The sequence below is a fragment of the Panthera uncia genome, chromosome D4 (assembly GCF_023721935.1).
Source record: "Panthera uncia isolate 11264 chromosome D4, Puncia_PCG_1.0, whole genome shotgun sequence".
Classification (NCBI taxonomy): Eukaryota; Metazoa; Chordata; class Mammalia; order Carnivora; family Felidae; genus Panthera; species Panthera uncia.
This window is the reverse complement of record NC_064807.1, coordinates 50,674,167-50,746,255: the sequence shown is the minus strand read 5'-3', so window position 1 is coordinate 50,746,255 and position 72,089 is coordinate 50,674,167.

The following is a 72,089-nucleotide window of genomic DNA, read 5'->3' as shown; positions in this document are numbered from 1 at the left end:
AGGGAGAAAATAGAGGTGACAATGTCACAGAACCCGGATATAGTAGTAAATGATTTTCAGTAGGTACCAGATCAAAGTATGAAGACAACCCATGACTGCTGAAGAAGACATCTTCCCACCTACAGGTGGTGCTTACATTCAGCTGATCCTGAATATAAGCTGTTTTTTGGTTTGCATCCATTTATTGGGAAGCACTTAATTTTGCTTCTAATTATTAAATTTTATATATGTATACAGTAATACAAATGTAATGTGCATGTGTGAAAAACATAATTGACTTTGTACTTCAAAGAAACCAATGTTTTAGTTGAGTTTTGAAACCCAGATTGAGCATTGTGAGTATTGATATTGTTTCCATTTTCCAGATGACGAGATTGAGGTTTAGGTAAATTAAGTAAGTTGCCTGTTGTAACATTAAGTGGTGGAATTTGGATGCAAAATCACAGGTCCTTCTTCCTTTTCCATTACACCATTTATGCCTTGTGCACTTTCATTTGACTGTTTTTAATCATGTAGATCATGCCATTCTTATTTTAAATAATTTAGTTTCTTCTAAAAGAATGTGTTTCTTTACTGTTTATTTATGTATTTTCCTTGTATTATCTGCATCAGATGCCATTTTTAGTACTTAGTAGCTGTGAGAACTTGTATAGTTTAATCCCTTAAAAACTCTGCTTTGTTTTTCTCATCTGTAAGATGAAAGTTCTCAGGATATTTGATTAAAAATGCAGATTCATTCTTTGACCCCTTGAACCTGAATGTGTGTGTGTGTATGTTTATATATAGACATACATATATATATATATATATATATATATATATACACACATATATACATACATATATACACACACATATATACATATATGTATACACATGTTTGTGTATGTATCTCTCTCTCTCATCTTTTTTGATCAGGTTAACCCAGGGATTCTTATGTACTACATTTATCCTAACTTTAGCTTTATTTCCTGGTGATAATTCCCTTGTGATAATATGGCCTCTAACAATTCACAGAAAAAATTCTCTAATTTTATATTGAGCAATAATATTAAATTATATAATAAGTAAAAAACCTACTATGAATTTTAGTAAAACATTTTGATATTATATTTTTGCTGTTTTTGGAGCACAGAATTTTACCCATTTCATTTTTTTTTCATAACAGGAATATATGTGCACTTTAGAAAGTTTGTAATTTACAGGAAAGTAGACAAAAAATAGACTGTTCTGTTTCGGTCCTCTCCCTGCCTTATTCCCTGCTTCTTCTCCCCAATATCCTTCTCTGCTTCATCCGCATTGTCCAGATCTGTGAAGTGTGTAGGGTCAGTCTTCAGTCTTCTCTGTCTACATTCTCTCCAGATGATGTCATCACGTTTTCTCACTTTCCTTACCTTTGCATGCTGATAACTATTAAATGTAGATCTCTAGCCCTTAACTGTTAAGGTTCTAGATTCTTATGTCTGTCTACATACTCAAATTGTTTACTTAAGTTTAAAATAGAGCTTAAGCTGAACATATTCATAATCAAATTCCTGATTTTCGGTAATTTCCCTTATCTCCTGCTCCCAGCTACTGAGATAACCCAAAAACAAAAATAAAACAAACAAACAAACAAACAAATCCCCAAACTTGGGATTATGCCTGAATCCTCTCTGTCTTTCCTATCTCATTTCCAACCATTAGCAAATCCTGTTGACTGCCTTCATAATGTGCCCAGAATCCTACAGGCTGTTCTCAATACTGCCAGTGTGATGGTAAAACTCAAGTCATTACTTCTCTTATCAGAACCTCCAGTGGCTTCTCATTTCATTCAGCATATAAACCAAAGTCCTTCAGCTGTCCCTACAAAATATTCCCTGACTTCCTCTCATTAACTCTCCCTGTTTACTTCATTCCAGATATGTTAGTGTCCTTACTGGTCATTTAAAGGCCAGCATATCTCTGACTTAGGACACTTGTACCACTGCTTCCTAAGTCAGAACATTTCATCTCCCACCACTCACATGAGTAGTCTCTTTACTTCCTTTGTCTCTGTTCCAGTGTGCTCTCCCTGGTCTTCATAATCTCGGTCCTCAGCCTTTGCATTCCCTTAACTTCCTATCCCTTTGTTCTCCCTCTATCACATGCTTGCATGCGTGTGCGTGCGCGCACACACACACACACACACACACACACACACACACACACCCCTGTATTTCCCTCCCTCTTTATTTTTTTCTATTTTTAATCCACCAGAATGGAAACTTCCATTAAAGCTGGGACTTTTTGACCATTTTGTTGACTGCTGTATTTCTAGGAACTAGAACTCAAGATGCTTAGCAAATGTTTATTTCAAGAACATGGAGACACATTGTTTAAGTTTTGGTTCTTCCAGAAGCAGAATTAAAGTGCAAGTACTTTATTTGGAAAATGCAGGGAACATTGGCAGGGAAGCAGAGAAGTGATGTAAGGAGGGGGGGTGACCTACAGCTTGCTGGTGAATGAAACTCAACTCCCCCCCAGGCAGTGCTGCAAAGTGTATGCCTCACATCTTTCTATTCGTGGCCAGGGCAGGCTGCTTCTGAGAATACTGGTTGAAGGCTGCCCCCTGGGTGATGTTAATTGTCCTGTATTTCTGGCCCATCTATCCTCATCTACCAAGGTTCCAGCAAAACCAGACACAAAAACAACAAACAAATCAACAACAACAACGACAACAACAAAACCCAGAAAACTTCAGGCAGATCTAGGCAACCTGGAAATGAGGTGAGGGGCACACACTGAAAGGTCTCATGTGGGTGTGAGCACTGCCAATATCTGCTACGTTTGTTATAACCCATCTTATATTGTAGGTTTATTTGCCATCCTGTCAGAAGGTTCTTTAATAATCCAGGCCTGTATTTTGCGAAATAGGATATATAATGTAGTGCAAAGGCCTCCAAAATGAAAATTGCCATAGTCTAAAGTTGACAAATGAATAAAGGACCTTATTAATGGAATTAAACAGGTAGCCCAAATATTTCACCGTGACTAGTAAAATTCCTCACATGTGACATGACCTGTAAAGAAGTGTTTAGTATCATATACATCATTTCACTACAACTTTGTAGATCTTTCAGAACCTTCCTGCCATTACCTTTCACAAAGTCTTTTTCAATGATAAATCAGTTGAAATAAAAAAAAGGAAAGGAAACTGAAATGAGCCAAAGACTGCTTGTTGATTAATAACCCAGGAGACATTCCTGAACCATATACCAATTGCTATGCCAACTAAGAATTTTTATGCCTCACCTGTGAAGCATATTTGGTAAGACACAGGTAGCACAAGAATCCTCAAAGTTCTTCTTTAAAGGTCAGGATGCCAGATAGGGACTTTTTGGACTAAATCAAGAGATATATAAATTATATTCCTCTTGATAGTGTGGAAAGTCTCTCTTTAGCCTGAGAGTAAAAACGAGAATTGACGTATAATAGTATTAGTTAGCATAGCAATTGGAACCCTAAATTGGCATTTTTTTCCCTGAAGAAAAATAATTTGGTATAAGAAACATGGCAAGGGTATTATCAAATGGTTCTCCCTGTGTTCGAATGCTAAATAATGAAGATTATGTCATTCTTATTGATATATGTGTTATAATTTCATTATGAACTAGTCAATAAATCCACTAAATATTTACCATGTATTGACTATGTGCCAGGCAGTGTATTATTCATAAAAAGGTACAAGGCTTATATTAAAGTAGTAGCCCCTTTTAAATATACTAGCAATCATCTGATTGATGGTTAGTCTAGACTGTAGCACAAAGGGATAGAGATTAGGTTAAATTCAAATCTAATATTGAGCATATTTTCTATCAATTTATATATTTTCTCTAGTTTTCCCAAAGTTTATTTTGTTTTAAATATATGTATATTTGTTTAAATGAGTATTCTGTAGTAACTTTTCAAAATAACCCTGATTTATTGTTAAATTGTTATAACTGAGCCATTACAATATGTCTATGCTAAAAAACTCTGTTGAGCTGGGGCACCTGGGTGGCTCAGTCGGTTAAGCTTCCGACTTTGACTCAGGTCACAATCTCATGGTTCTTGAGTTCGAGCCCCATGTCGGGCTCTATGCTGACTGCTCAGAGCCTGGAGCCTGCTTTGGATTCTGTGTCTCCCTCTCTCTGTTTCTGCTCCTCCCCCGCTCATGATCGCACTCTCTCTCTCTCTCTCTCTCTCTCTCTCAGAAATGAATAAACGTTAAAACAATTTAATAAAAAGCTCAGTTGAGCAATTTTTTTGCCGTGTTCACATATTGACTCATTAAATCTTCTGATTTAAATCTTCTGAATTTTATATTGACAGTAAAACTGGGCACTTTGTGTTTTATATTTTCTCATTTATATAATCACGACCATGATGATTCTATGATACAGACACATAAGTATTTGTGTTTGTATGAATAAACTAACACTTGCAGGTATATAAATAAGATAATACTAATCTTTACACTTGCTAAGTGGCAGGTTCTTTCTGAATATATATATATATACATATATATATATATATGTATATATATATATATTTAATCTGAATATATATATATTTAATCTGAATATATATATATATATATTTAATGTTTACAACAGTCCTAAACAATGTACTAGTATTAATCCCATTTTATAGATAAAGAAAGTGAGCCACATAAAGATTAATAAACCACATGAAGATTAATTAACTTTCCCAAAGAGACATAAACAATACATGGAACTATTATTTGAATCCAAGAAAACTAACTCTTGAGTCAGTGTTGTTAATTACTGGGCTACATTTTGTATATATGGTGCATATATATGATGCATGGGTATGAATGTTTACTGTACATGTGATAGGAAGATGGAAGAAAAAAGAACATTGACTTACTGCTGTACCGACTTGAACCAGCCTTTTCTCTTGCTAGTTCTGTAGCATTTTGTGTGTCTCAGTAGATATAAATACATCCCTCTGACAAAGTAAATCGAATTAAATAATATTGTTTGTACGGCAGAATATGCACGACATGGTGGTATGCCACAATAGCCAATAAACATGCTTCCTGTAGTTTTTGGCATTTCTCAATACACTACTTAAACATTGATTTACCAAATCTCTCTAAAATTTCTTTTAGTGTTTATTGATTTTTCAGAGACAGAGAGGCAGTACAGGAGCAGGAGAGGGGCACAGAGAAAGGGAGACACAGAATCCAAAGCAGGCTCCAGGCTCTGAGCTGTCATCACAGAGCCTGACATGGGACTTGAATCCACAGACCGTGACACCATGACCTGAGCCAAAGTTGGAAGCTTAACCGACTGAGCCATCCAGGTGTCCCATACCAAAAACTTTTGATGAGGGTGTTCGTGGCCAGATTTACAAAGTTTTAAATTCTGGATTGGCACTTGAAGTGAAGTCTATCTTTAAAATATCTATAAATACAATACTAGAATTTTCTTATGGAGTTTATCTTTAATTTTTCATTAGATATTTTTTTTATATTAAAAAGCAAAGATAAAGAATGAGAGAATGAGAAAAATCACATTAAAAGGGTAAAATGAGCATATGCTCAAATGGGAAATTTAAGTAAAAGATAATAGATCTAAGATATATGCATGGAATAATTTCTCTCTTTTGTATACCTTACTTAATTAAATCTTTGGGGGAAAGCCTTTACTTTAGTTAGTACTTTAGGTGCAGTAAGTAGGTGAGCTTTTCTTAGCTTGTAAAATGAAGCATAAGAGTTTTGAGATGGAAGAGGAAGGGGAGAGGAAGTCATTTTAGATAGGTATGGAGTCAGTTTGGATTTTGTAAGTCATGAAACAGATACTTGAAGCTATCAGGAAGATTGTTCTAAGGGGAACTGTTCTAAGAAAAAGTAAAGAATACAATAAAATAAAGCCTAGTGAGAGCAGTTTCTCCTTCCGATGACTGGCTTTCTTTCCCATTTGCCCTGGCATTGACTTACATAATGTATAACCAAGGTTGACTTGGGGACTAGAGAAGACAAGACAAAGGTTTGGAGATTCCATGGAGCTTCTTCTCATAACCTTTCCTGCTTGAACCTAGATCACATTTTGTTAAGACCATAAAGTGTCCCAAATATAATAGTACACTACTAAAGCTTCTAAAGTCTCAGCAAAAGGTGAGGACTGTCACCTTCCCAGTTGTCACTTCCAGAAGGGAGGAAACCCAGCTTCATTGTTCATAATTATTATGCTTTTTCTTCTCCTTCTTTATTGTGTGTCTTTTTTTTTGTTGTTGTTCCCTGTTACTCTTCCCGGTTCAATCCTCTAGTGATACTTTTAGTCCATTGTCTCTTTTTTGTCCATACAACTCTAAAGGTGGTCATAATTCTCAGTTTCTGTAGAATAATGGAAGTTGCTTAATCCTACCCTTCTCACACATGCTGGAGAATACATACCAATGAGAAGAACACATAAAATCAGTATATGCATTAAGTGCACACCTTTGTTAGATTCTTGGAGCTGCAATAAGAAAGTAGCATAAACTGGGCAGTTCAAAACAACTGAAATTTATTATCTCACAGTTATGAAGGTTAGAAGTTTAAAATCAAGGTGTCAGTAAGCCCATGCTGTCCCTGAAGGCTCTAGGGAAAGAATCTGTTCATGCCTTTCTCTTACCTTCTGGTGTTGATGGTTGTCCTTGGTGTTCTTGGCATAAAGATGCATCACTCCAGTGTCTGCTTGCATTGTTGCGTGGTGTTCTTTCTGTGTATCTATGTCTGTGTCCCTTTTCCTCTTATTATAAAGGCACCAGTAGATACTCAGTTTAGGGTTTACCCTACTCCAGTATGACCTCACCTGATTACATCTACAAAGACCCTGTTTCCAAATAAGGTCATATTCATATGTACCAGTGATTTGGACTTGAACATATCCTTTTGGGGAACACCATTCAACACATAAACATTGTAACAAAGTGCTGTCCTTATGTGAACTCTTACCTTCAAAACTTTGGCTGTTGTGCACATCGGTATGAATGCTCTCCTTGGTCTTCATTCACGGTCTCAAAGCACCCACATTTTGTATACTAGCGATAATACAGGATGTCTGCTGACAATCACATTGTTTAGGGTAAATTCTTAATATCTGATATTTGATCAGCTGTCTGTATGTGCTAGCCATATGTCCAATTAACTCTGTACCCACAGTGACACATTTGTTGTAATTCTTGCCTATACAAAATATTACTGTTAATACATGTTTAAATAATCACTGTTGTCATCTCTTGGGGACCATTTTGAAAATCCATATTTAATGATTTGAACTTGAAGTGAGCTACATTGCTTCGTACTTTTAGTCATTGTTTAAGAAAAGAAATTATAACCTTAAACTGTTTAAATCACTTGAAAATCAACAGGGAGCATATTATTTTCACAAACATAGCCTAGATTATTGAATACTGATGATGATAATCAGAAATATCCATGATAAATGTGTTATTTTACTTTTTAAAATAAAATCAGTCACTGTAGTGATTTTCACACAATACATACAAACACAGTATTAAGGGTTAATATAGAACAACTTAAAAGAAGGTCAGATTTAAGGATTTAGCAGCCAATGAAGATACTAGAGGATTCTGTGGGGTAGGAATAACTCTCTTTGAGACAGAAAAAATAATGGAGACTTTAAGGATGTTGTTACCTCATATCTTCCCAAACAATCAAAAAGGTGAAATAACGTATCAGAAAAGAGAAACGAAAGTTACGCCAAGACAAACTTCAGAAGAAATTCCAAACCAATTCCAAGATTTAACATCTTCCTGGAAAGCCCAGAAAAGTTATAGGGCTAAATAGGAGGAAGTGAATGCTCATTCTCATAACCTATGTAAAAAGAATTAAAATTGCACTACTGTGTGGTGGGGAAATGGATTTGCTATTTAAGGTTTCCAATGAAGCCTTACTGTTTATTTACAGTTAGTTTATACGTACTTAGTGCTTGATATATATGCAATATGGTGTTTTTAGTTGAATAAACTTCTTGAAAGAAAAGTTAAGATAAAGATCCTATTACCATTAGGTTTAATTTATGAATAATTGTGTGGATTGAGGTAATACATGCATGCTTTTAAATTAGTTTGAAAATTTCATTTGACACTCTTTACTCTTATTCAGCAAATAGCCTAAGTAGAGAGGAGGTGAACTTGCTGATCATGTGAGATGTTAAATCTTTTATTTAAGTTTATTTATTAATTTTGAGAGAGAGACAGAGAGAGAGAGAGGAGGAGGAGGGGCAGAGAGAAAAGGAAAGAGAATTTCAAGCAGGCTTTGCACTGTCATCTTTACAGGCCCTACATGGGGCTCGAACTCATGAACCATGAGACCATGACCTGAGCCAAAATCAAGAGTCAGACACCTAACCAACTGAGCCACCCAGGTGCCCTGAGATGTTGAATCTTATATTGAGGTCAACTGCTGCTGTAATTAAAATGATTCTCATTTTTATGATATGCTCATGAATGTAGTGAGCTGTGTGTCACACTCTTTCCTTAAACTTTGTTAAGAGTAGCATGTGGCTAAAAATAATAACATAAAAATAGCTGAGTAAACAAATTAGCTGCATGAACTATCAGAAAATTGTATTATGGCATGCTTAGCCAAAGGAAGGAAAAGCTAGTTGTATATTGATTATATTGATTTTAAAGGAGTACTACTTTAGATATGATGCTGAAGTAGACTTTAGCATTGTGAAAACTGCAACTCAATCTCCTTTCTTACATTAAAGTGGCTTTCAAGACTTTTTGACTGAGAGTAAGTAGTATATTTCAGACTACAGCCTACTCCATATGCATGCATGTGCACATGCACACACACACACACACACAAGCTGAATCAGAGTTTATTGAACAGTTTACCCTTTACCCTATACATGAAAAGGTCTCTGTCTTTATTTTAATTGTGTTTGCCCTGTTCAGTCCCAGTCTTTTCCATGTTTTAAGAAATTCTGTAAACATTCTTTAAATTATTCTCATAAGCTATTAATGGTTCAAGCTACAACTTGCAGTTTGCAATATACTGCTCTACACATGCCTAAGAGACGTGGAACATGATATGTGCTCTCTTATGAGTATTTTTAAGCCTGACACAGGCTCTCTGCACTGCAGGTACATAGGAAGACAGTCAATGATACTTTTGACAAGGGTTAAGGAAAATGGAAGAGCAAAAAGGAGCCATGTGTCTATGGAGATTAATGTTGTAAAATCGGTGGGAAATAAAGCTGGTATACATACTTGAGAGAAATAAAAGCTCTCTGGATTCCTTCATATTGCTGATGAAGTAGGTCTTTCAGTACGTGTCAGCACAAAGGTATTTTCAGAATGCAGGAATGCACACTGACTTCATGACTTGAGTCCTCAGGTTCTAATCTTTTCTAATTTCTAAGTAATTTTGTTTTCCATAGGGATAAGCTGTAGAAACTGAATTCCTTTGCTAAGGGTAATTGATGTGCTCACATCTTATAAAGGTAGTTCAGAAATACTTAATGTACATCGTGTGTGTGTGTGTTCTCCAGAAAATTAATTCCTGAAAGATGTTAAGTTGGAACTATAAATGTATAGTTAGGTATTTTAATGCAGTGCATAAAACTTAATATTAAGCCAGTCTATTTTCAAAAATATTCTCACAAAATTAAGATATAAGCACATAGATCAGTTGAAAACTAAGACCAAATTAACTCATAGCAAGAGGAGGTAGATCGTGTTCATAGGGATGCATCCAAGAATACTTATCACAGTCCCTAAATTGGTTATTAGACATAAACACAGGTGAGTGAACAACTATTCTAAAAAAGAATGAGTACTCCTTGGAAAATTACCTTATTAATTATGCTCACATGGATATTAGCAAAATCATGTTGTTGTCTTTTAACATTGAGGGGAAGTAAGCTGTACCTAAGAAAAAGGGATTTTAGGGAAGAGGTTTGAGAGAGGGGTGAGGTATCCAGTATATTGGACGCTTTGATGTCTGGATGGGAGGCAGAGACAGACATGCATCTGTTTATTTAAGAATCTATCAGAGGATTAGAGTGTATCAGAGCAGAAAGAGGAACACTTCAAATTTGCAAACTTTGGTGTAAGTATTTTCTATAAAGAACCTTTCTCTTTTTTTAAGTTGTTTTTTAAGTCCTTGTTTAAATTCCAGTTAATTAATCCAGTGTAATATTAGCTTCAGGTGTATAACTTAGTGAATCAGCACTTCCATACATCACCTGGTATTCATCACAACAAGTGCACTCCTTAACCCCCATCACCTGTTTAATCCATCCTGCCCCCCACCTCCCCTCTGGTAACCATCATTTTGTTCTCTGTAGTTAAGAGTCTGTTTCTTGATTAAAAACAGAACTGCCCTCTGGGCCAGCAATAACACTACTAGGTATTTACCCAAAGAATGCAAAAATACTAATTCAAAGGTATACATGCACCCAGATGCTTATAGTAGCCTTATCTACAACAGCCAAACAATGGAAAAGGCCCAATTTTCCATGAACTGATGAATGGAAAAAGAAGAAGTGGTATATATATACAATGGAATATTACTCAGCCATTAAAAAGAAAGGAAATCTTACCATCTGTGGTGACATGGATGGAGCTAGAGTGTATTATGCTAAGCGAAGTAAGTCTGTCAGAGAATGAGAACCATATGATTTCACTCATGTGGAACTTAAGAAACAGGGGCCCCTGGGTGGCTCAGTTGGTTAAGTGTCCAACTTCGGCTCAGGTCATGATCTCATGGTTTGTAAGTTCAAGGCCTGCATCGGACTCTGTGCTGGAAGCTCAGAGCCTGGAGCCTGCTTCAGATTCTGTGTCTCCCCCTCTCTCTGCCCCTCCCCTGCTCACACTCTGTCTCTCTGTCTCTCTCTCAAAAATAAACAAACATTAAAAAAAATTTAAAAATTAAAAAAAAATAAAAAAGAAACAAAACACATAAGCAAATGGAAATAGAGACAAATCAAGAAACAGACTCTTGACCATTGAAATCTTTTTTTCTTTTAAGATTGCTTGAAACAGTTTACAATGTGCATTGAGTGGCATTTATCAATAAAAATTGCCCCCAATTTTTCCCTAAGCATGCACAGTGTCCATTCTTTGCTTATATTTGTAATTTATTGTATTGAGTATTTAGAAATTTATTTTGAAGGATTTAACACAGATTTAAGGATTTAAGGCTCATCACCAGATTGTCAATCCCCAAAATGATAAAGGTTGAAGGAATAGAGGATAAACTCTTTCCATATATTGTATAGTTATTACAAAAGTTCTTAAATAGTTTATTACTCAAGAATAATTACTGAACTCCTTCTATACCTAGACCATACACTAGATTAATAGATACACAGAGACAAATTGAGTATTAGTTCTGTTATACAAAAGAATCATAACCAGACGAGAAATTTCCAAGATCTGCTGTATTTCTCTATTGAATCTTTTGACAGTTTGCAAGCAATCACAACACCCCTAAAGTGACACTTAGAAGTCTGACAGAGCTAGACAAATAGATTCAGTCATATGTTTGGCTCTAATCAGATAGAGTTACCAATGTGCTGACAGCAAACTCCTGGCTTTGTATTTATTCCCTACATAATATGATTAAAACCTTGTGCATACTGACAACACAGTATATCATAATTAAGAATCTTGTTCAAATATATAATCCCATCTATGGTACCCTCAGGAATAAATGATCACTGAAATTTATGTAGACAATGGAAACAAAATTCTAAGAACCATGTAAGTCTATGTATATCATAATAACTAGCTCCATGTCTGAACTCCTGGTAGGTTTGATTAGTATTTGTTTCATTTTATTTAAAATTGTTTTATAAAAAAATAAATATTTCATAAGCATCCTAAAACCATAAAAGTGAGAGAAAAATGTTACCTTTATTGAATTTAGAGCTTCTCATATATTGTTCCTAGATTTGTACTGTATAGGAATCAATGGTAACCTGAGTATGAATGCAGTGGAGCTTAAGAATTCCTATACAAAGCAAGCAAGCAAACAAAAAACAAACAAACAACAACAGTTTATGACTTGGTGACCTCTAGCCGCACTGCAGAGTTACCTAACCTCACAGGGCAGAGCCATGTTGAATAATGTTCATGCCCAGTATATACTGATTCTGTTTGTGGTGAGCTAGGAAACTAACAGCTTGGACTAAATTGTAAATTGAAACACTTCTGTGGAATTTTTCTTGTAAAGGAATTGTTTCATTTCAAGAAGGACATTTTCATTCCCCCCCTTTATATTGTATGAGAAAAACAAAATAAGTTGCATTCGGATCGGACCGACAGATGAGATTTGTATTTAGTGGCAAGGCATTCTGTCTGTGATATCAGTCATTTCAGTGGTTTGTTTTTAGCCCTGTGACCAGCGAGCTAATCAAAAATAAATTCCTAGTATTCACTAAGGGAGAAAATATGAATTAAAGCAAACACAGCATTTGATTCAGATCTCAACTCCACTTTCCTAATCCCACCTATTTTAAGTAAAGCACATATTCCACTTTTCTTTTTCCTCACCTTCACATTTTGTTTGCATGGTATGGCCATGAATGGTAGCATGTTTCAAATATAATGTCAGTTATGTATGGTATTTGTGCTGTCACCCTCTGTTCCCCACCCATAACAGACATTAGTAATAAATCACAGCACTCTTCCCTGTTCAGCTGTCCAACAGTCTCAAAATAATGTCTGAGGCTGCCTCTACTCACTCACCATCCCTGGCTCTTAAGCATGGACTTTGGAATTGAGAGGACTTGGTTCACATCTCATCTCTGCTACTCCCTGGCTTCATGGTCTTGGGAAAGCTACATAGCCTTTCTGACCTTTATTTTACTTGCCTATAAAGTATGGTAATGACAGCAGCTTTACAAGGTTGTTGGGAAAAGCAGAATGAGCTAAGATTTGTGAAATATACAGTGTGTAATGTATGAAATGTGACAATAAATAATAACATTTATTATTTAGGAGACCATCTTATATATTACCAGGCATTCAGTATATTAAACTTCATAGTATTTAGCAAAATGTTTTTATTGTCATTGTCAATATCCCAATAGCATTTAATATCCATGAGAGTGGAGACCAGATAATACCATCTTAGTGTTTAGCACAGTGCTGGCTAATGCTGGATACAAAGTAATGTTTGTTGAACAACTGTCCTGAGCGTACCACCCACTGTTCTCCTTTATGATTCTCATTTAACTCTTTGTTTCCAAATAAAATTTATCAGTCATTTCAATGCATTGGTTACAATAATAATACAAAGTACTTTCAGATGATAAATTAGGCACATTCAGGGTCACAATCACCTAATCTGCAGTCCTTACCCAATTAAATGAGGGAATATGTGTCAGCAGAAGGAAGATTTTAAGAGAACACACATAAAACCACCTTAACTTTTGACGGCTTAATAAACTTAGATTTTAAAATTGTCCTCTATCTACTCATAAAGTTCTTCATTTGACTAATTTCCTTGCTTTATTTTACTGTAAGTTTTTTTCATGCCTAGAACTTTACATTCTATTCTAAGATACCAGTAGGAGGTATCATTGAATTATAGGCTATATTGAAGTAAATGGTGGTCACAATTTCTCTCCTTGATATACTTTAGAATACCTGAATCAATTTGGAATTCAGAATTAATACATTAATAGATATTGAGGCAACCAAAAGAAACTGAATACAAAAAATATTATATATAGTTTATTTAGAAAGTGTAGGTATTCCACTTTTACTGTAGCTGCCTTACTCTGACCCTGACACAGTATCAATATTCCCTAAGCTCTAGTTAGCAAAAGACAGTACAATGTCATAGGTGGTTTATCTAGCTCATGTTTTTTTTTCCTTATAGCAAATTCTATCTTACCACCCAGAAAATGCATGTTTCCTTGTCTGTAGTAGATGTCCTGTTCTTCCTCACATTTCTAAAATTCAGTTAATAGATAACACCCTTCTCTACTGTTGACATGGTGAATGACAGTCTTAACTCTCAGTTATACAGTATGCCCTAACCGAACCCTCAAAGATGATGGTAAATAGTAAGTGGGCCTTTGACCTCTTGATTAGGTCATGGGTGTGGAGCCTTTATGAATAGGATACATGTGTTTACAACAGAGGCCCCAGAGAGATCCCTAGCCCCCTTCTACCATATGAGGACACAGCAAGAAAGCCACAGCTATAAACCAGGAAGGGAGCTCTCACTAAAATACGGCCATGCTTGGGCTTTGGTCTTGGACTTCCAACCTCCAGAACTGTGAGAGATGTATTTTTGTTGTTAATGAGCTACTTAGTCTGTGATGTTTTCTTGTGGCAGCCTGAGCAGACAAAGACACTGGTTAAGATAGTGTTGTCTTTTGTGATAAAAATACTGATATTTTCAGTGAGTTAACACAATAGAAACTATTTCTTTTCAAGTCATAATCTTAGATGATGATCAGTTTGGCAAGTGAACTCTTCTCCACAATCTTTAACGTGTGGCTTTCCAGGTGGTCAAGGTCGTCTCCACGCCAACTGGCTACGAAGTGGAGGATTTTATGGGCACACGTCATGTTCACTCATATTCTGTTGTCTAAACCTCAGTCTTGTGGTCACACATAACTGCTAGGGAAGGAGAAAGTATAGTCTACTGCATACCTGAGGAAAAAAAAGGCAGTGTATTTTGACGAACATTTTGTAGCCTTTGCCACAATAACTATACCTTAATATAAAGGGCTAGAATCTAAACATATGATCTATGTAATAGGAGTTACATGCACATGTTAACAGTGGGTGAGTCCATAACGTGAGTTCTAAAGGTTAAAACTAAAATCATATTGGTAGTGGACAATTCTAGGAGATCAAGGCTTTAGTCACCAATCTAGCATTCTTTCTAATGTGTCATCTGGTAATAGACTTATAATTTGTCACATCAATCACCCCCAAAAGCAGTTCTGCAGTTAATGCAAATAGAGAGTACATATAGTTTTATGTAGATATTTTCCATGCGCTATTTTCTCTTGATTCAGTGCTTATATGAACACAGCTGAAACCTATTAGTTTAATTAGAAGTCATTTAAAATCATTCATTTTATTTTTCTTTTATATATTACTAGTAATTAAGATTGTGAACACTCTGGACAGGAAGTGAAGCACATTTAACAGGTTTTCTTGTCTCCTTTGAAAGTACTGGTGGTAAATGAAGATAATCCAGTTATAACATCCATTGTAGTGTTCTTTAAGTGCCATGTATGTTTGCACTGCATAAATATGGCCAATGCGGTTTAAAAATCGTCTTAAGACAACCTTGTTTTAGGAAATCCTCTTTTTCATTTCTGTTTCTTAACGGCTTTTGAAATTTTAGGTGAATTTTTTTCTATTTTAAGGATTAAAAAATAGTGTCATTCCTTTCATTTTCTCCAATCCTGGAAAGCATCTAAGTGACACAGTAGTAATTTATGGCCTTTCAAGGTTCTGTGCGATTCAGTTAAATTCCTGTGCCTTCTGATTCTAATAATTGTTATTTTGTATTATGATTGAAAGTTTCTCAAGTATCACAAAAGAGAGTGGTAAGAAACAAAGGTGATAGGATTAAACAGTAAAATATTTTTTAAGTGTAAAAGGAACCAGTTTTAGCATTAATCCATTGTATAGCTTGTAGCATTTTGAGCAAAAGTTTATGCTACCATGGAAGTCTGCCCTGTTCATGTTTCTTTTTCATAGGCACTCTACACCCTAATGAAGACTTCATAAGTCTCTAATTACTACCCAACTAGCCCACATTCTTCTATGTGGCTGACCCAGAGGCTGGAGAGGGGACTTTGTGTCATGTATTAGAACATTTTAACATTGGGCAGTTTAAGGTTACTATAGACATAAATGAGAAATTCTTTGTGTGCATAAAATTAGAAGAGATGGAAGAAGGGATAATTGTGTGTGTGTGTGTGTGTGTGTGTGTGTGTATGTGTATGTATGTTCTGTTTTATTTTGCTTTTTATTTTCTTCTCAAAAGAGTTCTTACAGTTGTACAAAGACAAAAATGAGTATCTCTGTTGGAGAAAAATGGAAATCTTTGGGTGACTGACTCTATAACCCCTCCAAATACAGACAAAAAATGAGGGACTGAGGAGCAAGGTGTATTAATGTACAGGGCTGTCTTATTTATCAGCATTATTAAGGAATTAACAGCATAATAATGGAAGGCACTCTTGGAGAATTAATTTACTTGTTAAAGTAAGAGTGAAATTCCCTCATTTCATCTGTTCAGCAAATATTGTTGAACTCCATGAACCAAGTATTGGACTAGATACTATATAGATGTAATTCCTACCATCATGAAGTCTGTAATAGACTTAAACACATTCTTTAATAAGCCATACTCATAATTTGAGGTCACTTACATTTATTGTTATGAGGATGAGTTATTATAGTTTCAGGCATATACTGGTACTTTCGTCTTGTTGAAAGACAGATATTTGTTCACCAAATGGGCTTACAATTTTCCATTTTATACTTTTATAAAATCTTCTTACTACTATATTTTATCTTTAGTCTCATCTGCTACTCACTTTGTGTTAGTTTTATTCCATTATATCATTCTTCTAAATTCTATAATGAACTTTCTCAGCCTTGTTAATGGAAGTTAAAGCAACTTAGTCACTATAATTTTATAGGACTCATCATACAATATAAAAAAAGGGTCATCAAACATTTTCTGCAAAGGACAGATAGTAGATATTTTAGGCTTTGAGAGACATGTGAGGTCTCTGTTCCATATTCTTTGTTTTTCTTTGCAACCATTTATTAAATTGTTAAAACTATTTTTTGCTTGCCAGCAATGAGAGAGAGAAAGAGAGAAAGAAAGAAAGAAAGAAAGAAAGAAAGAAAGAAAGAAAAAGAAAGAGGCAAGCCATGGTCAAACTTGTCTCACAGGTGGTATCTTGTTGACTCCTAATTATAACCTATACAATCAACAATATTTGAAGTTTAGCTGACTGCTGAATTTCAGAGATTTCTTCTTTGTATATTTTCAGTTATAAAATAGTGAGGAAAAGTAGGAGAGAGATAAGCATGAAAAGGTAACCAAATGGATTTTGGTCATTTCTAGCCAAAGAAAGACTTATATATGAGTAACCCAAATGGGGACATGTTCTAGCTGAATTACAATTTACTTTGATTTACTCAATATATTTTTCAATAGGAGTAAATGTACACGTGAAATGTATGTTATTAATAGTATCCACAAATTAAAGTTTTTCACTTTAAGAATTATTTTATTCTTAGACTATTGGCTAATTCTATTAGCTGAAACAACCCCGCTTTGTGATATTTTGTCTCGTGGCAGCTGTTTGCAATCCTTTAAAATTACCCTATATTTTATTATAATGTGAGTAAGAAAATCAAAGGATATTTACTGTGAAGGCACTAAGGGGTAGTAACTAAAATTTTGTTGTAGCATTACACATTATCACAGAAGTAAATGTGATGTCTCAGTTTGAAAATATAACTTCAAAATTGGCTGAACCTTTCACCTTGAGAAATGGATTAAACCACTTGGGTTCTTGGCTCTTTTTCATAACCAAGACAGTTCTTCATAGCACTTAAAATATTAAATTTAACTGTCAATGTGTGGTCTAAACCTGCATTGGGAAAGTTGTCAAAGTACACATAATACAAAGGTTTTACCAGTGTCTACATTCTCCTTCCTGAGTATCTCCCTCCATTTCCTACCCTCAAAGGCATCTGTCAACTATTACTGAGAGGCTTAAAGGATAGTTTGTTGTAGGTTAATCATCACATTTTTCCTTAGCTCAGCAATTGTTAAACTTTAAAATGGATTTGAATTACTTGGAAGGCTTTATTAAATGTACATTTCTAAATCTTTTCCCTATCATGTAGACACTGATTCAGTAGTTACAGCGTGGTGCTCAGGAGTTTGTACTTTGTAAAGTGTTTTTGCCATTTTTCAGGTATATAATGTGTAGTACCACATTTTAAGAAACACCATTATAACCTATATAATGTCAGTATTTCTGATTACTGATAAAATTTAACTCTATTTTGTCTGTACTTCCACACCAACTTCTCTTTTTTGTGGTGTGATACTTATATCTGCCACTGAAGGAAAATGTAATCTTGAGGAAGAGGGAATCCCATCTGGGCTTTTAAATTGATTCCAACATTCTTTACAGTATAGCATGCTATATTTACTAGCATGTGTCATCTTCAGACATGTGTATGCTCCTTGTGGATATGGAGGCTGCCTCATACATCTCAGTATCTATTGCTGAAGCTCTTTGCTTAGCACTTAGTAGTAACTCAGTAAGTAAGGTGAGGTTCTTGAAAGCACCATTCAGTGAAGTACTATTTAGAGGAGCATACATGTGGTGGTGATGGCAAGAATCCACACCTTCTATATATATTTGGATTCAATGACATTTGACTTTCTGCAACCAACACCACATATCTGTCACTTCAAGAAGTTAGTACTTCTTTTGAGTGATATCAGGAGAGCTTTGTCAAGATAAAAACAAAATGAGGCTTGCTTTGTGCTTTCAATTGAAGGTGGTATATAGGAAAATACATTGTTCCTCATAGCAGCAGAGAATTAAACAGGATGATATGGTTCTAAGTAAAAGTCAGTGAAGTCTTGTGAGTAGATTAAAAAAGTCTGTTGTCAAGCTGATAAAAAACAAACCATACACTATATTCTTTTGAACATGGTTTTAGACTCTTTCAAAGGATCTTAAAGAGAAGAAAAATAAACTTGATTTTGTTTCAAATGATGTAGGCATTCCTGATTGAAAGCAGAAGTCTAATCCCAGAATCTGTCATTAGATATGTGATCCTCAGTAAATTATTTAACCTAGCTGAATCCAAATTTCTCTTTTTGCCAGAGATGGTCCTGTAATGCTCTTAGAATTCTTTGAAGGATACACTTAGCAATGCATATAAAAGCACCACATATTTGTGTGTTGTTGATTGGGAAGCTAGCCAGATTATCTCAGAATAATATTCCAGTTTGGTCATTCACTTGGTGAGAAGCAGTATGTTGATTATGACAATAAAAGAAGTAAGGTTTATAATGCCAGGTCCTATGTGTTTCCAGTAATTTCCATGCCAGAACCTCCTGTCTTGTCAAATTACAGATTCTCCAGATTTACCTCCCCTTTCTCAATATATGCAAATATGCAAATGCATAAACATTTATTGAGCAACTATTATGTTCCAGGATATTCCTAGGTGCTGAAACAACAGTGACTAGAGGAGCAAAAATACTTGTTCTAATATATCCTATTAGGGATAGATTGTTAGCGGGGTACTGATAACAAACAGATACATGAATAAAATGCATGGTATGTTGGATGGCCATAAATAAGATACCGAAAAATAAAGCAGAGAGTAAGGGTAATAAGCAGCTGGAGGTCTAGAATTTTAAGTGGGATGGGATTAGAGAAGTCCACTCAGGAGGTAACCTTTGAGAAAATAATGAAAGAAAAGAGGGGCATGACCATATGGAGATAGGGAAGAGAATTCCAGGAAAGAATAGCAAGTGCTAAGGCTTCAGGTGCATGTGTGGCTAGTGTTTTGAGAATAACAAAGTAACTGATGCCCCTGGAATGGAGTGAGCAAAGGGGACAATTATAGGAGATTAACATAATCTGCTCCTGACAGGTAAGGGAGGTGGAATTGGGGAGAGGGGTATATAGATTCTATAGGGTTTGGTAGGCTAATATAGAGACTTTGAGTTGAATGAGATGATAAGCCTTGGGAGGTTTTGAGCAAAAGACTGACATATTCTGATTTAAATTTTTAAAAAATGACTCTAGCTACTATTGAGAACAGGTTATAGAGACACACAGATGGATCAGGGAGATCAGTTTGAAGGTCCTGCAATAGTCCAGGTAAGAGATGATGATAGCTTGGACCTAGGTGGCTGTGATGGAGGTAGAGAGAAGTATCAAGATTCTGGATATGTTTTAAAGGTTGATTCATGGAGTTTGGTAATGGCTGGAATGCAGATTATAGAAGACAGCAGGTATTTGTTTTTTGCCTAGGGACTAAGAAAAAGGAATTGCTTTTTAAATTTGGGACAACTGTTGAAAAAGCAGGTTGGACAGGAAGAAGCAAAGACCAAGAGATTTATTATGGTCCTGACTGGGTTATGATAAATACTTAATTTCCATGTGAAGGTGTCATAAAGGTGCTGATGTTAGAGTATAAAGCATTTAAAGTTGAATGTGGCTGTTTGGAGCCTGGTATCATGTTGTTTGTGTTTCACTGACCTGATGTTGAGTGTCTGGCTTTACATATACCATTACATGTGACAGTCATTATCATGGAGCAATATATTATTTAAGTAAGAATGAGAATATTACATTCTTTTGCTCCAACACAGATTCATATTCACGGACAATTCTGTAATGTCACCAAAATTATTATCATTGCAAAATTATATGTGCTTTGTTATAACTGGTGGATTTGCTTTGTTTTTAAATTATTTTATAGAATAATTGAATATATTTTTTTTCATATTAGTAGGACACCATCCCATTGTATACTAGAATCAATATATTTATCAATTAGCCTATTAGATTTTAGATATAAGTCTACTGAAATATTCAAAGGCCCAATTTATATACAGATATAGATATAGAAATATAGGTAGAGAAATATAGATATAACATATGTTTACAAGTGCCTATGTATATCCCTGTATATATGTGATATATTTGGATGTGGATGTTTACTCTCAACATCTATTGAATACTTAATGTAGATCAGACATTGAGAAAATTATTCTACTTTAATCCCATTTTCTTGTCAACAGTTTCCAAGGCATTATCCCTATATTATGAAAAGAGGAAACTGAGACCTAATTGGGGATTTCTTCCACAAAGGTTGACTGGAAATAAGATGCAGCATTCCAGTAACCACTACCATATGCCTTATATGTGCACAGAAATTTCCAGGAAATTTTGTTGCATGAATCTACTGTCAGTTGATTGTTAATACAGCCCTAAAGTACTCTTTTCAGTTACATTTGCACCCTATTCCACCCCACATGATGAAAATTAATATAGGCTGCCAAAACGGTTGTTTCACATTTATCTTAATAAGCCATTCCAATATCTGACAGTGGGATACATGCAATATTCAATGACCTTGGGCTTCAGGGATTTTTGATAGTATTCTTAATTTCCTAAAGAGTATCTTTTTTTCTGTGATGTATAAAATGAAATAGAAAATATTTGATTACCATAGTATAAATACCACCTTTTCACATCAGTATGACATAAAAGGAAATTACACTTTCTGCCATCCCAAACTGAATGACATCAATTTCTTCATTCCTCCAGCAGTCCTGGTTTCTAGCCTGGTGATCATGAAAATGTCTCCTCCTGAGTCCTTTCCAGGTCTCCAAAGATCCTGTCAGTTTTCAAATCCAGAAGGTTCCATTTCCAAAACATGCACCTCATTATACTGTTCAGCCAGAAATTCAGCTCCCAATGAACCTGATGTTAGATCAGTGTGTCACAAGCCAGTTTTTAACACTAGAATAAAAAATCCTCAGAGTGAGGGTGTAATTGTCCCAATTACATTTCGGCTGAGAATAAACTCAGTAATGTCCGTACATTGGGGAAAAAATAATGTCTTATAATGCCATTTCACATATAGATAGAGAGAGAGATACTTATATACAAGTTTATTTTAGTTGGTACTCCAGTTTAGCCATATCTTAATGTTTATAAATCATGCATCAGGGTATTACTGCAAAACTATGCCATAACACTGTGATATCCTTGAAATTCAGTAACATAAATCGGAGGGCTCCATTATTGATCAATTAAAGAAAATTAATGTTTCTCCAATCAGTCTGTGCTTTCAAAAATCATAAATTAAATATAATGTTATGCTGTCCATACATATTGGTGTAGACTATATACTAGACTGAGAAAGGCCCCTGGGATCATGAAGTAACCACTCTGAAGCCCATTTCTTCCTCCTGAAAGATAAGAACTTCAGCCTGTGTTGACTGAGAAGTGGACTGATGCAGAACAGGAGCCCACATCCCCTTGCATTATAGTATAACCAAATGCCCCTTATCAGGTTGTGGATTACATGGGCTGTGTTATTGCTGCCCACAGTCTTGGTGGGTGATTTACCCTAGGATTTTATGCATATTTGTAAATTTTTTCCCATTCATTTTATCTGAGTTTTAGGAGGACTGGTAATTTTATCTAACATTTGGATATAAATCAAAGACTCTTAATCAGCAAAAGAGGGCAAATTGACCTATGTCAAGTTTTCCATGTTAGCATCCTTTCTTTATATTTATACACTGAATGAAATGACACCCTTTTACTCCTAACGAAGTATGCATTTCTACTGAGCTCTAACCCACATTTTCTGATTAATTCAAACCATCTGCTGGTGAGTCCACTATACATTTTTATATTGTGGGTTAATGAGACTTGAGGGTCTGTGTCATTCATTTCTTCTTCCAAACTTGAGGGTAAACACCAGCTAGAGAAAGGGCTCTTTATATTTTTATATTTTTAATGATGCAACCTTCCTTGAACTGCAATGTAGAAAATACCAATAATTTTATGCTTTGGCTTTTTAGAGCTCAGTGCTTTTATGACTTGCCACCGATATCTTATATAACCGTTAGTGTTTTGAAATGGCTTTTCTACAGATAACATAGTGGAGAATCTCAACATGATGCTGTCTTTTTGTCACAAAATGTACTTTAAATTTCATTCTGGTGAGAGGTGTTTAAAAACAGATGCAATTTCCATTGCTTAGTGCTTGAGAATTGGCTGTTGGGCAGTGTTGAGTGTGTTTATATTCTTATGTGGTGGGCTTAACTGCTTATCTGTATCAATTGGCATGAACTTCCCAAAGTACAGAATTTAGATCCGATTTTCTCCAGATCATGGTATGAAATTGAATGAGCTAAATCTTTATTGCCTTTGATATGGTTTGGGAATAACGTTTACATTAGGCGTGGAAAGTATAGCTGAGGTCGGCTGTCTAGGATTCTAAATTGTAACTTTATATTTAAAGAAAAAATATAGCTCGAATACTTTCAGAAGCATCAAACAGGGCACTTACTTATGGATCCCGAGAAAACAGCTTCTTGACCTTTAATAATGTCTCAGACCTATTGTTTATCCTCTGACAAATGCATTTGGACTTGTCAGTGGGGAATCACAGCCCACAAGTAAATGATGGAAGAATATTTGCATTTATTTGCTTGTTTGACAATAATTCTAAGCACCCTGGAAGAAAAACAATTGAAAAATTAGGTTAACTCAGGCTGAGCCCAATAAAAATCCGTCCCCTCAGGTTCTCCATAAATGATGTAAGTGCTGAAGACTTAGTTTCTTAGTTTATATATGACCAGAGAAATGCTATCAGTCATCTATAATTTTCATGTCCCTGTTGCTGACATTAGATTATTAACAAATTTATGGTGAATGCCTTTGAAATTTCTGGGAAGTTTTCTAGCTTAGATTATCAATTTGTACAACTCCGTAGGACAGTGGAGTTCCTAGAGTGATAGTTTTGGCTAATCTAAGACAGGGCCTAATCTTGGGGTCTTTAAATCAATGACAAAGTATTGAAGCCAATGAGTGATAGCATATTGAAGTCTGTCATAATTCTGTATAATAAAACCATAGGTTATACATGAGCCCCATTAGACTGGATGTCGAAGGTAACTTTGAACAAGAGACCTCTCTCCACTTTTGCACATAGGAGGCAGTACCATTTCATAACCATACACCACAGGCCTCAAGGCACAATTGGTAAGACCAGCAGCCCTTTCTTCTGAAACTCAACACTTAGGTTATGCCACAGCTATCCTGGAAATTCCCTGTGACTCCTGAATTTATTTTCTCATTATCATCTGAGTCATTACCTGAGGGCAGAGGTCAACCTAAATTTAATCCTTAAAATATAAATTAGGGTCAAATATATTAATGAAGGACATTATCTTTCTCTTAGCTTGGAGGCGTAGTCAATTGGTCCCCCCACCCCCACAACTAGTTCTCTTGAGATTTTCTTCATCTTCTTTTGCTCTAAAAGACAGCAGTGGTTGAGAAGCCAGCATGTTAGGCCCATCCTTATTCAGCCTCACCTCTTTGTGTTCCACCTTGACAGGACTCTGCTTCAGTCCTCCCCAGATGGAAGAGCAGCCTTACTCTGTGCATCTCACTGCCCCCACGCCCATTCACAGTCATCCTTTAGGTTGATAGCATCCTTAATTTCACAGTTGAAGAACCTAAAGCCCAGATATTCCAAGTGACTTATTACGGTTACCAGCTCATTACAGCAAAGCAAAAAAACAAACAATCAAACAAAGAAAAAAACCCACAATCCTAGAAATTCTGATTCCTAGTCCACTGGAAAAGAATTTTGATCATCTGTTACCTACTATGTGCATCGTAAATGGAAATGTCATGCAGTCTCTGAGTCAGAGTTTTCTCATCTTCAAGACTTGGAAAATAATGTCTAAGAATTTTGCAGGTAAATGGCTAAATATGAGATAATACAAATGTACATAACAGTGCTCAATAAAAATAATTATTTTTGTTTTACTTCTTAGTGTTATTATGACTGTATTATATCACACCTTCTTTGTAGACTGAAAATTATATGTTCCATTCATACCCCTGACTTCCTACAAGATTTTAGTGTGTTTATTTTAATTATCTGAAAAATCCTGGGGACAAGATGCTACTGCTTTCCAGAATTGAGGTTACACATAACTTTTTTTTTCTAAAACAGCAGGCTTATATACAGCAGGGAGGTTATATAAATATTATTACTGTTGCATTTGTACTACATTATGAGGCAACTATGTATTTATATACTGATCATGGAACCTAAGGACTTTGTTTTTTTTTTGGGGGGGGGGGAGGAAATCTACCCATTCTGCATGTCTGACTAAACTGACATGTTTTCACTTTGCCAAAGAATGTTTCATGAGGTAGATATTGCCATTAGCAAAGGTAATACCTCAGTATTCTCCGGTGAAACTCCACAGTCTACGTGGACTTGAAATGCCTGGAATATTTAAAGTTCTCAAGTGAAAGTTAAGTTTCACAGTGTCTGATGAAGTGGCTTCCTTGTCTTAGAACCACTGTATTCACTTGATACTAGGTTTCCAGTCTCTGTAGTGACCAGTCTCATGGGCCACTTCTTTTTAGTTTCTTCCTTCTTCCTCTTCCCTGGACTTCCTGACACTGACGTGCCCTCAGGCTTACTACTAGGACTTCTCCTTTCCTTTCTCTCCCTTTCCTTCTCTCCTCACCTACACTGATTTCCTCAGTGAGCACATCACATCTCTTTGTAAGAAATTTGCAGTACATGCTGCTGACTCATAAGTATACACTTGATTCTTAAACAACAGGGGAGGATAGGGGTTCTGTCCCCCACACAGTTGAAATCTGCATAAAAATTTTAACTTCCCCCAAACTTAGCTACTAATAGTCTGTTGGTGACTGGACGTCTAACTGATAACATAAATAGTCCATCAACACATATTTTGTATGTTATATGTATTGTATACTGTACTCTTACAATGAAATATCCTAGAGAAAAGAGTTATTAATAAAAGCATAAGGAAGAGAAAATACATTTACAGTTCTCTACTGCATTTATCAAAAAATGTCCACATATTAGCGGACCTGTATCATTCAATCCTGTGTTATTCGAAGGCCAACTGTATATCTCTAGCTCAAAGTGCCCTTTGAACATTAGATATCTAAATTTACCCGCCTATTAAAATGTCCAGCAGACGTCCCAAACTCATTGCATACAAACGTGAATTTTAAGTTTCAGAAGGAGAGAGAGAGAAGGAAAACAGGAAAGATTCCTGCTTTACATACCGTCTGCTTCATGTCATTTAATGTCAGCTCCACTGTTGATTGTTCCAGCTCCAAGTCCTTAGAATCATTCTGGAATTTTCTTTTTTCTTCCTACCTGCATCAAGTCATTAGCAAATCCTAGTTCTTCCTTGAAAACATATCCAAAGCCACACCATTGCCAACTTTTTCTTCTGCTGTGCCACCACCCTGGTTCTCATCTGGACTATCACAGCAGCCTCCTGACTGGTCTCTTTGCTTGAAACTTTGTCTCTTTATAGTCTTTTCTAGTCTTTTCTCATAGCAGCCAGAGTAATCTTGTAACATCTCAAGCCAGCTCAAAACCATGTAATTGTTTGCCATTTCTGTCAGGTCAGAAGCCAAAGACCTGTGCTCTTCTGTTACCTTGTAGACATTTTCTTTTACTCTGATTTCTCTTGCTGACTCTACTTCAGCCCCAGTTGCCTGCACTGAGCATACTGACTGCCCCAAGTCTTTGCACTTGCTGTTAATTTTGCTTGGAGTGTTTTCCTCAAGTATCTCTTTTTTCCATTGAAGATTCTGCTCAAAGGTTAACTTTTCAAGGGGTGGCTAGCTAGCTCTGCTCTGTCAGTAGAGCAGACTCTTAATCCTAGGGTCATGAGTTCCACCCCCACATTGGATGTGGATCCTACTTAAACAAACAAACAAACCCAAAAACAAAAACAAAAAAAGTTAACACCTCAATGAGGCATATACTGACTTCTCTATATAAACTGTGACACTTCTCACAGGACTTGTAATATATCCTAATCTGTTTTATTATTTTTACCATGGTATTGGTCTTCTTCTAATGTACAAATAATTTCCTACTCTGTTATGTTTATTCTTATTTATATTTCTCAACTAAAATGTGATCTCCACAAAGGCAGGTATTTTTGTCTTTGTTCACTGATGAATAAAATTTGTCTATAACTCTTGAGAGAATGAAGGACTGCATATGTTATGTATACTTGTGCTGCCACATTCTCTTGCATTTCTGACTTCTGACAAGAATCACTTGTATTCTCCTGGGAGGACATGTCTACAGAAAAATTTTACCTACAGGCATACAGCTTAATCACCCTGTGTTCTGGTTTGACAATAATAGAGAGCCGATTGTCACGTTCAGTTTTCTCTCTCTCCCTTTTTTTTTTTTCTAAGGTATCATCAACTTTACTAAAAGTGTGCTATATAATTCAAAATTAATACAACTACCAAGAAACATAAAGGTAATGCATGCATTCCCTGTTTTGAAAGTGAAAGTAGTTATACGATCATCAGGCCTTCAAGTTTAATGCCTAAAAAGGATTTCTGAGATCTAACCTGTTCCCTGAATTCATACTTGAATAGAAAGGTCTAGTTCATCCAAAAGTCATATGTATTACATGCCCATTATATGCCACGCACAGTATTGTAGAAGTACAAAAGTGCGACATTATTTTTGTCTTCAAGAAATTTCAAGTCTTGTAGGTAAGACCGATAAGCAATCATTAATCTCACTGGTGGTGAGATTTCCACTTTAAAAAGAAATGCTTGAAGAAACCTTGTTTGACATCCAGCCCTGGAAGTCACTTAGACCCATGGTGCTTCTTCATCACCTAGTTCAGTGGCATAGAATGAAAGGGGATCCAGGCTTTGTAACAAAAAACAGGAGAGGCAACCTACCCATGCCAGTATTTGAAAGGGGGTATCCTCATGATCAACTTCTAGAGCAAAAATTCAGCATGTCTGTTTTCTGTAAGTCTAAAAGATTTTTGTATCCGGTTAGCCCCTTAATTGTATGTTGACAGCCACTTTGTGATATGGGGCAAATCTAATTAAATGTTGCAAATTTGTTTCTAATTTTATAATATTCTTACTGGTTTTATTGGTCCATTGTAATATTTAGATAAAATATGACTGAACATGCCATTTTGAATTGTCAAAGTAGTGCAGATTTGAGATGAATCCGGTGTTCACTTCGGTGAATGTGATTTCATTAATGCATGTACATTATTTGCATAAAGCAAAGCATTGTTTACTTAAAATAATTGTAGGGATATGATGAAACTTTCTTACTAAAACTTACTGGAAAATGATCAAGAAGTTGCTTATGTTATTTCTAATCTCTCTTTCTTTTGGCTAAAAAGGTCAAAAAGAAGAAACAAATTGTACGTCATACATCTTATATTTTGAGTGATATGGAAACACCTGTTCCCTTAACATCTATCCAAAATAAATCCTGGGTTTCCTGGGTGGCTCAGTCTATTAAGTGTAAGACTTGTGATCTCAGGGTCATGAGTTCAAGCCTTACTTTGGGCTCTGTGCTGGGCATGAAACCTACTTAAAAAAAAGAAAAAGAAAAAGGAAAAGAAAAGAAAAGAAAAGAAAAGAAAAGAAAAGAAAAGAAAAGAAAAAAAGAAAGAAAGAAAGAAAGAAAGAAAGAAAGAGAAAGAAAGAAAGAAAAAGAAATCCTAACCCTGTCCATGTTCATGGGTTATAAACTTTTTCTCTTTGGTCTCCACAGTTAACTCAGACTAATAGTCAGTCTTGTTGCCAAGGAGAATAGAAGGTGATAAAGCATAACTTGATGATGTAGGCAGCAAGAAGTCAGGAATTAAATAGTAAAAACATGATCAACCCAAGCAACTAACTGGCTTCTCTCTCTGAAGGAAAGGTGACTGAAAAGTAGAGGAATGCCCCAGGTCACATTTGGTCTTATTGTTCTCACATTTCTTCCAGAAATGAAACAAGGATCTTTCTTCCTCTTCAGTTTTCTCATTTCTTCCAGTCCCCTGGGAACTGGTTTGTGGCCCTAGTGGTACAATAATTTCTGTTCTACAACACTGAGTTTCCTTCCACTATTCCTTCAGCTAATTTCTTTAGACTCCAATTCATGCCATTTTCCTAAGTTAGTCAAAAACTAATTATTTGGGAACCATATTAGGTATAAGAACTAGGCTAAGCTCTCAACTTGGAGTGTGAAATTAGGGCACTGAATTCTCAAAGCAGTTTCACACAAGGCAAGTGGGAACAAGGCCTGGCTCGGGGAGTGGGGTGGGGGATGGGGGGCTTGTGTAGTAGAAGATTTTCATTGTAAGGTGGTTGACATTAGAGACATAGTCCAGTCCCACAGAATGCAGGCTGTATGGCTGTGAGCAAAATACTGTCTGAACCTCATTTTTCCTTTTGTAAAATGGGTAAAATCTTGAAGGATAATGCTGATAACATGCACTTGGCACATGCCTAATTTTCAATATGTCTTAGTTTCTGTATTCCTTATGGTAAAGGGAAGACTCACTTTAATGAGTCAGTAAGTGGGTACAGTCACAAGTGTGTCCCTCACTAGAGAAAGGGGAAAAAAATATAGTCTATTTGTTTTTAGTTTCATATAGTCCTCCTTTTGACTCTTACTTTACAAATTCTTTTTAACATTGAAAACAGTTCACCCTAAGGATTCTTCATACCTTTACAGAATACATTAAACTCTCTCATGGGAAACAATGTGGTATACTAGAAAACGCACACACACACACACATACTTTCACGATGACCAGTAATGATACTTAGATTTTTAATCCTAACTCTGCTACATACTAAGTTTAGAGTCACTTGGCATCTCCATGCATCACTTCATTTATAAAATTGTAATGATATCATATACTTCACACAGTGATTGTGAGAATTAATATATAATCAGCACATGATAGCCATGCATTTAAATGCTAGTTTCCACTCCAGCCTTGAATTATCTGGAATAAAAAAAATTCTGCCTCCTTGACAAGGTTGATATGCAGATCATATTAGATACATGAAGCATTTGGAAAAGAGTCTTTATCTAAGGAGTAAGAACTGCCCTGCTAAATATGTGATCTTCTAACCTTTTGTTTTTATATCTTTCAAAGGTAAAGAAACCCTGACTCTTCTTCTTCTTACTTATACTTTTATACTTGTACTTCCTCTTACTTATACTTTTTTCCTAAGCCTTGTTTCCCATGCTCTAGTCATTTTATTTGACCTCTTGATTTCACAGCGTAAGAACATTCAGCAGAAACTTGAGAGGAAATAACCTTTAATCTCAAAATTTATGTCAAGAAGCTGATAGGGCTTTAGCAATCAACTTCTTCCATCTGGACTTTGGAGAAGATGCTGAAAGGGAGTTTCCATCCATCCAGACATTATCTCACTTAATAGGGCTATGGGCTCGAGCTCCTATAGACACACAAATGGGATGAAGCTAGAGTCATTCCAGTTGACTGTGGGAACTTTCAAGTTTTACTTCACACAAATATCCTCTCTAGAGAAATTCATACTTAAATTTCTGCCATGTAACTCATCTGAAGACAATTTAGACATGATAATTACTCTGTCAAATGGATATATTTATTTATATTTATGTTTATTTATTGGATTTTTTTTCTTTTACATAATCACTTCTTGTTTGATTAGGGGAAGGTGATCATTGCTTCTAGTTTGTACGGACATTTTATAAAGTGAAAAAGATGAAAGGTATTTTAGGATATTAGAAATCAAACAAGGGAACCCAAGTGATAAAACAAAATGATGTCTGGGTTGTTCTCATTAATTAATTCAATTAACTAGAGATTAAGCAGGAAAACCTATTGTTTTGGTCCTCATTGAGTAAGCCTTTTATAATGTACATTCATGAGTTTCCTTAGGAAGGGTAATGTAGTAGTAATAATTAAATCATCTCATTACAAAACTTGTAATGGCACAGAATTGTGATTCTGAATATTAATACTCATTGTCCAGTAATTTAAATATGTGGGAGATTGAAATGAATGTTTCCTTGTACCTGAGTATATTTTAGAATTTGCTTTTTCTTTTTGATATTTTCTTGAAATAAAATCCTAATATTAGTTTGCTTTCTTGAAAAGGAAGAGGTCAAGAGAGATTCCTATTTTCACTAATTGATTCGAATGTTCTGATTTGAATACTTTGGGTGGATTAAAATATTCAGGTCACGTTTTTATGTAAATTATCACTTTCCACTTATCTGAAGCAAAGAAATATTGTTAACTCATGAATTTCTATATTAGATATTGATTTAATTAATAAAATCTGGCATCTACTTTCTTATTATTAGGTTGCAACTGAGGCCCTTTATACACTTTAACATATTTGATGCACAAAATGGCACTTTAGCTCCAAAAGAGAGATGGTTTAGCTGTCTTACACTTTATTTTTAAATTTTATATTCTTGGTTCTCTTAATCCGTTTGAGCTGCTATAACAAAATGCCACAAACTGGCTGTCTTATAAACAGCAGAAATATACTTCTCATAGTTCTGGAGGCTGGGAAGTCTCATATCATGGTGCCAGCAGATTGGATGTGTGGCGTTTGGAGTCTACTTCCTCACCGATTGCCATCTTCCCGCTTCCTCACATGGTAGAAGAAACTAGGGAACTAGGGGTCTTTTTAAAAGGGCGCTAATCCCATTCATGAAAGCTCTACTCTGATGAGTTTATCACATCCAAAAAGAGGACCTCCTGATATCAGCACCTTTGGGGGTAGGATTTTAACATATGGATTTGGGGGGGACACAAATATTCAGACCATAGCATTGATTGTTAAGTAGGAAGCTTTCAGTTGAGATACCAGTGTTAGTATGAAGTCCCCAAACCACACTGGAAATGTATCCTTCTTTCCAGTTGTTTCCGGCACCTTTCCCAGACTACTCCATGTGTGTCATTCGTAGCATCTCTATTCAGTTTGCCTCAAACTAGATTTAGCTTTTTTTCTAAACTACTGAACCTGGGGATCACCCCAAAACTGAAGTGCACCTGTTTCTCCACCGTGTTTCTTCATAACCATCCCTGTTGATACTACCTTGGTTCAGGCCTCCAAAATCTGTCTTGTGGTCTGTTGCAAAATTATCCTAACTAGTTCCCCTGTCTCTACCATGATCTCTTTAAAATGAGAATCTGACCATGTCATTCATTACTTAAAACTTATTCTTGTAGGATAAAGTCCAAGCTCCTTAATAGAGCGAGCATATGGGGTTCTAAATGGTCTTGCCCTGCCTATTTATCTTTCACATCTTTCTTTTCTCAAGCTAGATAGAAAAAAATAATGGCTTAAAGTCTCCCATGTACATCATGCTTCTTGTCTCAATATTTTTGCTAAAACTTCTTCTCTGGAAAAGTCTCCCTATACCTTTTTCCTTAGTCATCTCCTACTTAGATGTCAAGGTTGAGCTCACCCAACATTGCAGGAAGCTTTCCTTGATATATTTTCCCTGCCTTTCACAGAGGCTATGCCCATTTGTGTTCCTCTGTACTGGCCATTCAGAGACGGTATGCCCCTTTCTCTTCCCCAGTACAGGCACTGTGTACTTACATATAATTTCCGAACTGGATTTTACATCAGTAGTTTCCCTTCACTGTGAAAGCACCTTGTAAGAATTTATTTATCTTTCCATCTCTAGCACCTGGCAGAAGAGAATCTGTGCAGAATAACTGTTGAATAAATTTGCTGACTGAATGAAGAGAAGAATGTTAATGTTCCTGGGAATACTTCAAATGCATTTTGGATCCCCTTTAATCATTGGTTCCATACATATGCTCTAGAAAGGATTTCTGTGTGGATTAGGGCATTGGGTCAGTGGCACCCACTTTACTCTCCAACTTCAGATTCCCTGATATTCCCCTTACTGGAGATGTAGTTTAAACTGTAAGCAGGTTAAGGGGTGAGAATAGTGGTCTTTGCCCTTACAGGCTGAAGACTTTTAATTACCTGAAACATTGCTTAGAGATATTATAATAAATGTAAACATTTTAAATTTATGGTAAATAGGATTTGTTGTAACTTAAGTAGTGTTTGGTATAATCTTGACTCATTTTTGGAAAGATTATAATAACATCTTGTGACGGTAATAATCCATTATAGTCTCGCTGAAGTGCTGTCATCCAGGTCAAGGTCATTATCAGCCTACAGGCATTTGTGAGTCATCTTTATGTGTCTAGAACAGTGTTAGGATTTCAAGTGAATAAAATTCCAGGAATAGACCTGAGCATGGCCTGGCATGTGGATGGTAAGTCTCTTTAAGGGAAGTAAATAGTTGTGTTTAGTAAATAGTTGTGTTCAAGTAAGATGAGCTATGAAATAAATAAGGAGAATGGGCCACTTTAAGGACAGTTTAGAAAGCCTGAAAGACATCTAAGATGTTGTGATGCTGAGTGCCTGGGTGGCTCAGTTGGTTAAGCATTTGACTCTTGATCTCAGAGCTGTGAGCCCAAGCCCTGTTAGGCTCTTTGCTGGGCATGAGGCCTGCTTAAAAAAAATAGATAAAGTAAATGTGACACAATAGCAAAAATGTTTATAATGAGTTATAAGAAAGTTGGAGAGAGATATAGGAGGTAGATGTAATGTACTGGTAGATATATGACAAAATATAGTGAAACGTTAATGGTGAAATCTACTTAGTAAAAATGGGTACTTACTGTAAAAGACTTTAACTTTTCTCTATGCTTGAAACATTACAGAGTAAAATATATGAAAGTTTTCATGTGAATGATACTTTCAGATCTCTGCTAAAGTACATATCAATGAAAAATTAGAAGCAAATGACCTGAATGAATATCTGTGCTGAGAAAAAAAAAATTGACGTATTTATTTTTCTTAGTTTTTATAGTTCCAGAACACTGAAAAGGTAAAGGCAAATTGTTTTAACTAAGTTTGATTTGAAAATAAATACTTAATCAGAATAAGGGAGACTAGAGACCTGAACATATACTACCTGTATGACTTTGGATAAGTGATTTAGTCTTAAATTCTCTAAACCTCCCTTTCCTTTTCAGTAACCTGTGACCAACAATACTACCAACTTTCTGAGTGTCATGAGGACTGAATGTTTTAATGCAGATAAAATGCATAGGAGAAGGCTCAGTACCTGGTAAATATTGGCTACTATTTTTAGGAAGCTGACATTTTCCAAAATAATTATTATACACATAGTTCCCCCTCTAGCCCCTAGCGTTGTGTTTGGTCTGTAGGTTGTTCCCTCTTTAATACTGGCTAATCAGATGAATGTCTCTTTTCTTAAACGAACTGTATTTTTTCCTTAAAGCCTGTTAAGTATCTTGAAGAGCTTGGGAAAGAAGCTCTGAAGCATCATCAAAGATACAGTAGAGGGATAGCAGCCCTCAAGGAAGTCAGAATTAGTGTTAAGTTTTCCACAGAGCACCCTTTGATCCTGCTCATTTAGAGAACAAAATAGACTTCTGTGGCGGTTAGCCTATTAGCGCTCCCTGGGGAGGGAACTTGATCAGGAATGAGACACTGTATAGAAACACAAAGCACAGAGAACAAGGCATCTCCTGAGGTTCAGTGGCTGGTATCTCTGCTGTCATTGATTTCTTCACCTTGAACCATGGGTAGAGTCTGTGTAAATTCAACACAGAGCTCTCCATGTAGTTGTTTATAGCCCCAACTTTCAGACTTTTCATTACAGAAAGCTCATTTTCTCTTTCTGGGCTACATTTAACATTGAGATGATAAATAGCTCCACTGGGGTAGAAGGAGGTTCTAAGATTATAAATTATGTTGTAAGTACATGACCTATTGTTTCCTGAGCCCAAAGGAAAGGCTCTGGATGATTCCTTTGATTCATTTATACCTTTTTAATAAACATGCAAAATACAATCATGAGCTATCTTTTATGGATTACTTTAGAGGTATTCTCTGGCTATGGAATCCTAGACCAGATATATCCATAATAGAGAAATCACCAGACTATGCCAAGGCAAGGGTTTGCCTTGGGAGTCCTTATTTGGCTGCTGGGAACTACAAAGCTAGGGGCTATCTTCTAGGATGAGAAAATGAGAACAGGGCAGATAAACCTACATCATTGTCATGCTCAGTTCCATTATTGTCACAGGCTGGACTCCTGCTAGGGATAGTATGGTTGTTAGGGTGTATTGCCATCTAGGGAATTATGACTACCCCAGTTATGCCAAGCTGATAGTATGTAGTTGGGTTTATACTATTAACAACGTCAAAATGCTTCCTAGCCAATAGATCTAAATGCGCATGGTTTTTCTTCATTGTTTTCTGATTACCTGGCTTTCCTCAAAGACAGAAATGCTGCTTCCTCCATCTCTATATACCCAAAGTTAGTGATTGACATGTAGTGAATGTTACATTCAGTTGCGTTACATGAATGAATGAATGGGCTGTTGTGATAATTCAGACATCATTATTTTACATAAAAATGTTTTGGAATACTGAACTTAGACCTTGTATTATTGTAACCTATTTATATGTTCTAAATGTAACATACATGCCCAGGAAGAAAATCATAATTTTTTTTTTAAATGATAATTATACATTTTTCCTGTACTCATAACTGACCACAGTTAACATTTGGGATACTTCTATACTTTTTTTTCTATACATCACACACACACACTCACATACTTTAGACAATATAATTTTTTAAAGTTTTTATTTATTTTGAGAGAGAGAGAATGCAAGTGGGGAAGGGCAGAGAGAGGAAGAGAGATGATCCCTAGCAGGCTCCACACTGCCAGTGTGGAGGCCAATGTGGGACTCAAACTCAGGATTTGTGAGATCATGACCTGAGCTGAAACCAAAGGTCGTACGCTTAACCAACTGAGGCACCCAGGCACCCCTAGATAATGTAAATTTTCTAAGGGATCAATGTACCATGATTCATTTTAACCAATGCTCTGTTGATGTATATTTAGGTTGTTTCTAATTTTTTAATATATTTTTTCATTGAAAGTGAGTATGATTTTAGTCATATTTTTTTGCATATATCAAAGATAGATTTACTAATGTAGAATTTCTGTGTATTTTTTGGTTGTAAAAAGAGTATTTCTGTGATTTTTGAGTATGTTGAAAAATCAAATTCACTTATGCTGAATATCTTAATACCAGCATTAAAGATTTAAAATTCAATTGTTGCAAACTCAAAATTTAGCATTTAAAGCATCCTAGGAGGAACATTTCTTTTATTATCTTTGAGATGTACACTATGTTTACCCACATGGTTATTACCATCACGTAATTGCAGCTTTTAGGGTTTTGTACATATTAAAAATCTGAGTTCTAATATCCAAAATATCTTTTCTGCTTCACTACATCTACATGATATTTATACTGTCTTCTAGGCTTTGAAAATTGCCATAAAGCAGTAGCTATTTGTATATAGTCATGGAACTCTGTTGCTATTCAAAATTTAACAGAAGTGGACTAGTAGACGAATTATCCATATATATGTGGGTGTTTGTGTATATGTGTATATATGTGTGTGCATACATATACATATGTATGTACACATATATATGTATGTACACACATATATATGTATATACACACATATATATGTGTGTATATACATATATATACATAGAAATGGTGAGATAAATATAATAGGCTGACTCTTGGGATTCATTGTTCTGTGTGTGTGTGTGTGTGTGTGTGTGTGTGTGTGTGTGTATGAAAGAGACAGAAGAGAAAGGAAGGATAGAGAAATGAGAGGATATGGTTCTACTACTCGTATATCTCTTTTTCCCTTTTATTTTGCAGACATTTCTACTCTAATTTACCTATACCTCTCTTCCCATCTACCCATAGTACTTGAGTTATCCTAGTGTTATCCTGAACTTACCTCTGATCTCTGTCTTTATTACATCAGCCTGTTTCTTTTCCAGTTCTTTTTGTCCATATTACTGGCCTCAAATGACAGTAAAATATGGTTTTCCAGAAGGAGTTTTTCTTCTTCCTGTCTTTTGATGACAGGATTGCTTCTCTGTTTTTCTCTTTCAGTACCTTCTCTACCTTCCATTCTCATGGGTTTGTTCCTCATTTCCTTTGCACTGATTCCCAAACCTATGCAACAAACCAACTCAGCAAACCTTGATGTCTTGAGACTCCACAAGGGGCTGATGAACAAGAGAATGCAAGTAGGGCAATGGTGGCTACAAAAGTAATGGGACTTAAGTGGGAAAAGCCATTAGGCTCCACCACAAGATTCTCCAAATGATTCTACTGAACCATGTCCCATGTGCCAGTCCCTTCCTTTTCCCTTTGCTTGTTGGTAGTTCTGATCTCATCCTCCCATTATTGGTTATTATGAGCCAGATCTCTGGGTTTTGACATCCTCATTGGTTGAGTTTTCCTTCACGTGGATTTAGTTGGTATAGCCAACCTCTCTCCTCCAGTCTGTCCTATTACATCCCCTCCCCTCTCCCCTCCTCTCTCACCATCTTTCATCTTTTGCTGTACATTTCCCAGCAGTTCAAACTCCTGAGGATTAATGCATAGGCAGTATAATAAGGGGATCTCATTGTACTGCTTGAGAAGGGAGAATTCCTCCAGGGCTGTATGTCTTGTCAGATCCAACCTGGTATTTTTAAAAACATTCCCTTCACGCAGGAGAAGCTGTAGGCATTCTGTAAAAACTGCCTATACCTCTGGGGTGCCTGGGTGGCTTGATCGGTTAAGTGTCCGACTTTTGGCTCAGGTCATGATCTCGCAGTTAGTGAGTTCGAGCTCTGCGTTGGGCTCTGGGCTGACAGCTGGGAGCCTGGAGTCTGATTCAGATTCTGTGTCTACCTCTCTCTGCCCCTTGCCCCCCTGCTCAAATGTAAATAAACATTAAAAAAAATATACCTGCACCTCTGTCTTTGGTACCTCAGATCTTTCTAGGCTACCTTTGCTGCCATTTCAAACCTACTTTGCTATCACTGTATCTCCTTTACTCCCAGGGTCTGAACTCATTTCTTGTCTTCTTGCCTGGATCCTCTGGATAGATGCTTTTATTCATAATTACATCTTGGTTCTTTATTGCAGGGTCACCATTAAACACTATCTTTAGATTTTCAGCTCTGTATTTCTCAGATATTTCTCAGCTCTCTATCAACCCACTGAGGTTGATCCCTTGACAATGCTTAGAAACAGTTGTGTCTCCCAAAACTCAACCCAGATTAGATACAGAGAGTTCACATAGGTTTCATGACATGGGCTTTATTGTATTGTCTTTTTTTTTCTTTTCTTTTTTTGCTCCTGTAGTGATAGTTGCATCAAAAATAATTAGCAATGGAGGATCATCATTAAGAACTTAAAATGTGGAATCAGACAAACCTAGATTTGATTTTGAGATATGTGGTATGAGTTTGAGAAAATTTGCATTAACTACTCTGAATTGTACTTTTTCCATTGATAAAATGAACATGATAACAACACCAACCTCATAGGCTTATTATGGGCATTCAGGTGCTATAAGCAACGAACTTACTACATTGCCTAGAAGATAAAAAGTGCTAGTAAATTATCATTATCATCTTCATATCTATTGAAATGGGTAAAATTGGGCTTGTAGCAGTAAGTGGAAATTCTAAGGCAAAGGAATCTATGAATGCATTTTCCTGTAAATGCTAAAATCTAGATAAATTGTATTTTCCAGATCCACCTCTTTTATGATGATTCTGGATTTCTCTCATATAAAGTGATATAAGCAATCAAAACACCCAAAACATGAAGAAATGTTTCACATCCTGAAAAAGGAAGCCGTTGCACTTGTACTTCAGATTTTATATTCTACAGATTGGGGATATTGGGAGATCTACAAGTATGGACTTTATTACCACCACCTGGAATTGTGAGCCTTACCTGTCAAAGACAGATGATAGTCAAAGAGGAATCATAAAGTTTAGGAGAAACTGGGGAATGCTGCGCTAAAAGGAGAAACATATCTATAAAATAAAGCATTAATGTTTACCTCAGGCACAGCATTTTCATTCTGGTTGTCCTCCAAGGTAAAGCTCCCTAATTCTGCCAAATTTCACTTGCATAAGTTTGCATGTTGCAATTTGGCATTTCATGGCATTGGAGTTGGGGATAGCTAATGCTTGTGATCTTCCATTACTCTCCTGATGTTGCCAATAGAAAATTTCCCCTTGTGCTCATTGACCTAAAAATGAAGTGGTGGTAACTAAATAGTACCTCTCAGGGAATTCTTCACACACACACACACACACACACACACACACACACACACACACTGTATTTTAATAGGATGCTTACTACATTCAGAATCTGCGTCACAGGCCACTCTGTGGCTCTCAACCGCCATGCTCCTGATTATGCTTATTAAAAACACCTGAGAAACAGAAACAGCTAGAGCTATTTTAAGGGACAATTCCCCATGCTGCCCCTTGGTCTTACTATCTTAAACAACTCCTCTGCTTGGAATTACAGAATCCTGGAATCATAAGGGGTTTTAGAGAGCATCAAATTCAGCATTTCCCAAACTGTGTTCTAAAGTAATGATGCTATTATCCCAAGAGATGGCACTGTGAAGAAAAAAAGCAGGGGGTGGGGGAGGGGGATTCTGTGATCAAAGGATTTAGTTAAGCTTTTTTTTTTTTATTCTTATAGTTCGATCCCTGTAGCCTTTAGGAACTTTGAATCTCAAAACAAAACAAAACAAAAAACAAAAAAGAAAAGAAAAAAAAGAGAAAAGAAAGGAAAAGAAAAAAATGCATGAAATGTGTAGCATTTCCCGACTTTCACTACCTGACTTGCTTTAGTATTCTCTGGTACACTATAATCTTTACGCAGAATAGTTTGGGAAATACCATCGTGATTCCACAGTGTCTTTACAGACAAAGAAACTGCTTCAAAGGGGTGCCTGGATGCTCAGTGGTTGAGCATCTTACTTCAACTCAGGTCATGATCTTAGGGTTCCTGAATTCAAGCCCCACGTTGGGCTCACTGCTGTCAGCACGGAGCCACTTTGGATACCCTGTCTCCCTCTCCCTCTCCCTCTGCCTCTCCCTCTCCCTCTCCCTCTCCCTCTCCCTCTCCCCCTCCCTCTCCGTCTCCCTCTCCCTCCCCCTCCCCCAGTTGCACTCTCTCTCTTTCTCAGAAATAAATAAACATTAAAGAAAGAAAGAAAGAGAGAGAGAGAGAGAGAGAGAGAGAGAGAGAAACTATGCCACTGTCAACACAAAAACCTGTCACTCTACTTGAACAAAAGTCAGAGTCCAGTCTGAAAGTATTCAAAACTCACCAGAATTGGCAGGAGCGCATGGACAGCCCATCTTCCCGTTTGGTGTCCTAACAGCTGGTACTGGCAGCCCTTTCCAGCTCCTGGCACATTTTCTCTCCCTCCACCCAATGTTACATGCAGCCCCATACAGCTTGTGCTGCCTCCAGAGGTACCTGATGCCAAATTCCCTTTTGTTTCATATTGGAGAAGAGCATCCCAGAACTCCCACTGTTGATCATTAACTGATTTGATACCTGATCGTGTTCAACTCTCCACTTGCTCATCGCATTCCAAGTGAACACTAGTAGTGATACACTGATAGTGATGGAGAGTCCTTTCGTTTTTTGAGTGTGTTGTTTTAATTTTTACCTGCAATGATTTTTTACCTACATTGTGTCTTTTCTTACATTTCACAGTAGCCGTATTAAGATTTAGAAATAAGTTTTTTATTTTGTTTTTGTTTTCATTTTTGTTTTTGTATTGTATTTCAGTGCAAAGTGGATCTTTACTGTGTGTTGAAGAATCTCAACATGCATAATGTATGGGCGGGACCAGTGACAGTTCAGATTAAGAAGAATTAATGCTTTCTTTATTTCAAATACAACAAGTCATGCACTGTTATGGGTAGAGGGAAAAGTATACATTAAAGTCTCTTTCTGTTCCTCCAGGCCTTGTGGACCTGAGAGAACAAATGACCAAGTTAAAGCTTTGACACTGCACTTCAGGCATCAGGACCCTCTCCTCCAGACTGCAGATGCAGAGGTCTTTCTTCTTCCAGTGCAGGCCCCCAACTCACGAGCTCCATTAAGAGTCAGTCACGGTAGGAGCACCTGGGTGGCTCAGTTGGTTAGGTGTCCGACTCTTGGTTTCAGCTCAGGTCATGATCTTCCTCTCTGTGAGTTCAAGCCCTGCACTTGGGCTTTGCGCTGGCAGCATGGGGCCTGCTTGGGATTCTCTGTCTTCCTCTTTCTGCTCCTCCCCCATTTCACTCAAAATAAATAAATAAATAAATGTTAAGAAAAACAAGAGTCAGTCACGGCAGATTGTGGCAGAAGGGAAGGGCAAAACCCTTCACAGAACACACCTAAGCACATACCCATATACATCCATATTAAACCGACCTCCCAACCCAAGAGAAAAATAAAACCTTCTCAGATAACTGTGACTATTTGAAAACTATGTCAAAGCAAAGATTATTCTTTCTCCTTGTTGGCAACCAAATGCAATATTAAATCCTCATTCTTTGTTTGTTTTGACTCTCTCTTTCTCTTAGCGTGTCCCTCCTTCCATCCCTTCCTTTCTCTGTCATTGTGCTTCTCTCTGTCTCTCTACCTTTATGTCTCCCTACCTCCTTCCTTCCTTCAGTATATTTGACTGTCTCCTTATCTCTATTTCTGGTCATCTGTCAGTCTGTGTGTATTTTGTCTTTTTGTCATCTCTGTCTTTCTTTCTCCCTCTTTATTTTTCTCTTCTCTCAACTAACATAGACTTCTTGGGCAGAATTGATTGGGCAGAAGTCATCAGAGTCCCAGCTGTGGGTAAACAATTATGCTAACAACAGTCATCGTCAGGATTCCACACTGAGGCAATACCATTTCCTTTGTCCCAGATCAGTTATTTTGATCCTGTTATTTTAGTTTAAACTCATACTCAACCACAGTGATGTCACTGAGATTGGAGAGGGGTATGCCCTGCCCACCCTAGCCTAGAAGATGGCTTCTATACTTGAATTCTTAGAGGTACTCTAATTCTTCAGTTATTGTTTCTTTTTTTTTTTCAACGTTTTTTTTTTTTTTAATTTTTTTTTTTATTTTTGGGACAGAGAGAGACAGAGCATGAACAGGGGAGGGGCAGAAAGAGAGGGAGACACAGAATCGGAAACAGGCTCCAGGCTCCGAGCCCTCAGCCCAGAGCCTGACGCGGGGCTCGAACTCACGGACCGCGAGATCGTGACCTGGCTGAAGTCGGACGCTTAAACCGACTGTGCCACCCAGGCGCCCCAAGTTATTGTTTCTATCTCATTATTTGGTAAATAGTTCTCAAAATTTTGGTGCTTGGTATATGGACTCCCAAGGAACTTTTTGAGGGTCTGTTGAGTGAAAAGTATTTTAAAGGGAAAACCAGGATATTACTTGCTTTTTCACTGTATCGATAATTGCACTGGTTTTGCAAAGGCAATGGTAGGTAAACTTGTTGGAATCTGAATTCAAGGTGGTAACACCAAACTGGTGTTAGTAGTCATATATATTTATATTTATTTATATTTTACCATGATGTGGTTAAAGAAAATGGTGACAGTTCACCTAACAGTGTCCTTGGTTAAGTAGTATAGATTATTAGTTTTATAACAAGTTCTGAATAAATATCCTTTTAATATTCTATGTGATGGCATGTGAAGTGTGCATAAATCACTTAAGCTGCAAACTGAAGTATGTGTTGTCTCAAGCAAAAGGACTTGTGTGATGGGTTGAATTGCAAGCTGAACTAAACCACTTTTTCACTTAACATCATTTTAATGTGAACGTTTGACTTTCAGTCAAACTAGAGTTCTTGAGACTTAGGTATGTGGTATATATTTCTCAAAAATAAGCAAAGCGACCTTGTCACTTCAAGGAAAGCAATCATTTGTATTTCTCTTTGTTGCCAGTGAACAAATTAGAGCTTTCAAGTGAAAATTAAAATTTTGAAAATCATTTGTATGCCACCCACACTTGACAACTTCCCAGTACTTCAAGAATTTTCTGATGAGATCGGTAGTGATATTAACCAATGTATTTTTTTGGTATTGTGTAATCAAGCTATTAATAATTTGAAGATGTGTATCATTGTGCCATTGGCTTGGGGCTGAGCAGACTGTTCACATTATAGTTCTAGGGCTCACTAGATATCTAAAATGTGACATATAATTTATCTTCAACTTCAGTCTTCCATCCATAAAATAGATCTAATATACTCCCTTGTCAGGAAGTTTATGATTCTTAAATGGATATATATGTGAAGATGATAACACATTTAGGAACTCAATATACGTTATCACTCTTTTCATGAATATGTATTGTGATAACCACACCTGTTTCATAGGCCTTTTTTGGATATTAAATAATACATTAAATAGAAAGTATCTCAAAGACTGTTAGATTCTTCATTCTCTTTTCTCCTCTTTCTCCACCCTCTCTATCTTCAACCTAAAAATTAAACATACATTCTATAACACAGACCACTCAGGAAAACAGAAACTATACCTGTTGTTTTTAACAAAGAAAAATGTAATCTAAAGATGGTTTACATAGATATTGGGAATTGGGAAGAGGCAAAGGGGGTGCTGATGTGGTACAGAGATGGGGTCACAGAAAGCAGCTGTACTTTTAGGGTGTGGGGAATCAAAGGAAGAATCAGGTTATCAGGAGCCTGGGAGAGAGACCAGTAGCTCTGAGGGCCACACTTGGAGGTGGTGCTTTGCAGCCATTGTTGGAATCTGAGAGGTTCAGCGGAGAGCTGAACGCTACTCTCACTCAAGAACTCTCAGGAGGGGATGCCAGCAGCCCAGTGCTGACACTTCTGAGATGACAGAATGAGCTGGTTCTGGAAGGTCTCGAAAATCTGTAGACAGAAACTGATTTCTGCTAACACAGTGAAAGGATGATTGCTAAGACAACACTGAAAGCCAATGAACATGAAGGAATAAGTCCCTTATCCTCTTTCTCTTCCCCCCAATCTCTCTCCAGTGCTCCCTATTGCAGAACCTAACAGGTAGCCAGCTAGCAAAAGAGAAATGTGGTGTGCAGAGAACCAGCCCCAAAATCTCATTGCAGACTAGAGAAGCTGGTTTGGGAGCTAGAAGATAACAGCTTAAAACCAGACAGAATTCTTACCTGGACTGTAGTGAGAGGGAAATTAGAACAGCCCTCTTTGTTGAAAGTCTTTACCTGAAGTGAACCTATTAGGAGGACTTGAGATGTCAATATTATTTGGTGGACCCAGTGGACTAATTTTCATATCTAGTTTTCGGGAAGAGAGACTCAGTTATGCCATCCAGTACAATTGTAATTACTGTTTTTGCAGAAATAGAAATCCAGGAAGCCGCCAGGAGAATGAAGCAACAGAATGTGTTCTAAAGTGACTAATTTAAAATTGATCACTGTGACATGCCTCCTTAAGCTTGAGACGTTTCACACAATCAGGTTTTCAGTGTTTTCGTTAGTGTGATTTGCATAACCAAGATTTTATTTTACTTTTTTAAAGAGGATTCTATTGTAATGAAACCAACATAGCTATTAAAGGGAGAGAGTTGGGCTGATGAATAAATGCTATTTCATTGTATTCTATGTGATTGCGGTGTAATTTTTTGCAATACATTTGACTTTATGTGTGTGTGCGTGTGAGAGAGAGAGCGAGAGAGTGAGCTAAGAATAACAACTGTAGAATTGTTAAATTTTTGTAAGAGAGCATACCTGGGAAATTTATGAATGAGGTTTCAATTTCCAAAATTGTCAAGGCTAGAATATGAATATATGTGTGTGTGTATATATATATATATATATATATATATATATATATATATATAAAATTATGTTTTTCATAGCAATTAAAGTGATTAAGGGCAATGAATAAATATGTTTCAAAATCATATAATGGTTTTATTTTATGCATTCATCTACAGACATTCTAAGAAGAAAAAAAACCCTAATATTCAAATTATTTTTCTTTCTCAGACACACTGGCTACAAATTGTTGGCTCTCAGACTTTCTTTCTTTTACATACCATATATTGATAGTTAGATCATTTATTTTGAAACAGATTGACTGAAAATGCTCCATTTGATGTTGAAATTGTCTTATACCCTATTTATTACTTTCTAATACCTATTTAAAAATATACATTGACTTACAAAAACAAATGTAGTTAAATGCATTATCTGAAAACACAGGCAATAGTGTCATCAGGGATGGGTACATCAGATGGGATTGTGGACCTGCAGCCTGGAAATACATACGTGATTTTTTTTTTCAAAATTAGAGCAAAAGCAGACAGATGGAAAATAACATGAGGAATTTGAAATGAGTGTTGTTGGAAGGAGTTAAGTTTTCTTCTATGTTCCCAAGAGATTTTGTTTCATTTCATTTAGGGAATCTGTTGGAGATGGTTTCAAGATGTAGAACTCTTGTAAGTGAAGTATCCCAAATGAATTTGGAACATCCACATTGAGACTGCTTCATATTCTGGTAAGATTAAATGATTTTTAATGTGTTGACCTTTAGAGAATGCAATGGGAAATGTGTGTGTGTGTGTGTGTGTGTGTGTGTGTGTGTGTGGTGTAACTAAAAAATTATGAAGGTTTATAACCCAATGCACAAGTTTGAGATTCAAAAACTATTCTTTATTTGTTTTATTTCGCATCCAGTGATCATTTTCTGGCTCCTCAAGAGGAGTGGGATACAATAAGAAATTCAAATTTGTTATTATCAATCTATCACTACGTATATGTACATTATTTGCATTGGTCATTATGCCAGCACAATGGCCCCAGGAGCAGGTAGTATAGCCCTCACAGTACAGATGTGGAAAATGGAAGTACAGGGAAAGTATAACCTTGTCTAAGATCATGTAGCTTAATTGGCACAAGAGTGACTTTTCTCTATGCTCTACCTTTTATGCTGTCATGCTGCCCCTAGCATTTGTGCTAGGTGAGGAGCCAAAGAATTAACACTGGTTAAGGGAAAGACCCTCAAATTATAAAATGTAATTTAAAAGAGAGTCATAATTGCCTTCCCTCAGACAGAAAACCAAAGCGAAGGAATTTCCTTTATATTTTTACAACTCTTGAAAGGAGAAAGATTTCTGTAAGTCATTGACAAGTTACATCGATGAGGATGTTTCAAAGAAATGGTAAGTTTTAGAAAAACTGACATAGGAAAATGTGTGCTATAATTTTCCCATTCGCCTTTGCTGTAAAATGAAACTCTGTAGCAGGCTTCCCGTATATAAATACCCTGTCCTGGCTGATGACACAGTTTAATGGAGTGAGTACTAATTCTTTCTGTATAGCTAATGGTATACAAGTCAAATAACTTGAGTGTCATTTCACTTTTTGTTACTTATATCATGAGGTTGTTGTAAGATTCCATTGAAATAAGAGATAATAAATGGAAAGCAACTACAGTTCTGCCTGGCACAGTGTGTGTGTGTGTGTGTGTGTGTGTGTGTGTGTATGTGTGTGTGTTCACTAATAAGAAAATTTATCAAAGACCTTATGATGTATTAGCTATTAAAATATATCATTATTTTGTTATCCATCTATCCATGAAGATTTGTAATTAAAGAAATGTTTATGTGAAAGATTGTCTCCACTCAACATAACATAAAGTTAGGCCTTAGTGTATTTTATTCATGTAGAAGACATTTGTTTGGGGCAGTTGCAGATTGCTGGTTGAAAATTTTTGAATTCTGGTGCATTCATTTTTAATGGCAGAATGCAGTCTCTTTTGTTCTAGATACTCAAAAGATCCAATGGATTAGTTGATCTAACTATCCTACCTGAACATTTTCAAACAAATTTCCTCTAGTGATGACAAACCAGATAACCGCTGTGTCCCCGTGAGTCAGATTTGCTTGGATTATTCAATAGTGGCTGACACCTTGGGAGGCTGTAAAGCATTCTCTGGGTGGCCTTCTTGCTTACTGAGTCTTGCTTCTCTAGTGGTAATAATCAGCAGCATTTCTATGGGAGTAGATACCATGCCTGCAGTTGAAGATTACATTTTAACTCTGTGTTGTGAAATGGAAAAAAAAAAAAGCTCATTTTCAATGTGACATTCTGAGAAGCCTTCAACCATCCTCAAGTTCCAGTGTGTATTTTCACTTTTTGATGGTGGAGTAAAAGCCTGTAAAAATAAAGTATGCAATGAAGACATGAGGCTAGAATCTCCAGACAAAGGCTCCCCACCCTCCCTGCCACCAGAGAACCATGGGAAGGGAATCTAGGCCAGTCTAAGACTATTTTCCATTAGTCTGAATTTTGAAAACACCTGCAAAATTGTCCATGTCCCTCCTACGCTGCATTACTTCTCCATTCAAGAGTTTTGCATTTGGATAGAAGCTCCTAAACAAACAGTCCCAAATTTCCACTTTACATTCAGCTTTGGATTAAGTTAAAAAGTTATTGTTGTTTCATAGACATAGCATGTTTGCCACTTAGGGCCTTGTTTTTCTTTGCTTTTTCTCTGAAGTAATCCTGTATTTGCTTCCTGTCTAAGTCTAAGATACTGAGTTACTTATCCTCTCTTAATCTCGGTATTGTCATCATAATGTGAGAATCATAACAGTTACATTACAGACATTTAAGGATTACAAAGAATATGTGTAAATCACTTACTACGTGGAACGTTGCTGATGATTGTACATGACATCTATAGATGTACATCTGCCAGTAGGTTTGATAACATGTGAATCCCCCAGATATTCATCAGCAACTTTTTGGGATCTTCCAGAATAAGGACAGAACTGATTCAAAGGATTGGGGTGATTCACAAAAGGTGGAGATGTTAGAGGAAGTCTTACCTTGAACTTAAAACATTTTATTCACTAATTATCAGGCCAAGGAAAACAGATTTACCTTAGGTTTCTTCCTATTACCTGTGTGGTTGTGTGCCTTTATCATAAGCTTTTTCATAGTTGCATTTCTAGACTAATAGTTCCTCAGGCTTTAAAGTGTTTACAATAGCCTCAAGAGCTTATTAAGTATATAAGGTACAGGATGTTGTTCTCAGGATCTTATTCCATAGGACAGGTTGCGAATGGGTCTAAGAATCCACATTTTATACATGATTATTTAGAATAAGAACAATTCTGGAATATGCCATTAAATGAAACTTATAGTTTTTCTTCCTCAAAGCTGTAAGTTTTACACTATCTAATTCTGGTGTATTATTGTTATAGGTTAAATTGAACAACTTCACTAAATAGCAGTTAAGAGAAATAACTAAGAAACAGATATGCTTCAGTAAGGATTCTCTGCATTTATTTGTCAATACAGTAACTTTGCAAAGATTTGGATTCCATGAACATATAAGAAATTGATAGAACAAATACAGGATAAACAAACTGACAAACAAACTGCCTTAGTTAATAACAACTGGGGTTCTGATACTTTATTGAAAACCTTCTAATAACCAGTTGCTTTCATGTGCTATTGGTTTATCAGATCTTAATTCCAGTCATCCTCAGTAGTCAATATCCCAATTGTAGGGGTGCCTGCATGGCTCAGTTGGTTAAGCGTCTGACTCTTGACTTCGGCTCATGTCATGATTCTCACAGTTTGTGAGTGTGAGCCCGACATCTGGCTCCGTGTTGTCAGCACAGAGCGTGCTTGGGATTCAATCTCTCCCTCTCTCTCTGCCCCTCCCCTGCTTGTGCTCTCGCGCTCTCTCTAAAAAATAAATAAGTAAGTAAGTAAGCTAGCTAGCTAGCTTAAAAATCCCCATTTGGGGTGGCTGGATGGCACAGTCGGTTAAACATCTGACCCTTGGTTTCGGCTCAGGTCATGATCTCTCGTTTCATGAGTTTGAGCCCCACATCTGGCTCTGCACTGACAGTGTGGAGCTTGCATGGGGTTCTGTGTCTGTGTCTCTTTCTGCTTTCTCTCTCTGTCTCTCTCAAAATGAGTAAATAAAACATAAACAAATTTTAAAAATAAAATTAAAAAATCCCCATTCTACAGATTAAGAAAAATAGATTTATATGAGTTACTGCTCATCAAGTTATGAAGTTAAGAAATGTCAGGCCAGGATTCAGTCTGGGCACCATGTCAGTGTGCAACCAGTACAGCTGCTTTGTAATCCTGGGATAATTCAACTTTGCAATCATGAAAGGTTTTTGTTCTGTGGCCGCCAACAGCATAAGCACATATGGGAACAATCAGCCTGTATTTGTTTTGTTTAAGCTCCTGAACACTGAAATTCACCCTCACCTCCTGAGTTAGACTTTGAAAGACAGAAGTAGAGTAGGCTTATTTCGTCTGCTCCGTAAACTACTCAGAAAGAAATTTTCTGAAAAAAAAAAAGTTTCAAGTATCTTCTGCAAATTCTTGTTGTTTTTCACCAATGTGCTTGTTTGATTTTCACCAATTCTGCTGAGTGTGTGAATATCCTTTTGCAGTTAAATTGACTGTGAGAGATTTTTCCCTGTTCAATAGCTGGGCATATCACCTTCCTATGAATGAAGTTTCTAGTCTCCTTTGTATCTAGGTTTGGCTGTGTGTCTCAGTTCTAGCCAGTGTAATAAGAGGTACAATAATGCGGCCACTTCCTAGTCATGTCCTTACAGGGTGGATGTGCATCTTCTCCTCTTCTTCCTCTAGTGACTTGGAAAATGAATGTCAGATGGGATGTTCTGCTGAACATCTTGTATCATGCAGATAAGGACAATATCTGAAGGTGGTAGAACAACAACAAAGAAGGAGCCTGGCTTTTTGCTTAATTTATCGAGCAAAACAGTCCAAGATTGCTTCTCTGCTGAACGTTGTGTGAGAAATAAATAAGCTTTACTTGTTTACCCATTGCCATTGAGCCATTCTACATGGTGAAATATATATCCTAATGAATTGATGCATTCTTCTGTACATGTGTTACCCACTGAATACTTGGCATACTGTGACTCCTTTGGGAGGTCAGTGCCTGAAAAGAAGCACAAGGCCCTAAGTAAAGAACGCTGTGTTAGTTACCTAGATATTGTGTGTCTAGACTTTGAACCATTTCACCTTGCCCATCTCATTTCTAACACTGTTTTCCTGACCACCCTCCTCCAGCCTGTTTTTCTTTTAGTTGATCCTCTTCCAGATCAATACATAAGTTTGTTACTTTTTCAACTCTCCTTGCTGTGGCATCTATCTTTCATGCATTCATGGTAAGAAGAAGGCAAATATGAGACCATAGGTATAATGAATTCTGAGAAGAACTTCAGGTCCTGGCCCTGCTTAGAAACATTCGAAGTAAACTTTCCAAAAAACACCACAGGCTGCCCAAATAAAATTTGTCTACAGACTACATGAAGTGGACTTTTTAAATTTCTGATACCTCGATAACAACATCCAAATCCACATAACCAATAAGATGCTCTTCTTGTCCCTTGCCTTTCACCCAACCCCTCAGCTGGACTATGCTCATTTGCATACAGGACAAAACAGTTTTATTTTTTCATATTTCATATGTCTTCTTGGATCTTTATTTTAGAGAACATTTTAAATCTATAGTTATTTCCATAGTACCTAAAGAATGCCTTACCATCTTATGGATGCAGTGTTCTCCTGATTCCATAATCTAGTTGTTACTGAGTTATTATTTGGCTCCAATTCTGCTAGAGAGAATGCTTCCTGCATGGCTGGTTGTACTGACACTCTAGGATCCTGCGTGAGATTCCTTGGCCCTTTATCTTTCCTGTTAATACTACATCTTGTGTACCTTCTGACATGCAGAGTGCATGTAAATATGCTTCATACTTACAATATCTCCTGGTTGGTTGGCTACTACAGTGGTGACAGTTGATTATTCTCTTTGTCATTCCCTTGATGCTTCTCCTGTTTTTGAACATACTTGCTGGTACTTTCAACTCCATAGTCTACCTACAGTATTTCATTAATTCCCCTAAAACACTGAGGTAGGTATAATGACAATGCTTTAGTTACTGACTCAGCAGATATTTACTTAGTTCTTTCATGCTAGGCATTGTTTCAGGCAATGGGAGGGAAAATTCAGTTGCTCACTCTCTAATAGGGAAGATAAATAAAATAAGTAAATGTCAAACAAACACACACAGACAAAACTAAAACTTCTTTTAAGTGTTTCAGTGTAGGGGCGCCTGGGCAGCTCAGTCGGTTGAGTGTCCGACTTCGGCTCAGGTCACGATCTCGCAGTCCGTGAGTTCGAGCCCCGCGTCGGGCTCTGGGCTGATGGCTCAGAGCCTGGAGCCTACTTCCGATTCTGTGTCTCCCTCTCTCTCTGCCCCTGCCCCATTCATGCTCTGTCTCTCTCTGTCTCAAAAATAAATAAACGTTAAAAAAAAAATTAAAAAAAAATTAAGTGTTTCAGTATAAAACTTAAGTCTTATGCAAAACAGCTTATCAGTGTAATAGTATAAAACTTAAGTCTTAGGGGTGGGGAGCCGGGGGGGGAAATTGTTCAGTTTTACTGGATGATGAAGAAGGGCCTAAGATCAAAAAATATTTCCTGGAGATTCTACTTCAGTTGAATGTAGAAATATGAGGAAACAGACTCTGACAGATTAAATGATGTTTTCCATAATGTCACAGCTAGTTATGGCAGAGGAGGGGGCAAAGATCCATACGCTGGTACTTCTGAGGTCATAGCCATGCAATCAGCATTCTTGCTGCAGAAATCTTTGGGTTTTGGCTATCTTTGCAATTGAATACTTTCTACATGTTGGTCCCCACCCACACCCCCATCACTATTCCCCTTGCTTCTCAGCACTTGCTTCTCAGTTATAGTTATACTATATCTTAGTGGAGGAGATGATATACAAATTCAGATGTTTTTCAAGGAAACAACTTCCAAATCTTCAGCTTCCATATGGACTCTTTCTTAACAGTGGTCCAAATGAGATTCCGCTTATGGTCTGCCAGTTCTGCCTTCCACCTCCCCTTCACAAATGCTCCTCTTTCTCTTTGCAAAACAAAGGCAAGCTTCTCAACTTGGCATTACTTCCCTGGGTAAGGCATCCTGGGAGTAAACACCTCAATGATGATCAGCCAAGCTAAGATCCAAGAATAAAGTGTAGCCCTCAGAGGGACATTCTAGGAAAGCAAAAGTAGTTCAGGAAACAAATAAAGAAGGAGCATATGATTTCATTCAGGTGGCAAATTTGTGGCAATCCTATTGTCTTAACCTACTATTCCCTACTTGATCAGCCTTCTGTTCACCCAAGCCTACCTTCTTCTGGACTCCCTCTTGAAGATGAAGCTTCAAACAGCTATATACCCAAGGTTTTAAGGACCATATATTTATAGCATATATAAAGTATGTAATAACTTAGAAATTACATGCTTTGGAACTATAAAAAATATGTGCTAAATTCGTGTTTGATGTCAACTTTACAAATGTGTGAGAATATGTGTGTGTGTGTGTATATGTGTATATATATACATATATATAGTGTGGTGTGTGTGTGTGTGTGTGTGTATGTGTGTATTTTCAAAGTTATTTTAAAGAAACATATATTTGAAGACCTCCTCCAAAGTGTAGTTGCTTTCTCGGGGAGCTGCCAAGGAGGGTAGAAGGAGACATATCCCTGAGTCTCCGTCACTCCCTACCTCCAAGCATTTTCAGGCTTATTCTTGACGCTACTGGTTATTTGCTTTTTGGATAATGCAAACGTTAATGTCAACCCTTAGAAGATAAATATCACCCCAGTATTTTACAATGCTATTACTATGTTGTCGATTTACCACCATTTGTTCAGTTGAAGAAATTAATAGATAATATACAGGCTATTAATTTTATCTGAGTTTTAAAAATGTGATGCATATATGAGGGGCATATGTGTCAAATGAGTGAAAAAATGAGTGAAAGCTTTATCCTAATGTAGAAAAGCAATATAAGAGATTTAGCTCTTGAGAGCATGAGAGCAATTATACTATTATATGTCTAAGTATTTGTCTAGTTGTGAAGATTTATTTTCTGATCTAGTTAGCTTCCTTTGTCTTGGTTGGGTTTATCACACAGTATTAGATAATTTAATTGCACAGTATCATTATCATGTAAATGCCAGGGAGGCACTTGTGGTCTTGTCATTATATATTGCTCCGAGCTATATCACACTATCACTGAGAAAGGAATGGGAGTAAAGCCTGTTTTTTCTCAGTTTTGAAGAACGGCAGTAAAATTGTGATTGCAGCATAATTAAATCTGTATATCTAGATGCTAATAAATGCCCTGCTGTCTTAGAATTCAAAAGAAGTGTCAGGTCTCTCAGCCTTCCCTGGCACTGGTCACAATCTCTGAGCCTTTTTTTTTTTTTTAATAGCTTTTGCAGCTAATGACTAGCTTGAAAACTTTCAGGAGAATTTTGCCACTTTATATCCTACATTAAACTCCATTATTGAATAAGCTTATTCCCCTTCAACTGTATTTTTTTACTTCTTCTTTCTTTTCTCCTTCCACCCTCCCCCCATCTCTCTTTTTTGTGGGGAGGAAGAGTGGTTGTAATTTGGGGTGAAGAGGTAAACAAGACTGTTCCTTTGAGGATGCATTAGTCAATTTTCTTCCTTTCAGGGGCATTTCAAGCAGGAAGTGCATAAATAAAATTAATTGCATAACTCTCTGTACACCTGTCAAAATCTTGACATGTGCAGTGCCTGTAATTGGCATTGTGTATTCAAAGTAAGTTTTGCAAACAGCAGGAGCACAGGCTGCATGAGAGCTGCCTGTTAAATAGGGGCGATCTCTGGGAATGGAGCGTCTGTCAGTGATCCTTCATAGTTATAGCAGCCACTAGCCAGAGTCTTACCAATGTGCCTTCCTCATTCCTGTTTCTTGCACATGTACTTGTACAAAATTTTAGGGCCTGTTTTATGATTTCATTAGCCATTGAAATATTGTTAAATGTCATAGCAATATAAGCAAAATAAAACAACTGTTAGATAACACTAGCGTCAATGACAGACAAACCCCAAAATATATAATAGCTTAAGCACAATAGAATTTTATTTCTTAGCCATTTAACTGTTTTTAAGTTTATTTATTTTGAGAGAGGCAGAGATGGTGCAAGTGGGGGATGGGCAGAGAGAGGGAGAGAGAGAGAAAGAGAAAATCCTAAGCAGGCTCCATGCTGCCAAGGCAGAGCCTGACACGGGGCTCAAACCCACAAAGCCAAGAGATCAAGACCTGAGCCCAAACCAAGAGTCACATGCTTAACTGACTGTGCCACCCAGGCACCCCTATTTCTTAGTCATATAAACTAAAAAATAAGGTGTCTGGTACATGGTCAACTATATTATTCAAGTAGATTATTCAAAGATCTGGGCCCTTTCCATCTTGTGGTTTGCTGTTTTTAAAATGTGACTTTCAAAATCACCCTGTTTTGTTTCATTTAGCTGGTGGGAGGGGAAAAGACATAAGGAAAACATGCAGGGGTTTTTGTGGGCCAGGCTAGAAGTGGCAGACCACACTTGCACTCATGTTCCATTGGCCAGAACTCACTAGTACAATGGAGGCTGGGAAAAAGAGCCTACTTGTGTGACCAGGAGTTTGGGCAAATACCTAACCAGAATCATCTAAAGTTTTGAAACTGTAGTCATCAATAATTGTACAAAGGGGAAAAAGATGACCAAAGTATAGACAGACACAAGGCAATGGAGAAATTATAAAATGTAACACAGTATTCCATTAATGATTTTTATAATTATATCGATCTTTTCATGCAGAGTGAAGAATGCTGATTAGTTTTGCAGCTACTGACAATTTAAACACAGCCACAAACAGTGCTGGGCCCCACCAACAGAGCTTAATTCTTACAAAGACTGAAAGAGAAGTTGGTCTGTTTATTTCCTAATCTAGAATGGGGTGTAGAGGACTACAGGTCTCAATAAAGGTAAACACCAGCTTTTATCTCCACAAGAATTCAGGGGGGTGGAGATAGAAATGCACTGCAGTCATTCATTCATTTATCCCACACACTTTTGTTTGGGTACCTTCTATATACCAGATACTATATTTAGCCTTAAAGACAAGAGAAATTAATAAAATAGAACCTTTGCTCTCCAGACCTCACATGTTAGTGAGAGAAGCAAACCTATAAACTAATAACTATTATCACAGTTATAGTTCTATGAAGGCATAGTTGAGGGAGTCATTACCTCTGCCTAGAGATATCAGGGAAGACTGCAGAGAGATGTCCTTTAATCTGGGCTGGAACTGTGGGTCTTTTCAGGCAGAGGAGTGACTTTTAGGGAGCATTAAACCCATGGTCAAAGACATGAAAAAGCATGGCAGCCCAGGGGAATGAAAGAACATGGCATAAGCAGAAATGGGAAGTTCTTTTGCATGTCTGGAAAATAGAGAGTTTATAATAGGATGTTGGAGTCTGAGGAAGCCAGTTTGTGAACAGTGACTCCAAAGTCCAGGGTGAATGGAATAGTTGGTCTCTAGGGCTATTCTTGCAGAGGAAAGAGTGAATGATTTCCTGAGAGCCACTTCTTCACTATCAGCATCTTAGAGTCTAATAGTTTTCTAACTACAGGCCACAAGGCACTCCTCCTCACTCATCCCATGGTCACTCATGCACCACGTGTGTTCCCAGGGAACTATGAAAGGGATATACAGCTACATAGGTAGAATTTGCTGAAATTAGATAAGTAGAGGAAAGTAATGGGAAAAAAATTTGTTTAATTTACTTCTTTTAATGTTTATTTATTTGTTGGGGGGTGGTGGTGAGCAGAGAGAGAGGGAGAGAAAGAATCTGAAGCAGGCTCCATGCTGTCAGCGCAGAGCCTGACATGAGGCTCAGGCTCACGGATCTGAGCTGACATCAAGAGTCAGGTGCCTAACTGACTGAGCCACCGAGGTATCCCAAGTTTGTTTACTTTAAATATAAGTTGCCCTTACATAAATATGACAAATCACAGTGTCCTGCTATTGAACAGTCCCTATTTGGTGGTTTAATTTCTTCCTGAGTTCTCTTGTTTCTTAATAGTATATATTCTAGGAAAACAGGATGAGTTGTCTTCCTGAGCTCTCTTGTTTCTTAACAGTAAGTATTCCAGGGAAACAGAATGAGCAAAGTCATGGAGATATGAAATATTATATGCGTTATAGTACATAGTATATAGTGGTTGTAGTAAAATGTGAGAGGAGAGGGGTGAATTGAAGAAGGAATAATTACGCACTAAAGGACCAACACTTAAATATTTGGAAAATTCTCAGCCTGTCCCTATTGCAGAAAAATGAGAAAGCCCCTTTTGGAGACAGCAAAGGTGTAGCTAGATAATCACTTCAAGAAGGGATTATCTCTGGGGCTCCTGGGTGGCTTAGTAGGTTATGCAGTTAAGCTTTAAGCATCTGACATCAGCTCAGGTCACTCACGATCTCACAGTTCGTGATTTCGACTCCGCATTGGGTTCTGTGCTGACAGCTCAGAGCCTAGAGCCAGCTTCTGATTCTGTGTCTCCCTGTCTCTGCTCCTCCCCCGCTCATGCTCTGTCTCTCTCCTTCAAAAATAAATAAATATTTATTTTAAAAGGAGATTATCTATGGATTTTTATCAGCCATCTCATCAGGCCTCTATCAGGGATAGAGATGGGATTCTATCAGCATAGACAGTGACTGCTGGTTTGAACTAAAGGGAAGAGAGACTGAGTGAAATAATGGAAGGCTTTTGGGTTTCTGGGATTCCACAGGACAAGCCAACAGAGCTATCTACTATACAACTGTGAACCTTCCTTGTACTTCAAGAAAAGGTGTGATTCAGAGTATCAGCCCAGAGCAGTGGGGGCAAGGCTACCACCCATGACCAAAGGGGTAGGTTCTCCATCAAGGGCTTAAGGGGTATGACCTCTGCCCCAGTGGGATTGGAGGGCAGAGAATAAAGCCAAAGAGGAGTATTCTCAAGTCTTAAGATTTAATGGAATATGCCTTACTAGGTTTTGAACTTGCTTGAGACTGCTCCTCCTTTCTTCTTTCTGACATCTTCCTTTTTGAACGGTATTGTGAATTTTGTCTGTTTTACTACAGGTGTTTTGGAAGCATGTTACTTGTCTGGTCCCATAGATTAATAGCTAATGAGGAGTTTTGCCTCAAAATGAATTGTACCTAGAGTCTTACCCATTCCAGATTTAGATGATATTTTAGATGAGACTTTGGACTGGGAGTTGATGCTGGAATGGGTTAAGACTTTGGGGGCTCTTGGAATGGGATGATTGTATTGTGCTCCAGAAGGACGTAAGTTTGGGAGGCCAGAGAGCAGAATGCTATGGACTGAACACAATCCTTCCAAATCCATACGTTGAAGCCCGAATTCTCAAGGTGACTGTATTTAAAGGTAGACCCTTTAAAGAGGGGGAAAAAAGTTGATAGAGGTGGCAAGGATAGGGTCCTAATCCAATAAGAAAGGTGTTCTCAAAATAAGACACACCAGGAGTGTGTACCCACAAAGAAAAGGCTATGTGAGGACATAGTGAGAATGTGCCAGTCTGCAAGCTAGGAAGAGAGCTCTCATCAGATACCGAATCTACCAGAACCTTGATCTTGATTTCTAGCTTCCAAAACTGTGAGAAAATTAATTTTTGTTGTTTAAGCCACCCAAACCCTGGCATTTTGTTACAACAGCTCTGGTTGACTAATACAATGTGTTCAAGTGTGAATGACCAGTTACATAATAATAAACATATTATTAACCACATATCAGGTAATAATATATCAAGCCCTATATATACATTATCTCATGAATACACTCAAAAACCCTTGGTGATAGTTATTGTTATTACCATTTTTTAGAAAAAGTTCAGGCCAAAGAGGAAAATTACTACATTTACAAGCAGTGGAAAACTCACTGTTATTCTACTATAATATAGTTTGCATGTGACCATCTTCAAAGAGCTTAACTTCTCTGAGCTTGATTGTTCGTTAAGTAATGATATGTATGCTGTCTCTTCAGAGGGTTATTTGCATGGTTTAAATAAAATGACAAATCCATTATATGCACTCTAGTCATGAATATCTTCGCCAGTATCACTATCATATTTTTGTGACTTCTGTGTCCACTCAGATCCCTGACTTTTCACAGGACCTGTCTCAGGTCATCACGATACCATTGTCAAAGTACCTTACATATAGCCTTTGTTCGACTACTGACTTGTCATTAGAAGAAGGGTTTGAACATAAGGCTTTAATGGCATTCTCTTCAGGTGGTGGAAGAAGATTAGGTTCCTAATGATTTCATTGAATTTTTACCCCCAAAAGATATTAATAGATATATTGTGTAAACTTGTAAACTTATTTGTATTGAATAAAGGAGCTGAACCATGAAATAAATGTATAAGTCTTAATATTCATTTTATTCATGTTGAGTTCTATGCCTTTTTCTGCTTTGCTATTTATCTTTGTAGAGCAAAATAGTTATTTTGTCTAATATGATTCTATTTCTGTACATTTTAATTGGCTACTAGGATGTAGTAATTTTTTTTTTAATGTTCATTTATTAATTTTGAAAGACAGAGAGAGAGAGCAGGGGAGGGGCAGAGAGAGAGAGGGAGAGAGAGAATCTCAAGCAGGCTCCATGCTGTCAGCACAGAGCCTGACATGGGGATTAATCTGAGAACCACGATATTATGACTTGAGCTGAAATCAAGAGCCAGATGCTTATCCGACTGAGCCACCCAGGTGCCCCTGAACTTTATTTTAGTAGGTTTTCTAACTGGAGTCAAAGATTTCAATTTTTGGCAAACAAATGAATTGGAAAGTGATCAGATAATCTTAACAACAAGAAACAACTTTTTGAAGATGTTAAACCTAATGAAAATTACAACACACACACACACACACACACACACACACACAAACACACACATATACACCTTATAATTAACCCCTCTATGCATCCAGAATACATATTCCTTGACCAACTTAGTTTAGCTATAGCTGCTGATTGCAGAATCTTCCCTATGCATATTTTGACTTTCATCATTAAGATTGAGTATTCTCACTTAGAATGCAAATACAAAAAAGGATTCCAAGTGTTTGTACACATCAAGGCTTATCATATTGTATTATTTAACTTTTATGTTGCTTCTTCCTTACTGTCCCAGGATAATATTTTTCTGTATCTTAACTGTAGGAGAGCCACAAAATGGAATAAGAAAAAAAAAAAAAAAAGGTCATATAACAGAGTACTACACCAAGAGTTCTTTTAGCACAGAATGGACTTACAGTAATAAGGATTAAAAAAATAGTCATGCTGTTATCCCATCTGAATGTCTTCATATTAATCGTAGAGCTTTGGGAAATTTGAAAAATGAAAATCCTTTATCATGAATCAGGTGTTAATCCCTTCCTTAATGTCAGTTGCTGAAAGTATCTCCTAGGAATTTGTAGGTCTTAAACACATATATACCCTCTTTTGTAGTTTTCCATCTTCTTGAAAAACAAAAGGATTTTTAAAACTAGAACTAAAGGCCAGTATTGATGAATATCATTCTTTTGGACTTTTGACACAGTTTCTCTTAAAGGATTGTAAAGTGAATGTTATAATTCTTCAACAAAATCAAAACCAGTATCAAACCTCAGATCTCAGAAAACCAAGAACATTTTACTTTAAATGGACAGCATTGTTATCATGATGGATTTATTTAGCAGACAGTAGCTCTATTACTCAGGCAATCTGAATTAATCTGAAATTGAATCACCCCTTGCACAAACTGGGAAAACTGAAGCAATTTTAGATTAAGACATATAAATATCATGCTGTAAACTTTAAGTTGAATTCAAAATAAATTGAACTCTTTATTGTTTTACTTTTATCCTTTGTTACAAAGAGCAAAATTACACGAAGTTTTTTAAATGTATGAAAGTATATGTATAATGGAATAGCAAATATAAATATCTGGAATAAAAGATACCTGATTGTTTTAGCAATTGAAATTATTTCCTTATCCTTTAACGGAGAAAGTTTCATTTTTATCATACTCAGCATGAAATTGTTTACAGCTTGTGACAGAATGGAAAAGACATAAGCCCTTGACATCAAAGTTATTAGTCAACTTGTCAGTCAAAGTCAATTAAAGAAGATGCACAAAAATAGGCATTTATCTGATGGACCTTCCTAGCTCATATTAGTCATTTAGAGGATCTTTCTAAGAGACTCATTAGCTTGTCTATTTGCAAATGATTGCTACTATCTGGGCATATTGCCTTTTGGTCCTTTTTTTGCTGAAGGATAATGTTCTCTTGAAAGATAGCCATGTTGATCAGCATAAAGCAATGTAATAGGAGTTGAAAGTCATGTGCAGACCAAAAATGATTCAAAGAGAAATAAAACATGTTTCAGTAACCCAGATTAGCTACTTATTAAACAGCATTTTCAGAGAACTAAATGTATTTTTCTCCCCAAATCTTCACGGAGACCAGGAAGAACTGGTCAGTCCTGTCAGACCTCCTTTCTCCTACCCCCCAGATATTTCAATATCCTCATAAAATTTGGTGCCTGCCCATGTAAGCAGAAATAGTTAGGGTTTTCCTGAAAAACAAAGAGACACAGCTTTTGTGACTCAAGAGAAATAATTTTAGTCCCCTAGCTATTTTCCGTGATCTCTGCCCTATTTGCCCAAGCATAATTCTTGCAGAACTTTCTGTGAGGTGTCAGAATTGCACACGTGCGTGTGTACGTACACACACACACACACACACACATACACACACACACATACACACACAGGTAAAGACCTCAGTAGTTAAGGATTTTAAGAGAACAAAAGGAATGCAAAAATTAACAGTCTCCTCCAGGCCATGAAATAGCCTAACTGTATCAGAGACAATAAATCAGTGGTAAACCTCACAGTTCTGTTTCAAATAAGCAGGGCCCTGCATTCCTTACCTGAGATCACCAGCTCAAGACCCCATCCAGTTTATACTGACTCTGGAGAGGCTGCCCAAAGCCCCTTCCTCTTTTCCACCTGTTACCTTTGCTTCATTATAATGTTAAAGTCTCCACCCTAGAAATTGTACAAACTTCATTAACATAACATAAAATGCCTGTATGCCCTTGCTTTCTACCTAGATCTGAGCAACCTTATGCCTATCTTTACATATGACAAAGTTCCCTTTTCTGAATATTCATCCTAATCCTAAATAGAAGAAACCCATCCACCACCACTTGGATAGTCAGGCTTTGGAAGTTAATTCCCCTTGATTGCCTTATTTGCTGCAAATGAAGCTTCCTTTGTGTGACACCTCCACCTGGTGTAGTCTCCATCTGTAACTCATCAAGAAGTGAACTCACATTAGTTCCATTACACCTGTGGATCATTTCTATGGCCCCATCAGATTTCTGTCCATGTAGCACATACATGGATATGTCTTTTGCTGCTATCTTGCCAGTGTCTGAAAGCGGAAGGAATAAATTTGTGAACACTAAGAAATATGTTTGGAAATGGCTATGGATGAGTTAGTAAAGAGTTCTTAACAGAGAGTGAGTAATAGAGTTAAGAAATATCTGGGTGGTAAGTTCCTAAAACTTTGGAACAAGATGTTGGCAGGAGGGAGAAATAAGAGACCAGACTGAGTCCCTGGTTCTTGACTTAGATTAGGATGTTCTAGGAGGAAACACAGGCTTAGCTGGCAAAAGGTTTCATTTGAGAGGCTTGTTAAACAATTAGAGGAAATATTCTGGAACTCAGAAAGTTCTGACTAGAGGTAAAGATTTGAAAGTCATTGGATTTCTCTGAGTATTAAATGAGATAATGTCTATAACATGCATGGCACAGTCTCTTAAACACAATAAATGCTCAATAAATCATAGTAGCTGTTGTTCCTGATGAAGGAAAGGAGAGTGTGGATATTAGGATTACTGTAGAGTGGAAGTTGGTCTCTGGAACAAAGTCAGAAGGACAAGGGCTATCGAGAGAAAGAACTGAGGCTGTAGGAAAGAATGGTTACAATGATGGACCCTGGGGACTATCCTACATCAGAACTTAAAAGGAAAAAAAAGGCTGCTGGACTATAGGAACAAGGAGTATGTGTTCATAAATGCATCTTGAATATGACTCATTCTTGCTTAATGACAGTTGGATTGCAAGGCCCTCCTGCCTTTTGTTTTTTTAAAGCACCTATTTGGTTTATAAGAACATTTTGCATGTGAAATCATTGCCTAATACCATACTTCCTAATTGGGTATATTCTAGCCCTGTGTTTTTCCTGAACCTGACATTGGAGCCAAACAATGAGAAAAGCAGCTTTATGCTATGCCCTGCCTCGGACAGGTTCTCATTTCTCTTCGCCTCACCATGTGAACTGTGTGGACCCTAACAGAGCATGAGGTGGTTAAACACAGACATGGAAAGCACAGCTCCATACCATAGCAGGACACCTTTATTTGAAAGAAGTCAGGCCAACTGGTCTCTCCTTGTATTGCAGATGTATGTGATGGCAATGAGTAACTCGGTAGCAGGCAAAATGGATAGTACCTGCCCAGATGGAGACAGAAATGCTCATAGAGGTGTTGTAAAACACGCTTTTAAACAGCAAAGAGACACTGAGCTGTCTGCAGGGAAATGAAAAAGAACTGCAAATTAAGCATGGCATGGTTATTCACTGTTTTATATTAGTGTCTGTAACTTCTATAAATGCTGCTTAGGGTTTTCACATGCTCAAAACTGTCATTTAATCTGGAATGATGTCGTTGCATATTTGAGAGTCATTTTGAAAACTTACTAAAAAGGATCTGACATCCATACCGTAGTGTGTATGTCTGGGGATGTGGTAGCAGTTTATTTGCCACTGCAAGTTTAATCTAAGTCACCAAATATCTAATTTATCATGAAAAATGAAGTTCCAGGAGGTTCCCCCCCCCTCCTCAGTGTTATTAAACAATTCGAGTTCTGCCAGAAGAGGGAATGGCTCGTGTGGAAAATATTTAATTGCCTGCATTCATATGACAGAAGTGTTCTGAATCTAAACCAACATATAATGAAAAGCAGTGGAGTATTGTTGCCAAGAAAACTCTTCTCACAGGTGAGCGACTAGTCCCCAGAGATTCTTTGGATGCTCATTAGGCTAGTGGTCAGAGGGAGTGAGGCCTGGCCCTAAATCTGTCATTAGATTTATACAAGAATTTACACATAAATTCTTCACACAAGAATTTATAACCCCTCCCTCCTTTCCTCTTCTTCCCTCCTTTTCTCCTTCTTCCCTCCTTACCTTCCTTCCTCAATCATTTCTAAGGTGTCTACTGTTACCAGCCTCATGTTACCTACTAGGATATGAAGATAATAGATACCTCTGCTTTAAAAAAGGGTTGGGAAAGGACTGGGTGGGGATCAAACCATCTAATTCACATCCCTTGCAGTTCTGCTGTCCCACGATTTTCAATGATTTTCTGTGACGTTTCTGCTGTTCACAGTCTTATCACACAATGTCATGCTTTTATTTGATTACTTACAGAAAATGAATCTTGAATGCAGGATAACATAGCTGACTTGAAAGAGTCATTAATATATTCAATAAATATTTACTGAACACTGTTCTGTGCCAGCATTTTACTGGGGGACCATGGTGGAAATAAGCACTGAGTGAAACGAGGGCACAGAGTAGGACCACACATTCTTTTCCTAGGAATTCTAGTGAGGGTTTCAGAAGAGTTGAGGTCTGTGTCTGAAGGATGAGTACAAGTTAGACAGAGTCCAGAGATGGCAGTTAGGGGAGGGTGTAGCTCTGGTGCATAAGAGGTAAGTGAAGGAATTCAGGACCAAGAACAGCCTGTACAGTTGGGGATGTAAATTGTGTTTGTCAACTTGCCAGCCACTGGGCATCCCTGCAGCACAAAGCAAAGAGGGGCAGAGCAAGTTAGATGACCTTGAAGTTGATGCAGAGAAGAAGTCAGGAAGAGCCATTCAAAGGAGTTTGGGATTTATCTTAAGGATAAGGAAGAGTTTTAATATGCATGATCAGATTTGCATTTAGACAGTAATTAATTAAAAAATAACTATCTTGGGGCACCTGGGTGGCTCAGTTGGTTAGGCGTCCGACTTTGGCTCAGGTCATGTTCTTGCGGTCCGTGAGTTTGAGCCCCACGTTGGGCTCTGTGCTGACAGCTCAGAGCCTGGAGCCTGTTTCAGATTCTGTGTCTCCCTCTCTTTCTGACCCTCCTCCGTTCATGCTCTGTCTCTCTCTGTCTCAAAAATAAATAAATGTTAAAAAAAATTTAAATAACTATCTTGTGGGAAAGGTGTCAAGAGAGCAAGGTAGAGATCAGATATTTATAAATTAGTTATTTTCCAAGCAACTTAACTTTGTGTTTTAGGTATGTATCTTAGTCTCAATCTCAGGAGGGCTAAAATTTACTTTTTATAGCTCATGCAATTTGTATTCTTGAATTCATATTTCCCCAGTCTGGAAAAATATTAATGTAAGCTATTGGTAGAGTTTGAATCTTTCCCCAGTTCTGCTGGGTTGGGTCATAATCCCAAGATTCATACCAGGCCATGGTGTCACAGGCAAAAGGAATGTGGACAGTAATCATTTGTTTATGCAAATATTGAAATATCCTCCTTGTACATCCTGCAGTTTCAGCAGTCAGACTTGGAGACTGGAGCTGGTTGCTGAGGCCCTGTGTCAAGGACGTCCAGTCCGTTGTCATGCTCCTGGGTAGCTGCCATGCCTGAGGACTCTGTGGGTGCTGTGTTCAGGACATGGAGTCCCCACACCCCACCTCTCCTGTCTTCAGCCAGCCCCACTGAAACACTTAAGCCTGAGGCTTTTTCTTACTTTAAGTTTTTTCCACTCTGCTTTTTCTATGCTTCCTATCCTTCCTCTTCTCCCTTTCCTGACATCAGCAAACTCTTTGAGTTCTCCTAAGCATTCAGGCTACTGAAAAACAAAAGCCAGAAAGAACTGAACTGTCCTTGGGCTTTCCCAGCTGGCATGTACCTCCCCTGAGACCATGAGGTGCAGAGCTGACAACCCACCTGAACTGGGATAAAAGTAAAGGAAAGGAGATACAGGAAGAAACACCCAAACACTATAAAGTAATATCTCAAAGTATCATCTAGCTTCACCTGCTTTGCAGTGTTTCTTTTCTTGCTTTCTAAACTGCATCCCTTGAGCTTCTCAGTTTAGTCTCCACTTTTATTTTATTCTTAAGAAGAATAGAAGTTCTTATTTATTGAAGCTTTCATCTGTGCATACCACTGTACTGGACTACTCATTTGCTGCACCAGTGTTCTGGTCTTCTCTCCCGCCACAGGCTACCTCCTAGAGCCCCATCCCTGGGATTGCAGAAGCTCACTTGAACATGCCTTCAGGGCTGGTTACACTGTACAGAAGTCACTGCCCAGCCAAGGTGTTTGGTTTCCTCAGGGTTAAGTGAGGGGATTGTACTGTTCTATCAGAAGTGCTCTCTAGTTTAGAAAATGTTGGGATTCCAGGACTCTCTTTTTAATTATTTCCCCACTGACACTGGACACCCCTTTCCCCTGCCTACTCTCTTTTCCATATCTTGGCAAGTGTAAGGATCCAGAAGTGTACATTTCCTCTTTCACACACTCATTTGGCAGAGAGATGTGCTCACTGTCTGAGTAGGACCCTGGGAGGAGTCTCTACACCCACGTAGTGAGAAGTTCTATGGCACTTTTACTGCTATAGCTCATTTACTCTATGAATTAAATAGGCCTTTGCAACTTGTCTAAAGCTTAGCTGCAACATGGTTTTCTATGGAGAAATGAGTCTGTGTTCTGAATAAGCACACAACACATTCCTTAGTCGAGGCCAGAACTGCTTATAGTTCATATTCTCTGAACAGTTCTGTGGATTTAATAATCATCCCACCTGTGTTCCCTGCCACGAAGGAGACCTCGATTATTTTTTTAGTTAGTGAATATAATTTCTTTCTTTTCCTTTTTCATTAGAGTGTCCAGTAAGTCAATCAATTTTACCGTTTAAAGTAGAGTGTTACTTTTTGAGAACATGATGTCAAGGTCCACAAAAGAGTTTTCACACCCTTTGGTGTACTGATCTCATTTCTAAAAATCTATCCTAAAAAAATAATCCCAATATAGAAAAAGCTATGTTTGCCAAGAAGCTTATTAAAAGCATGTTTATCAGAACAACAAATAAGGGCCTATAGCTTAGTTAACAAGTTCCCCAAATAGGATAATGTGGTTATGGTCAAGTAAAATATGGTCCTTTACTTAATGAAATAGTATGAAATCATAAAAATGATGTTTTAGAAGACAATGATACCATGCAAGGTCTGCAGTTGTACTCATGATATGATACAATTAAGTTTTAATTTTAAAAAGACCGGAAGGACATGTTTAAAAGAGAAAAAGCTGATGAATCACTTGCAGATAATGAGATTATTAACATTTTCCTCTCTACTTTCTAAATATTTCTAAATTATAGTTATAATGAAATAAAAATAAATAATTTTTAAAAATATTATAATCAACTACTATTCACACATATTGAAATGACTGAACTGATTTCTCTGACTGGAAAGGACTAGAAACATTTTGGGGATGAGCACATATAGAGAAGTATCACAGACATTCAATCCTGTTTGATGTACCTGTTCCTATCATTGCTAAAGTATGAATCAATAAACAAAATAAGGTAATTAAGTCACTAAGGCTATGGTTTTATAACTTTTGTCATTGATTTTAAAAACAGGTGACTATAACAAATCCATTAGTACTAAGATTTTAGTATTAATTATTGATATTATCATTAATAGTAAAACTATTATTATTACTATTATTTAGAAATAACAGTTACAACTAGATAAGTGTAGAGGTAGGCATATTTTCCTTTCAGATAAATAATAAAATTAATAACAATTTAAAATTAGCAGAAATTGTTAGATTTATTCAGTGAGAATATTACCTTTTCTTCTGTAAATGAGGGTGTCTGTGGGTGTGTGTATCCTTGGAGATGTCTTGTAAGAACTAGTTAGATGTAAGGGTTTGATATAATAAGGCACCAGTGAAGTCCTAAAAGGCAGCAAACACTCTTTTTAAGTAAGACATTTAACACATATTTACTCAAATTACAGTTCTGTGGCTTAACAAGCTAAGAAATCTGAGATAAGTCACTGAACTGGTCAGAGCCTCAGGTTCCTGCAAAATACTCTGTATTGCAAGAACTAAATGAGATAACTGATTCCTGACACAAAGTAGGTCTGTAATAAATAGTTGTTAACTTATCTCTTGAAGAGACAGCAGAGCATGTTGGTTGAAAGCACGATGCTGGAGCTGTGGACTACTTGGCTCTGAAACCCAGCTCTGTCACTTATGAGCTATGTGGCCTTCTGCAAACGATTTAATGTCAGTGTACCAGTTTCCTCATCTGTGAAATGGAGATGGTAATAAGAGCAGTGGCCTCACAGCATAGTTGAAATGAAGTGAATATACACATGTAAAGTACCTATGACAGCTCCCAGGGTGAAGCAAGCACTCAGCAGGTGTTCATGCTTATCAATATTCCATAGATGAGAGAAGGGAAAGAGAACTCATAGTTATCAAGTATATTACACAGGAGCTATTGTCTTAAAGCACTATTTATATTATCTCATATAACCCTCACAGCAGTCCTGAGGGATAAGAATTTCTGTCGCTATTTTTCAGACAAGAAAACAGAGTCAAAGAACTACAATCTCTCCAGTATGCTCAAGCATCTGCATCAACTGTATAAGTCCTTCTCTTTCCCTTTTCTCTTGTTGTTAGATTGGTCCTTCCCCTAAAAAGTAGATACTATATGGCCTAATTGATTTATTTTACCATGTATATCTCAGTCTGTTTCATCAGAAGTGCTGGATTTAGTTGGGAAATCTTTGTTTTTTTGCCTTTGTGTGATGTGTGTTTACAATGCTCAAGCACCTGAAGACCCATGAGAAGGCACAGAAAGGAAAGGTGATTTGTTAATGGCAAACCAAGTAAATCCAGAGCACTTCTACCTGGTCAAAATGCTAAGTTAAATCATTTAAAGAATTTGTTCTTTTAGTTGGATGGGCACTATATGCCAGGCTCAGGTTTTGTGCTGAAGATGCAAAGCAAGCCAAGGGACATGATCTCTCCTTCGATAAGTTTACAGTCCATTTTAGAGACAGATGTTTAAAAAACTAAACAGAAAACTGGGGTGCCTGGGGGCCTCAGTTGGTTAAGCATCCAGCTCTTGATTTCAGCTCAGGTCATGACCCCATAGTTCATGAGATCAAGCCCCACGTGGGGCTCTGTGCTGACAGAGCAGAGCCTGTTTGGGATTCTCTCTCTTCCTCTCTCTCTCTGCCCTTCCCCTACTTGTTCTCTCTGTCTCAAAATAAATAAACCAACTCAAAAAGTTACTTAAAAAAACTAAACAAAATTGGGGCGCCTGGGTGGCGCAGTCGGTTAAGCGTCCGACTTCAGCCAGGTCACGATCTCGCGGTCCGTGAGTTCGAGCCCCGCGTCAGGCTCTGGGCTGATGGCTCGGAGCCTGGAGCCTGTTTCCGATTCTGTGTCTCCCTCTCTCTCTGCCCCTCCCCCGTTCATGCTCTGTCTCTCTCTGTCCCAAAAATAAATAAAAAACGTTGAAAAAAAAAATTAAAAAAAAAACAAAAAAAAACTAAACAAAATAAATATAGACATACAAGTTGTGATATTTGCTATAAAAAGAAAAAACATGTGCCATTGGAAAAACGATCTGTGTGGACCGAGGGTAGGACAATTTTGATAGGCAGCAAAGAAAGGTTTCCCTGTGGAAGTGACGTTTACATTGAAACTTAAGGGATGAGGAGAAGGCAGCCCCAAGAAGGTGGACAAGGAATATAAGTAAAAGAGATGTCTCTGTTGCCTGGACAATTAGCATAACAGAGAAATTCAATTCACTGGAGTTATAGGTCGGCTGAGGTTGGAGTAGATGGAAATCATATGTGGTCTAAATTACTCTTAGAAATTTGTTAAATAGGGACACCTGGGTGGCTCAGTTGGTTAAGTGACTTTGGCTTAGGTCATGATCTCCCGGTTCATGAGTTTGAGCCCCGCATTGGGCTCTGTGCTGACAGCTCAGAGCCTGGAGCCTGCTTCAGATTCTGTCTGTCTGTCTCTCTCTCTCTCTCTCTCTCTCTCTCTCTCTTTCTCTCTGTACGTTGTGTGTTCTCTCTCAAAACTTAATAAACATAAAAAAAAAAAGAAATTTGTTAAATAGCCTGAGTAGAATACTATCTATTCAACTATATATAGGCATAAGAATTACTACATGTAGATGTAAATGCACATGTCCTGTCATTCAAACCATCATACCTTTAAAACAAATAACAAATCCCCATATCCCTGTGGCAGGGGTGGAAAATCCTAAACTTTCCCCTTTTCCTATAGGGCTACTCCACTGTGTTTTAAGATTGTCTTAGAACAATAGCTGTTAAATGCCAGAGTGGTTAAACTTCCCTGTAGTTGTTCTGACCTGTGGACAAAATGGTTTCTTTTAAGGATGCCCGAGTAGAAAGTTGGACACTACGCAGCCTTTCTCATTTCACGTGGCTCTCCATTTCTGCGTGGGAGTTAGGCTCCTTCACACAGGTGTTTCCTCTGAGTCCAGCTCTCTATCTGGCAGAAGTGCAGAGCTTGGGGGTGAAGGAGTGCTGTGTTCTTGAGCTATACTTGAAGAGACAAGCAGAGCTTCTGTGGATGATCCTAATCTCTTTTATTTCTAAACTGACTTTAGAAAAATTGTCCTCACAAAGTTCAGGGATCTCAAGATCATTCCTCTAGATATACTCTCTTTGGATAAGGCTAATTATTACATAGTCCTCTTCCAATATTTCAGACACCTAAACATTTATATACAGCAAAGGTAAGAAAGCAGACTTTCTTACCATAATCTTGATAAAAGAGAGGAGAGCACAACGCGTGTTCACAGTCATTTCCCTTATAAGCTTCTATAGCTAGGTCATTCCTGATAGAATCGCCTGTCTTGCTGCACTGTAAACCAGTTGTTTTTGTTCTCTGATAGGAAAAATAATCATCTAATCAGAGCAGTGAGCTTGCACAAAGGGCAAAGGTGAGAAGTTTGAGGACCTGAATGCAAGCCAATCATATGGAAGAGAAAATACTTTTACAGCACACTACTGTAAAAAATCTACATGGAAGTGGAACCTTGCATTTGGAACCTGTGTTGTCCAAGGGTCAGCCATAACAATCTGACAGCTGTTTCTTTAAAAATAATTTTTTCTAGGTTAAATGTGATCATTTGAGTCCTTAATTGTCCTTCCTCTTTTTCCCCAACCCTTTCTCTTTTTTATTTCCTATGCAAAACTGGCTTATTTGAGTTTGCCAGGTAAATGGTTATGTATTTCTCTTTACTTTTGAATCCATTTGGTCACTCACTTGTTAATAATTGGCCCATTTTAGAGTCTGGTCCTGAGTTTTTGGTTCTGCCCAAAAATCATCTGGTTGCTTTTACAACTGGATCAAGTTTTTCCCTCTGGTACTTCCTTCATTAGTAATTGTTAGTTGATAGCTCCTGAGTGGGAAGCTTCTTTCTTATGCTGTTTGTATTCAGTTGTCCCCTGAGTGGCCTATTCCCATCCTGTTGTATGCCAAGCAGTTCATTTCTTTTTTCCTTCCAGAATTCACTCTTGTACCATGCCAAACCAAGTCCCAAACAGATGTCTCTCTTTTTCAGATGCTAGGCAAAGTATTTTTGGCTGATCGGTTTTTAGTGGCCCTCAGGGGCTGGATGATCTTTTTTCTTATTTTTTTTAAAGCTTCTGAACATAAATTTGTTTGGTGAGAGAATCCAGATTAGTAATCAAGAAACTAATGCTACTGCAAAAACAAAGCAGCCATCAAAAACTTGGGTTTAAAAGCCACTAGTGAGATTCTGAGCAGTTAGATCTTTCTGTGAATGAGCTGACTTGAGCACTCATTAAGAGCCTGTGTCTCCAGGGAGCTTGGTTGCTAACTTTGCAAAACTAGTTAGGGAAGTGTGATTGCCATCATGTAAGCATCTACAAGGTAAAGAATGTGGTGGTAGACACACTTGCAGAATGTCCAGTCACTAAATCAATATGAAAATGTTCTTGAATGGATAAACAAACATGTGCCATTGCCTTCCATGTGTAAAGATGTGGAAAAGACTCATTGGTGATTCTGTATTTTCCTAGAAACTGTGACTATAGATAGACATTTAATTCCTTGGGATTTAAACAGCCCACCAGGTATATACCTCTGTATGAGTTTCCTCCAATTGCTTTAACAAATTACCACATGCTTTCTTGCTTAAAACAACACCACACACTTACTTTCTTAAAAGTCAGAAGTGCGAAATTAATTTTACTGAGTTGAGATCAAGGTACCATCAGGACCTAGCTTCCTCAAAAGTCATCAGGGGAGAATCCATTTCCTTAGCTTTCTCAGTGCTTAGAGCTTCATTCTTTGCATTATGTGGCTCCTGGCCCCTTCCTCCCTTTCCAGAGTCAGCCCAGCAATTTAGATACTTCAGTCCTTACATTCCCTTCTTATTTGGTATTCAGATCTTCCTCTGCCTCCCTCTTATAAGACATTCAGGATCCACCTGGATAGTCCAAAATAACCTTTCCATTTCAAGATCCATAATCACATCTGCAGAGTCTCTTTTGCCATGTAAAGTAACATCGTCACGGGTTCCAAGGATTGAAAGCTGGATATCTTTGAGGGCCATTATTCAGCCTGGCACAACCTATGAACAGCCCAGGGTCCTTGCCTTACCTGTGTCACAGGGTAGTTGTGCTTAAAAGAAATATGTGAAGGATTTTATAGACTTTGAATACATATAACAATAAATACTCGTTCATTCATTCAGTTCTTCATTTTGATCCAATTTAGTGTTTTAACCTCTGAGGTTATGTTGGAAATAAATAACAGAGAGATGATGTTAATTTAGCCATGAGTTACAGTAAGATGATTAAGCAGCTTAATTATTTCCTGTGATTACTGCTCTTTATATTTACATTGACCATCCATTGAACCAGAAAATATTTTTACTTTCTTTTTTTTAATGTTTATTTATCTTTGAGAGAGAGAGAGAACGAGTGAGAGCACGAGAGTATGAGCATGGGTGGGGGAGGGGCAGAGAGAGAGGGAGACACAGAATCCAAAGCAGGCTCCAGGCTCTGAGCTGTCAGCACAGAGCCTGATGCGGGTCTCAAACTCACAAACCATGAGATCATGACCTGATCCAAAGTCAGGTGCTTAACCAGCTGAGCCACCCAGGTGCCCCTAGTTTTGCTTTCTTAAAGAACCTTATTGAATCTTGCCATCTCTGAGTTTGTCCCTTCACTTTTTTTTTTTTTAAATGTTTATTTATTTATTTATTTTTTTGAGAGAGAGAGAGAGAGAGAGAGAGAGAGAGAGAACATGAGCAGGGCAGGGGCAGAGAGAGAGGAAGACACAGAATCCGAAGCAGGCTCCAGGCTCTGAGCTGCCAGCATAGAACCTGATGCAGGGCTGGAAATC